Genomic DNA, 51,530 nt, shown 5'->3' on the forward strand with positions numbered 1-51,530 from the left:
GACGACGCAGAGGGCTATGGAAAGAAAAATGGTAATGATAACGTTAAGAGATAGGAAACGTGCAAAGTGGGTCAGAGAAATAACTCCAATCACTGACATTCTTGTGGAAATCAAGAAGAAGAAATGGGCATGGGCAGGACATGTAGTGCTAAGAGAGGATAACCAATGGTCACTTAGGGTAACAAACTGGATTCCAAGGGAAGGAAAGCGTAGCAGGGGGCTGCAGAAAGTTAGGTGGGCGGATGAGGCTAAGAAGTTCGCAGGGGTCAAGTGGATGCAGCTAGCACAAAACCGGGTTAATTGGGGGAATATGGGAGAGGTCTTCGCCTTGCAGTGGATATAATCAGGCTGAGGATGATGATGATTACAACTTCATATATACTTAAGTGGTAGATCTGTTTTGTTTTTTTAACAGAGACGTAACAATGAATAAACATTATATTGCTTGTGAGTTTGTCATTCGATTCGATTTCAAATAATAGGAAAACGTTTTCACCAAGAAAATATTAATTACTTGTCATGGAGGAAACACTATGTGTGCGGAGTTTCACTGCAGACTTTCGGGGGTTCCCATCTAGCAGCGCCAATGACACAGAAGCATTACAGCGAGGAATCAGATCGTACGAAAAGTCACCATATCAAAACAAATTATAAAAATGAAATTTGAAGAGTTAAAACTGACCAATTATACTACCGTTATTAGGTCAGCCTGCTATGAATCAGTCGTCCCGCTGGCAAAGGTTCATTTTATTTTTTTTACTTTACCACTAAGCCTCATCATATTCAATGTTATTTAAAATTTATACCCTAATTCTGGCGTATCACCGTAAAGAAGTTGCGCCATGATGTTTTATAATTAGCGTTGTTAAGTGAAAAAGCTTTTCTATCTTTTTTTTGTGGTCGAACAACCGACCTCAAACTCTCACTTGGAGTTTGAGGTGAGATTGAGTTAGGTCGGTGGTGGCGCCAGAAAAATTGAGGTGAAGTCACCTTGTCAGACCTCAACCTCAATGCGTGAGGTTGAACTTGAGTGAGGCCAGGAAATTTTTGTTGAGGTTTAGGTGAGGTTGGATATTTTTGAGGTCAAATGCCTATCTCTAGCGAAGACAGAGAGGCATCCCGTTGTCGTAGTGTAACTTGGTGGACAGCAGCCCGACCGCTCAACTCTCGGCTTCGAGCGACAAACAACTTCGCCAGCCGAACATCGGCGCATTGTCATGGTCGACGCAGTGCGACAAGTAATATCCACGCAAAAAATGCGTCTGGCGATGGTCTGCCGACCTAAATCGGCCTATTCTCAACGCACCTTTAGTGCACACAGGCGCCGACTAATCAGTCATCAGTGAACATCCGCCACTCAGCTTAAGAAAGTGACGACCACTTGGGATGACCCGCTGATGAGCACCTCTGGGGCCAACTTTATTTCGCGATCAGGACGACGCACCGAAGCAGTAAAAATGAACAGACCATCTTATCCCTCAAGCTATGTTGTCCTGCAGCAGTGCTTCCGTGAAATGATTTTGGACATGGATTTTCTGAACAACGATTGGGCGATCATCGACCTTCTCTCAAAGCTGGTCCTGCTTTCGACGAACAACGCCATATCTATTGCGGCAATTTCGATTCCTATCGTTGCTCTGAACATCCTCGATGAAGAATTGATCTAAGGCCTCGATTAAGCATCTTAGTCTCTGTGGGCTCCAGGGATATCGAAACCTGCAAATTCGTCGCCGAGGGAAACACCCGTTGCTACCGGATCGAGGACTAGGCATTGAACGAGGTATCGCCCATTTCCGAAACGTATAAAGTGAGGTTCTGGTAACCAAGTTCGCAGGAGAACACCAACACTCAACAAGAGTACGACGATTGGTTTCATAGACGCAGTTAGCAGGCAACAGAGATGTATTTCTTCTCCCCGACCAAAGGCCAGAAGATACACCTGACCAAGGTCGTCAGCCCATCAAGCTCTACCTCGAAGCATACAAGCTGGGCTTATGAACCCAGAGGTGACAAGGCGCCACTCCCTTTCTACTCGGCTCATTCCAAACTTGTGAAAAGAGCAGTTGCAAACCTTTGTTTGTCAAATGCTCTCAAGAAGTCATGCACTCACACCATGGAGGCCAGTTTTCATCGCCAGGTTGACCGCCTTTCAGGATCTGGGTACCCATCACATTTGCTTGTTTCTGTTGCGGAACATTTGAACAAGAAGTTAAGACTCGAGCGTGTCGGTGCCCAACTAGGTGACGAGAACAGGGAGACAACAAACAAGCGCAGGATTGTGGCCATACCGTATGTGCACAACATTTCCCATCGCTTAAAAAAGATCGGTCGTAGAGCAGGCGTTAATGTAGTGCTTACTGCTCCTGAAAAATTGAAAAGCCTCTGCCGACGTGTAAACGCTGATGGATTGCAAAGGCCTAGGGGGTGCGTAACAAACCACCAGAGTCGATTTGTGGAGCGCGCGGAAGGCGTTGTTTATTCCATACCCTTGAAGTGTGGGAAGGAATACGCAGGACAGACTGGAAGGTGCACAAATGACAGGCTGAAACAACACAAAAGCAACGTCGAACAAAAAAGCAGGCATTTGGGGATCCATGTAAGAGACGCGCGTCAAAAACTTGCTCCGTGCAATTCACACAATGTAAAGTGCTAGCAAAACATAATGAGGCGCTGGTTCGTGAGATAATTGAAGCCGCTGAGACAGCTAGACTGCAGGAACGATGTGCAAGCAAACCGTCCCTGCTGTTAACACAAAAAGAAATCGAACTGCTGAATGTGCAATCGTCTCCATGAGTGTTTAGAGAGTGCACCACGCTGTGTGCAAGAGAAGGTTATGCGGCACGTGTATTTATTTATCTATATTTATGTTTATTTTTTTTTAACTTTGCTGATATCTGCAAGTCATTTGTACGCGATCTGTGGCGTTAGGGTATAAGAAGTTGAGGGTTTTTCCAAAATAAACGCTGTTGAAAGTCAGCACTCGTTGTGTCGTCCTCTAACCTTGTGCTCCCGTCCTGTGTTCCGCGCTGTTACCTCAAGATGCATAACCAACATGCCCAAGCTGCTATTCTAGAACACAAGACCAGATACGCACGCTTCTTGAACGCTACAGCTAGTGCTTTTCTTCAGCATCAAAGGGTTTGTGAGGAGCATAGGCCTTTCCACACCATAGATGCATTTCGGAAACAGCGTTAGAACAACGACACATATTCGAACCAATAAAAGCATTACGAGAACTCCAGTCATACTTAAATGACACATTTTACGCCGCCTACAATAACTGAATTACTAGAATGTACCAGCCGGCCTTATTAAATATTACCATTTAGCTTTAATCCCTTTTGCTTCATTCTTCGCAAAACGAAGAGTGAGGACAACGTCCGACTTTCCTCGCAAGAGTCCAGAGGCTGGCGTGCTCTCGCCGGGCACCAGGTCTTACTTGAAGAGAGTCATTATTGCCAGAGGTAAAATACACGCTTGGGTTTGAAGATACGTCAAGAAATCAGGGTTCAGGTGCAACGTTCTTACATTTTATGCCACAATATAATGAGAAACCAGTTTGTTCCGGTCTAGTTTTCGTTCCCAACACCGATAGCCCCGACGAAGAAAAGATTAGCGTCTGGCACGTTTTATATCCATGCGTCTTCAGTGCAGAATCCGACGCATATCAACTTCTGTCCCTGACGGAGTGCATCCTTCTTACAAGTTTAACTACCTAACCAACGTAAAGGGTTCGTTAGCCTTGGGAACACTTAAGAGGAACGAGCCTACATAGCACTGCGTTTTAGTTCGTAGTCATGTCATCGTCTTGCACACACGGACACATGCCTTTAAGACAAGAGGGCCCGGAGCAGCGGAAACGGATCACCGCATTCTCCCAGAGGGTCGTCGAAGTCCCCGTCCGAGTAGATGGCGCACATGGGGTCCACCTGCAGGTCCAGGCCCTGCCATATTGTTGTGTAGTTCTTCACGTTCACTGCCACCGTGTCCGCGGCGCGGTACCGGAAGACCAGTCCGGTTCCGCCTTGATCCTGTGGGAGCGGCAGCTCTCCAATGCGGCACTCTTGGAACCTGCCGCTGGACTCAAGCTGGCAGAAGGGGCTCCGCTGCGCCAAGCCAACGAACCTGCAACAAGCAGTGCACTGACATGCTTGAACTGCACAATAGCCAGTCTGTGCTTTATTTAATGTTTCAGATGACATGGAGTCGTATACGACTCCGTTTCCTGTAATTCTGTAAATGGCCACTTATCATGGAATAATAGCGCTTGAAGACGAGCAGACAGAGAGCACATACGCAATACAACTGTGGTCAGTTTTTTTTTTTAATATAAAAAAAGCAAGTTAACTTTTGCTCTCCTCAACGCCTTCCCAGACGTTGTAGAGTTGCCAACAAACCAGCCTACCCAATTAAACAATGCATAGCAATTAAGGCATAAAGATTCATTTTGGCTCAAGTTCCATGATGGTCGCATATATTCTAACCCTTTGTCTTGGGCCAAAGAGTAAGCTTGCCAGACCAGCTGCTGCGCGAACAAGACTGCAGAAGCATAATTTTAACGTGGGAGATAAAAGTACCAAATTGGCCATCCACTGTCATGATAGCTCACCTGGCAAGCGCCGTTCCCTATACTTCACGAACACAAGAACAGTCGCAAGAACATCAGCCGGCTCACTTGTGCAATATTTAGGCAGCCACAATTGACAAACAGAAGGTTCGCTGCGTTAGAGTATCGTCAATAGCCTTTCTAGAAAACGAAATCGCATTCCTTTCTGGGTCAATATTGCCGCGAAACCTACAAAACTGTATTTGTTGTTTTTTTTTTTTTGCAGCCGCTGGCATGCGGCCTTATCACTCTGATTCTGGTTTGCGTATCAGTTCTGTATAATTTGTTTATTAATGCTCGATGTCGCGAGGCGCACCTTATCAGTTTCGTTGTAGCGCAAGATGCACCAAGATCTGTCTCGAAGATTCTGATCACTCGCGTACGTTTCTACAATGTTCCAGGTTGTGCTAGTAGCAGTTTGCGACGTTCTGAGCAGCCTTTAAATTGAGCGCTGACGAGTGCGACCGGCATTCTTTGTTCGACGACCGACGAGCACGTTTGTTGCTATCGCCGCTGCCAAGTTGCTTAGTTCTTTTGCGGGCGCAAGTCAGCCCAATAAAGAGTTTCTTCAATGAAATCACTCACTCTTCATTTCTGTCATCGACCTTGTCACCATCACGTGACAATATGCTTCTGTTGCATCCCAAACCAGTTTTAACCTTTTCCTGATTTATTAAGTTCACATCGTATCACTTAATCACTTGTTTTGCCTCACATAAGTAATTCTTGTAGCTGGTTTTACAGTCACATTGACTTTTGGCTCCATTTTTGTGCGCGCCTTGGTTGAGCTAAAAATCTCGTTATAATGATTAACTGTGACGCAGGTCCCGGGAAAAGTCTTCACGCTGCTTGTGGCAGACCTCACCAGAGATGGGCAGCCTCATTTGGATTGAGACCTCAATAGGTTGCCCGCCTCTGTTCAACTCTATATCTGGGTTCCCGATACTGTGTAACTAAAAATAGCTCTAAGGATAATTTCTTTATTCTTCATTGAAGGTTAAACATAAGCAGCAGATTTCAAAACGTCTAATGTTGTTCTATTGCTACAGGGGACGAAATGTCTGGTGTGATTTGTGAGCAACATTAAACGTTAATGTTCAAACCTCACGAAGCTGCCCACCTCTGCCTGTCACCCTCAAACGTGCCTCAAACCGATGTCGCCCTGACGAGCCAGCTCTGAAGGAGGAGGAGGAGGAAGATGAGGAGGAAAGGCAGGGAGGTTAACCGGGGTAAAGGAACTGGTTTGCTATCCTGCACTGGGGGAGAGGGGTAGGTGGGTATAAAAGTTGTGGGTGAGAGAGGGATGGGTGAAGACAGAACAGTCACATCACAGACATGCCACATCACATCACGTCACAGTCATATCACGTAACATAAAGAATCATAGCCTTTCGATCAGTCCTGTACTTTTCATAAAGCGGAGCAGTGCCTGGGAGTCCTTCACCGCAGACGATCGCGGTGGCCAGGGACCTAAGATCTTAATTTCAGTCAGTGGGCGTCCATCTAGACGCTCCAGCGCACGGCATAGACACTGTATTTCCTCGCAGCTCTGAAGACGACGCATTTCACATGCCTGTGGAATTTACCGGCGCTAATCTGTACTCAGTCTCGCAAGATGTCTGCAGCATTTCGAAATGTGAAGACGATCTGGATCAATCAAGATAGCGCGCATTGCATGCATGTGTTTCTGCCCCATTAGAGGAAGGAGCGTCCGTGCACATGTCATGCAGTGGGCGCAGTTATTATTGGTACAGACTGCCCTTACCTTTAGAAGTGCAGCAAACAGCTTGCATAACATATAAAGTGTCGGCAGATGAATTAGGCGTCGGTTCTGCAACAGTAAGTGACTCAGCATGGCCCGTACTCGGACTCCGCATGGCTCAACCAGACTTGACGCGGTTGCAGGAGGTGGCTATGTGGCAACGTGGGGAGACCAGCTGTGTATTTGATTGGTCGTTAGTTCGCCCATCTGCTGCTTTTGTCGTCATGAACGATAGCGACAGGAAACGTAACAAAATATGGTGTCAGTGTATTTAATATTGTCACGTGGTAGTGACAAGGCTGTAGGCACGAAAGAGAAGACAGGCGTAATCGCACTGAAATCAACTATTTATTGGGCTGCTTTGCGCCCACAAAAGAACTGGGGCCGTTTTACAGACGGCTCACGCTCACAATCTTCCTCTTGGCCAGCGGCAACACGGCGGGAGTGGCCTTTCTTTAAGTCATCGACGTCTGCTGTTTACGTCATGAACCCACTTGAAGTGATGACGTTGGCTACCGGCGAATTGTGAGCGGAGGCTGTGAGCGACGCGAGCCGCTCACAACTCGTTTGTGAGCGCGCTCACAAAGGAAAAATGGCGGCGGTCTATGCGGCGGCCGGCGTTCTCGTGAGGCGGTAGCGGCGGCGCCCCGACGCGATCATCGGCGAAGGACGGTGTACGAAGACTGTTTGACGTGCCGGGCGAGATGTTTCGACGCATGTTGCTACTCGAGAAGGATATAGGACAGTGACTGTGCGACGCGACGAACTGAGATAGGTGTGTGCGGCCGAGTGCGCTGTCTGTGTGGCGGCAGATAATGTGTGCACTGCGCTTTTTCCGAGCTCCTAGTGGCTTCCAAACCGCTACTGGCAACGAGGCGAACATCGGCCTCGCGCAGCCGACACTTCGAAAGCGTTTGCGGCATGCAGCAAGGCGGCGGCGAAGAAAGGCTTCCTTCGTCACGGCAGCATACCGGGCGTCGTCGGGTTTGTCGACGGCCCATCGGGCGTCTACGAGTAGCCTTGTGATGTCCCTGTTCTCAGATATGAGATGCCGACATGATTTGGGCCATGAACCTCCCTACGTGGTATCTTGGCATGATGCTTTCTTCTGGCGGCCTTCTCGGCTGCACACAGGCATGACACAGGCCGAGGAAGGCCTTCTGCGAGGCGTCGAATTCACGACAGTGAGCCGTGCTGCTCTTTGCAAGATAAGTTACGGTAGGCTCCACATGCCTCACATGTATTGCCGTTCTTGGGCTTTTATAAAAGCTGAAACGTAAGACACGTCGTACATTTTTGAAATGCCTACGTAAGAAACGAATATTGGAATGCGTGTGTTTGATGCCTGTATTGAGTAGGAATGGAGCGCCATTTATACCGATATGAAGTGCAAGGCTGTCCTTACAGCAGTGTTGCTGAAACTTTCAATCATTCATTGTCTGCACTCCCATGAATGTCATCGTCAGCAAGACCTGGCAATGAGCTACTTGATGCGACTCTTCCATTGTGTCAGCAAGGCTGTTAAAGTTTATGAGGCTGTTGAGGTCGACAACGACGAAGAATGTGCTTAACAGCGTGCCATTTTCGGTTATGCTGGTGAAAGGGGCACCTGTTGGAGACATGGCTGCCAGTGCCATGGCATCCCGGTCCGGACTCTCCATAACGGCTATAGAACAAGGCATACACCTCCACAAGGTTAATGGTGGATAACTGCGTAGGCATGCTGAAGAGCCGCTTCCAGTGCTTGCAAAAATACTAGACGCTCCTCTACCAGCCAGAGCGTGTAACATGTGCCGTGTTGCATAACTTCTTTGGATGTCTTCCTGCCTGCAGACGAGGAGGGTACTGCTGGCTTGGACAAGAAAGGGTCACATCTGTGTACCGGCTACTTGGAAGTGGGATCACTATTGCCATGCATACCTCTAGGGAAAAGCCATACAGAATCATGTTAGCCTGTTCCACAGAACCTGCCACCAGAGCTGGCTGGCACAGCTGCCCATGGTGCGGCAACAGCTGCGGCGTCAATGCCAGCGCAACAATCGGCTATGATATACCACACGTAGCAGACCAACTCATCGCAGGCAGCCAAGTGCAGCGCCTTCTCGTGTCATGTCTGTGCCAGAAACCTTTGTGATAACGATGAATCTTCTCGAACCTCATCTGTCAAGTCAAATTTGTCTTCGTACCCCCCCCCCCCATTCACTGTTGCTTGCAACCGTGCATGTTGGTGTTTGTGTGTGTGCCTGTGTTTGAGTACATAATTAAAGTGTTTCACATAGAGGCAGCAATTGTGATGCCTATCGGAATGGGAAAGTCTCACAGAAGTTTTTTAGAAGCGCGTGTATCAACTGTGCCCCTTTATTTTCCTGCAGCGTTTCACACGCTTGAATATGCAGCAGCGAAACCAACTGCCTGCAATAGCACAGGCAATTATTTGCACATGCTGCACAATTGTGCTACACAGAGAAGACATGCACGAACAATTTTTTAGAGCCTGTAAGCTGGCACTGTACTCATCGCAGGTCTGACACACTTCAGAAACAAGAAAGGAAAGTATTGTGCATAAAACTGCGACTCAGAGGCATGACACAAAAGAATAGTTGCTTAATGATTACAGGCTTGCATAGTAGTTGTCATAGGCTTGGCACATTTCAGAAGCAGGAAACAAAGTATGGCTCTTAACAGTGCAGAAACATGACACAAGTAGTGCTATGTACAATGTTTGCATAAGGTAGTCTCCATTAGTGAACCTTCCAGGACTGCAGGCCTGCATTTACAGTTAGGACGCATAGAAAGCATTTGCTTAATGCTAAACAGTGTAAAGCTGACAAATTGAATGCATAATATTGCGAGTTTTAGTGCTCACAGTGATTGTAGCGTACGCGGAAAAACATCACATATGCATCAAGCAAATGGTGTGTGGGCAGAAGGTATCGCTCAAAAACAAAGCAACTCAGTCATGAGAACAAAGAAAAAAAAATACAGAGCACACTACAATGAAAGCTACATCGAAAGCCCTGTCACAGTGGCACTGCAGTGAATGAAGGCTTCGGGTTCAGTCATGGCAGGGGTGGAAGCATTCCCATGATCATGTTCTTTCCTTAACTATCCAGCTACATACAAACAGATGATAATGCAAGGACAGGGCTTCATTTTGGCCTACACTACATGCTTCACAGTCGTCTTGCATTTCCTAAAGAGAAGCAAATAGAACCACGGAGCCTGCACGTTGCACTTTAAGCACTTTTCTCATCGATACTAGTAGGCGCCGACCGAAAACACCTTCGCAAGTTGCCTTTGTCCATTTCCGTGTCAAGCGCTTCATGAAATTTTATCGCTGCAGGCCCTGGACTTCGACTGCATTCTATTAGATTTTCAGCATGCTCACGGCACTTGCACGGTACTTCGATTACCGACGACACTAAAAAAAGCAGCACCTTCTCGGGGAATCAGCTGTTTGCTTGCAGGCCGCCATGTGCACGCCATGACGCCGCCGGCGCAACCTCGCGGCAACAAAAGTTACCTAATAGCAAGTATAACTACACAACTAAGAACGCTTCAACTTGAGCTCAATGTTAATCAATACTAAAAATAGCATCTTGCCAAAATAAACCTTCGTTTGTTTTATTTATTGCGTATTAGTTGCGTCGTGTTAGAAAAAGTTAGGAGACGGTCCCTGCTCAGTTTTGTGCCACACTGTGGCATCAACGTTTGCCGAGGATTCGGGACTACTAGGGCGGAGCCACGCTAAAAGTCGCTGGTAATTGGACGATTTCGTACTTCGTCACGATTGACGTCTCAAGGCTGCGTCACAGCTTCGTAATTTTGACGTCACGCTCACAAACTTGTGAGCGGAGTCCGTAATACGGCCCCTGAGCAACTCGGCGGCGGTGATTGCAGCAAATGTGCTCGTTGGTCGTCGAATAAAGAATGACGGTCGCCCCCGTCAGCGCTCATTTTAAAGACTGTAAAGAAAAATCTAGATAAAGCCTCGGCGCATCTTGCGCGACAAAGAAAATGATAAAGTTGCGCCTCGTGACAACGAGTATAAACAAACTCAAAGAATACAGGGGCCGAATTACGGACTCCGCTCACAAGTTTGTGAGCGTGACGTCAAAATTACGAAGCTGTGACGCAGCCTTGAGACGTCAATCGTGACGAGTATGCGAAATCGTCCAATTACCAGCGACTTTTAGCGTGGCTCCGCCCTAGTAGTCCCGAATCCTCGGCAAACGTTGATGCCACAGTGTGGCACAAAACTGAGCAGGGACCGTCTCCTAACTTTTTCTAACACGACGCAACTAATACGCAATAAATAAAACAAACATAAGGTTTATTTTGGCAAGATACTATTTTTAGTATTGATTAACATTGAACTCAAGTTGAAGCGTTCTTAGTTTTGTAGTTATACTTGCTATTAGGTAACTTTTGTTGCCGCGAGGGTGCGCGGGCGGCGTCATGGCGTGCACATGGCGGCCTGCAAGCAAACAGCTGATTCCCCCAGAAGGTGCTGCTTTTTTTAGCGTCGTCGGTAATCGAAGTGCCGTGCAAGTGCCGTGAGCATGCTGAAAATCTAATAGAATGCAGTCGAAGTTCAGGGCCTGCAGCGATAAAATTTCATGGAGCGCTTGACACGGAAATAGACAAAGACAACTTGCGAAGGTGTTTTCGGTCGGCGCCTACTAGTATCAATGAGAAAAGTGCTGAAAGTGCAACATGCAGGCTCCGTGGTTCTATTTGTTTCTCTTTAGGAAATACAAAACGACTGTGAAGCATGTAGTGTAGGCCAAAATGAAGCTCTGTCCTTGCATGATCATCTGTTTGTATGTAGCTGGATAGTTTAGGAAAGAACATGATCATGGGAATGCTTCCACCCCTGCCATGACTGAACCCGAAGCCTTCATTCACTGCAGTGCCACCGTGACAGGGCTTTCGATGTAGCTTTCATTGTAGTGTGCTCTGTATTTTTTTTCTTTGTTCTCATGACTGAGTTGCTTTGTTTTTGAGCGATACCTTCTGCCCACACACCATTTGCTTCATGCATATGTGATGTTTTTCTGCGTACGCTACAATCACTGTGAGCCCTAAAACTCGCAATATTATGCATTCAATTTGTCAGCTTTACACTTTTTAGCATTAAGCAAATGCTTTCTATGCGTCCTAACAGTATATGCAGGCCTGTAGTCCTGGAAGGTTCACTAATGGAGACTACCTTATGCAAACATTGTACATAGCACTACTTGTGTCATGTTTCTCCACTGTTAAGAGCCATACTTTGTTTCCTGCTTCTGAAATGTGCCAAACCTATGACAACTACTATGCAAGCCTGTAATCATTAAGCAACTATTCTTTTGTGTCATGCCTCTGAGTCGCAGTTTTATGCACAATACTTTCATTTCTTGTTTCTGAAGTGTGTCAGACCTGCGATGAGTACAGTGCCAGCTTACAGGCTCTAAAAAATTATTCGTGTATGTCTTCTCTGTGTAGCACAATTGTGCAGCACGTGCAAATAACTGCCTGTGCTATTGCAGGCAGTTGGTTTCGCTGCTGCATATTCAAGCGTGTGAAACGCTGCAGGAAAATAAAGGGGCACAGTTGATACACGTGCTTCTAAAAAACTTCTGTGAGACTTTCCCATTCCGATAGGCATCACAATTGCTGCCTCTATGTGAAACACTTTAATTATGTACTCAAACACAGGCACACACACAAACACCAACATGCACGGTTGCAAGCAACAGTGAATGGGGGGGGGGGGGGGTACGAAGAAAAATTTGACTTGACAGATGAGGTACGAGAAGATTCATCATTATCACAAAGGTTTCTGGCACAGACATGAAACGAGAAGGCGCTGCACTTGGCTGCCTGCGATGAGTTGGTCAGCTACGTGTGGTATATCATAGCCGATTGTTGTGCTGACATTGACGCCGCAGCTGTTGCCGCACCATGGGCAGCTGTGCCAGCCAGCTCTGGTGGCAGGTTCTGTGGAACAGGCTAACATGATTCTGTATGGCTTTTCCCTAGAGGTATGCATGGCAATAGTGATCCCACTTCCAAGTAGCCGGTACACAGATGTGACCCTTTCTTGACCAAGCCAGCAGCACCCTTCTCGTCTGCAGGCAGGAAGACATCCAAAGAAGTTATGCAACACGGCACATGTTACACGCTCTGGCTGGTAGAGGAGCGTCTAGTATTTTTGCAAGCACTGGAAGCGGCTCTTCAGCACGCCTACGCAGTTATCCACCATTAACCTTGTGGAGGTGTATGCCTTGTTCTATAGCCGTTATGAAGACTCCGGACCGGGATGCCATGCACTGGCAGCCATGTCTCCAACAGGTGCCCCTTTCACCAGCATAACCGAACATGGCACGCTGTTAAGCACATTCTTCGTCGTTGTCGACCTCAACAGCCTCATAAACTTTAACAGCCTTGCTGACACAGTGGAAGAGTCGCATCAAGTAGCTCATTGCCAGGTCTTGCTGACGATGACATTCATGGGAGTGCAGACAATGAATGATTGAAAGTTTCAGCAACACTGCTGTAAGGACAGCCTTGCACTTCATATCGGTATAAATGGTGCCCCATTCCTACTCAATACAGGCATCAAACACACGCATTCCCATATTCGTTTCTTACGTAGGCATTTCAAAAATGTACGACGTGTCTTACGTTTCAGCTTTTATAAAAGCCCAAGAACGGCAATACATGTGAGGCATGTGGAGCCTACCGTAACTTATCTTGCAAAGAGCAGCACGGCTCACTGTCGTGAATTCGACGCCTCGCAGAAGGCCTTCCTCGGCCTGTGTCATGCCTGTGTGCAGCCGAGAAGGCCGCCAGAAGAAAGCATCATGCCAAGATACCACGTAGGGAGGTTCATGGCCCAAATCATGTCGGCATCTCATATCTGAAAACAGGGACATCGCAAGGCTACTCGTAGACGCCCGATGGGCCGTCGACAAACCCGATGACGCCCGGTATGATGCCGTGACGAAGGAAGCCTTTCTTCGCCGCCGCCTTGCTGCATGCCGCAAACGCTTTCGAAGTGTCGGCTGCGCGAGGCCGATGTTCGCCTCGTTGCCAGTAGCGGTTTGGAAGCCACTAGGAGCTCGGAAAAAGCGCAGTGCAAACAGTATCTGCCGCCACACAGACAGCGCACTCGGCCGCACACACCTATCTCAGTTCGTCGCGTCGCACAGTCACTGTCCTATATCCTTCTCGAGTAGCAACATGCGTCGAAACATCTCGCCCGGCACGTCAAACAGTCTTCGTACACCGTCCTTCGCCGATGATGGCGTCGGGGCGCCGCCGCTACCGCCTCACGAGAACGCCGGCCGCCGCATAGACCGCCGCCATTTTTCCTTTGTGAGCGCGCTCACAAACGAGTTGTGAGCGGTTCGCGTCGCTCACAGCCTCCGCTCACAATTCGCCGGTAGCCAACGTCATCACTTCAAGTGTGTTCATGACGTAAACAGCAGACGTCGATGACTTAACGAAAGGCCACTCCCGCGGTGTTGCCGCTGGCCAATAGGAAGATTGTGAGTGTGAGTGTGATTGTGAGTGTGAGCTGTCTGTAATACGGCGCCAGGATTGATCCGTGCACTAGAATCAGAGTGATAAGGCAGCCTGCCGGCGGCTGTGTAAAAAAAAAAACAAAGATTATAATGGTCCGCAGCAATATGCTTATGCAGCCCAAACGAGACAATTTCGCTGTGTTAACCGGAACATGACACATGCTTTAAACCTATGCTGTATTCCTTATACGTATACCTGAGAGAAGTGAACGGTTCAGCAAGTGTTAAGCTAAGCACACTGCGTCATCGCACCTTGCAAGTTTCAGTTATCGACGGCTACTAAATCGAGCTAATGCATGAAGGCCGAAACAAATATGCTTACTAGAAAAAAGAGAACGTATTCCATCTTTCAGGCTAGCGTTTCTTTGCTCCAAAGATCCAGCTAGCGTTCTCACTGCTACGTTATTTCATCCTGGAGAACCAACAAATTATGGGAGACACTTAAGCTCTGCCTTTAAGGGCATGACGCTATAGCGTATACGCTACCACACGGCATAACCATGAGCATGCCTGCGTGGCCTATGTCCCGGGCAACGTGACCCAGCGTGCAAGTCCTCGCAGGCTGATTCTAATATCACCCTCCCATATGAATGAAGAGTACAGAGTTAGCAGCTCCTGCTAAAAGTAACCTAAATCCAGTGATTTCGTGATCATGTCAGCTGCCAGATACCATGTGCCTGTCAGCGCCACGCTCATCATTTTTCGCTTACAGCGGCCACGCCTGATTTTCGGGTGAATGGGGCCTGTAGTGCTATCGGTGTCAAAGAACAGAAGGTACGCCTTTGTCATCTTGCAATGGCTTGTATTGTTCGTAGTAGGAGCGCGCTGGGGTGAAGGGGAAGTAGAATGAGATACAAGCAACCCACTCTCCATGGGAAGGAGACAGAAGCCCGTCACCTTCCCTTTTCTTTCTAGCCTTCACTGCAGAACCACAAAATGTCCGCCAGTATAGGAAAACAAACTTTCTGTTAAGCACTTTACCTCAGACGGCTTCCCTTGGCTGCGACGACCCTGTTGAACGTCTCAACAGCGGCCGATACAGGCCAGCATATGGAGAATCTCGCAACGGCGTCCGACTCGCGAAGCCTGCGAAATAACGCGTCAAATCCGGTGTCCTCGAGGCGAGCGCAGCGGTCACCCTCCAGCAAGTAAAAGTCAACCAGCTCCGCCGGCTGCGGTGTGGATGCGGACAAGGCGACGACAAAGGGAACGCGGTTGAGGGCAGCCAGTTCGCGAAGGTGTCGCACAATCATTCCTAAGGCGGCGTCGTTCCCGGGTCGACTGCACAAGTGGGAGTCGAACCCGCGCCAATCCAAGTGAACGCCCGAGAACCCATGTTCCTGCGCCCACTCGAGCAGGTTTGCAGCGAAGTACCTGCATCACGCGCGCCCCACGCAGCACGTCCATAAGATGACGCATATGCCAGTTATTTGCCAACGAGCAAACAAGCGCAAGTTTCCCCGTCTTTTTCTCACGAGAATAATAGACACGAGCACCTCTCGCGTGTAAGTTGTTACACTCCGCGCAGCTATGAAAGAAAACCGAACAAGGATTGAGGGGAACTTCAGTTCGCAAGCTAAGCCAGCGTTTCAAGAATGGGACTTGAATTCGCCTGAAAAAACAAAATTGCTGTGATTTAGCTTGTGTTTAAACAGGGAGTTACGCTATCTGCATGGCTACACTTAGGTTCGGCTTGAAACTAAAGACCTGGCTTTTGCACATAGTAGTTTATTCTATGGTTTCACCTTCATATATGCCATAGAGGGCACTTTTCACCAATAAAGTGTAAAACCCCTTGATACTTTGAAAGTTACGCCAACGATTGAACTTTGCCGCCGCCGCGCTACCTCCTCGCCTCCTCCTCGCCCCTTGCGCGCCCCTTCGCTGAAGGCCGGCTCTCCGCCCGATTTCCTGAGCGACGATTGGTCTCCCTGCCGTTGCCATTGGAAACCGACGCGCGTCCGGCGTTTTCCTTGTGTTTTCTTTTTCCTTCGCGCCATTTTTCTCCTAGTCTCGGCGAGCGAATATTGCGCGCTGTGCTTTTATTGCAGCGTGCAAGCTCTATGCCGTGCTCTTCTTGCTCGTACAATGCAGCAAGCGGCCTGAAGATGGTTATGCGGTGTTCATGATATCTCAAGTCAAGCGTGACGGCTTGCGCACGAGTCAATGGATTCACAAGATTAGTCGAAAGACGTTTATTCATAGAAAGAACAGAGCTGTTTGCGACGTCGGGTGCTTTCTCACTCCCCGTAATAACGCGTCACCTGACGCTGCGTTTTTTATTCCTGCTTGCTCCTCAATATTTTTGCGGCGGCAGCATATTCATTGTATAAAAATAAGGTTGTCCTCTGCAGCATGCTGAATATTCTGCGAGGCTCCAAGGCTCCATCATTTAACACGCTTCGACTTCTGTACAGTCAGAAACAGGGCGCTATAATCTGCTTTTTGCTGTCAGAGATAACTGGAAACTTACAGTCTCTCGATTGCATTTGTCGCGATTAAGCTAGGATCCCTGGCCTCCTTCACAAAAAATCAAAATTCGGACTTGTAGAGGAGCTAGCCTTTCCAGTTTGTACTTGTAATGTGCGTCGGTTACTCGGGAGCAATTAATGCTGGCCATGAAAAACTCTTTGGCAAGTAAACCTGAGGTATTGCGGGTAATCTGCGCTAGTTAGGTCGTACGGCAATTTTTTTTTTTTCAATTCTTGAATGTGTTGCCATGCTTCGACGCACGCGTGGGTTAAAAAATATGCGTTCGTTTTATCAGGGATACGGCCAATGTGCAGGAGGTGTTCATATGATCATACACGCTTCACTTTGACCATGACTACTAGGCGTTGGCAGGTTACCTTCGCTTTGAAAGCTGGAGCTCTAAAATCGCGATTCCGCGCATTCATTTATTGCGAGGAAAGTTATCCCATCGATGTCAAATCAGCCGGAATCATTGCATCAATTTTCTGTATTTACGAAACTTAAACAATCAATAATGATTATAGTTATGATGTAAAAATAGGGGAAAATTTTGCGAGCAACAATTCTTAACACTGTAACATTTTACTCATTTCAATTGTATGCAAGATTTCTTTTTCACCTAGCCTGAGTGATTAACTCATCGCTCTATGTTCTAGCTACATTTCACTGAAGACCAGTTTGAGCCGCCAATATTACACGAACTCAAAAAAGAAAAACAGGCCAAATGCAGTTCCATCAATTTTCTCTCACCGGCCTGTCCTGAAGTAAAGGAAGCCTCCTCGACAGAGACATGAACCTCGCTCTGATAGTAGCCAGTTATTTCTGTGGCTTGCTCTTTTCCCACCTCCATTTATGAGAAAACAAGAAAGTATAAGAATTAAAAGTCAATGTATAGTTGTCTCGTCAGATATTATCAGATAATAGATATGACTGACAACGTAAGTCAATGAAAATTGAAGTATATCAATAGGTCATGGGGCGGCATCAGATTAAATAGTGGTGGTTATGAATAGTGATAGGTAATGATGGTGACTGTTACGGATAATAATAGTAAATGATAGTAATAGGCCCGGATAGTGAGGTGATAGTGTTCGTTGCGGATAGTGACAGTTACGATAGGTCTCTGGCATTAGTAGATATAGTGATAGATAGGATAGCAGTAGTTAATGAATTGGCAGTTATATGCTTTCTCATTTCCGCACGTTGAAGACCTATGTGTACCTTGTAATTTTTTTATTTGATTCTTGCGTTCAATGAAATCAAGCTCTTTTACATAGCGCATGAGACCACAGCATGCTTGCCCCAGAACTTCAGTGTGTCGGCAATAGGGCCCACCACTTCTCCCAGTGTACCCTGCTGTCTTTTAACCACACGCGAAGTCAGTGAGGGGCCGCGTACTCATAAAATTATTTAATTCCTCCATCAGCATCATATCAAGACTGCCGTTGCAAACCTGTTCCTTGCCTCGAAGCAGCAAGGAACAGCTCAAAATTTGGTTTTATACAAAATTAACTAATTACGCAGATTATCGCGGATCGTTAACTAGCACAGTGCCATTACACTTGGCCTAAGTTTTCCAACGGTATACGGTTCGATGTTGCAGCTAAAATTTAGATTTTAATTGCAATTTACTAAATATCAATTTATTTGGCTCAATAATTGATCGAAATACATGTACAATTAACCAATATTCCAATCTCATGGTTGATCACGTGACATATACTATGCTTAGAGAGATAGCTTGACAGTATAGCGAAATAGACTAAGTCCTGCTTTGACCTTCTCTGATCTTGAAGTTCAAAGCACCAGCCTGGATCGTTTTCCCAAGTTTTACCGCGGTGACAGATTTCACGCTCTAAAAAAACAAACCCAGACAAAGTCAGAGGCAGTACTAGATTAAGTGCACAAAGCAAAACCTTATCATGAGACTTAAAAAGTGTCTGTAGCACAGAACTCGCCTGAAAGTTTTGTTTATCAGTATTGCCCATTCAAACAGTTCTAAGAAGAAACCAATCAATTCACGAACTTTACTTTCGGCATTCTCAATGCTTTTCTCGCAATTTTTCAAAAATTTTGTGCACTCCTGAAGCGCAGACCTGGCCCAAAAGCTCGCGCTTCACTCACTGCTGCGGCCGGCCGGCGGGCGTCAAGGAGAAAAAGCGTGTCGTGCGCAGCGCTCGCCGCCGCCGCGCGAGGAAAATCGAGGAGGAAAGCGCGGCGCGGAGGAGAGTGTCGCTACTTTCAAATTATCAAGGGACTTTAATAAAGTGCGATGAGGCGAAAGCCTCTATCGCGCGGTGGTCCGAAGCCCTCTCCTAGGCACCTCTTTCTGTTCTCACTCCCACCGTCATGATGACGTGATAGCGTAAGCTACCAGCAGACATATAAAGCCCCGCTTTAACCGAGCCGCATGAACGTACCTGCATGGCCTAGGGATAACGTGAATGCAAGGGTCTTGGCGGGCTGATTGTGATATAGGATGGACAGTTGGGCGAGTTGGTACAATTGCATAGTGGGTGGAACAGCGCGTCTCTTCTTGTGCTTCGTCTTTTCATGCTGTTCCACCCACTATGCGATTGTGATATCACCCGCCCATATGAAGTTGGCCGCTCCTGACAAACGTAATGTCAGGAAGCACTAAGTCCAGTTATGGCTCGGCCATGTCAGCTACCAGCTACCGTCTCCCGCGACTTCTTTCTTCGCTCTTCGGACAGGCACGGACAAGCACGGCGAAATGGCGAGACTGTGGCCAATGTAGCTTTCGCTACAAAAACATACGAGTCTCCTTGTCGAAACGTTGGCTTGGTTTGCGAACTCGGGCTCCCCTCAATCCTTATAGGCTCCCAAAGCACCGCGCGGCGACGCTGCTGCTCCTGACGGGAAGCGCCATCAATGGCAGAAAAATAGAAAGTGGGAACATGGGGGCCAGCCACGCGTTCTCCTTGCACTGCCATATTCCCGCTCCCTTCCGAGCACGTGGTGAGTTCGCTCGCTGCATCTGCGGCGCTTCGCAGAGTACCCTCACCGGCAAGGCTTGAGAAAATTCTGTTTGCTTGACTTTTATTTACCGCAAATCGAACTGAATAAGGTGGAAAAGTTCATTGATAATGTGCAGTGTCTGAAGCAGGCAGGAGACAACTACGATAAATACTGGACGCAATGTGCGTTTAGGAAGTCAGCGATCGCATTGCAAACGCCGAATTATTTGTGTTAGTGATTTTAAATGACAACACACAGCTCGTTCGCTCGAAACGCCGCCAGCGTAGTAGTAGCTGCACCACGTATCGAAAATATTTGATCGAGAGCTCCATAAGAAAGCTATCATTGCATACAATGATAAAAAAAAATAAATTGTGAAGAGTTTATGAAATTAATGTAATTGATGAATGAGAATAATAAGAGATGAAAAAATGAAAAAGCGGATTCAAAGGTGTCTGAATGCTAAAAAAAACGACACTGCTTAGTAATGCTAATTTAAAAAATGTAATAGAAACGGGAAATATTTGTGACTGATACTTAATTCAAGTACCAGGAAAAAAATGAAATTTGAATCAATAGGTGTCAAACTGCTCAGAGTGGAGAGCCAGTGTTTGCCGTTGCTAAGTATCGGTGTATAAAAGTAACAGTACATATAGAATAAACCAATGTAAATAAAAGCAGAAAAATAAATACTGTAAAATACTCTCCGTGTGTGTGTGAAACGCTCTCGCGTCATACCTTTAACGGCGGGGCTTAATTGTCCCCTAATTTTTGGTTGGTTGGCTGGTTTGGCTTATGGCCCTTAATGTGGCAAAGCCACTCAGGCTATGAGAAACAGCGTAATGGATGGCTCCCAGACTTTCGGCCACCTAGGATTTTTTAACGTGCATTGACGTCTCACAGAATTCGCGCACTTTGTTTTTCTTCTCTCTTGCATCGAAAATCTAATTTTTAGTATATGCTCGAAATACTGAACGCTCTATAAGCACCACGAATCGAAGCGCTCAGTGGCGCACTCGGTCAATATTCTGCGCTGTCGAATATGGTAAAGTATAAGTAAAGGTATAAGTAAAGTAAAGGTTAAGTAAACGTCTCTTTGGGATGAAAATTAACTGCTTGCTGGAGACATTTTTCTGTGCAAGTGGTATCTGTCAACTTAAAAGCCTTGGTAGGTAATAGACACGCGTTCTCCATTCAGTGAAACATTCCCCACTGAACTGTTCATGAGGCAGCGGTACGCTTAGGCTCTGGAAAGGTAGGCTAGATTCGAAGCTAGCTCTGAAGAAGATGTCTCATCTAATTTCGATTCTCACGCCGTGTTTGGACTTGAACTGTGTGAGAATATGGGCTATTCTGGCGCTCGACTGGTTGTGAAAACTCAGTGTTCGGTGCCGATGGAGCCAAACAAGTGTATGCGAAGCACACGCTTAAAGAGCTGGAGTGCAAATACATGCGCAACGATGTCAAGAAAATTTATAACACGTTTTAGTGCTTTATGTTTCTTTGCATCCACTCCCTCAGGATTAGGCAGGGATGCTACGAAGGTTAGTATTTGTTGCGAAATATTTGGGAAGCTGGTATCGCCTTTAAGAGAGTGATGAAACTCGATGCTAGTTACATTTGCTTATTCAAAGGAGACATGGTCATCCCATGAAGTGTTTTTTTTCCTATGCGGAAGGTGCCCGTGCAAAGCTGGAACTTGCGCTTATTTCAAAACGAAGCTGCGGTTGACTTCAGTTAAATTATTACGAAGTAAACACATGCACCAGTGGGGCAATAGCCGCGAGTTGGAAAAACATTCATGCTATCAATGCAGTGAATCGGTAAAGTCAATTCATCAATTCTGAACACACACGAAATGCTTTCCGGTGAGTAATAGTTCGTTTTTAATTTGATCGGCAGCTTACACTGTCTGAACGAACCGTTAGCCTGTTCAGATCTCGTCTCACCTTTCATAGCTGACAAGGAGACCACCATTCCTGAACGGATACTTACTGAATCAAGTCTTTTTATCGTTTCGTACAAAAGGCGTCCACTGTGAGAGAGCGCGTGTGCCAGACGACTCTCTTTTCTTTGTGCCGTTTCTGCTATCGCGAACAATCTACTTCTTACACCACTGTCTAAGAAGCACACCCAGCTACCCGTGCGGCGACTCCGCTGCGCCCCAGCTGGACAGAACAGCACGTGTGCACGCGCGTCGCCTCCAGTGTCAGAGAGAGAGAACATTACGAGTCGTCCAGAACTAACATTTTCACATTTTCTTTTTTCCCGCGCACCATAACCGAATGGAATAACTTGCCATTATCATCCCTTCAGGACTTTGATTCCTTAGAAAAGGCCGTGCATTGATTTGCTGTCTTGCTTCTACTCGTGTATAATTTATGTTCATGTTTTTGCACTTTATGCTTTTCTGTTTTCTTTGGAATTGTTGCCCCTCCTGCCAGGACCCTTCACTGGGTCTGCAGTATGATCAAATAAATAAATAAAAATAAATTGTCCAACAGAGTTACTATCCCACTTTTCGGGGGTGAGACCCGGAAGGTGGGACAGTCACCTCAGTTGCAGGCCGGTAGTTCTTGGGCCCCAGCGGCATCTTCGGCCAGTTGAACAATTTCTCTTCGGGCTCTTCGGTCTAGGTGTCTATTATATTTTAGCCCTACCTGGTGACATCGCACATTCACATGTTATCTGATCTAGTTATCCCCTTTGCTTACATAGAGAACAAAGGTCTGATGGTATTTATATATTCATACATCCTTTCCCCTACGTTCAATTCCATGAGGCCCTGTAGAATAGCATCGTATCTGACACTGTCAAATGCCTTCTTCAGATCCAATCCTACCATCTTTTGATCTTGATTTCACTGTGTCATGGTGTATCCTAAGCATAATATCTTGCGTACTAAGATGTTGCCTGAACCCTATGACATCCCGGGGCCATAAGTCATTCTCCTCCATGTATCTGGTCTGTCTACTCTGAATCACATGTTCGAATAGTCTAAATAACATGATGTGAGTGATATTGGTCTCAAATTATCGACCGCCGGAGGTTTTCCGGGTTTGGCTACTAGCACTATCTCAGCAAATGTTTATCGCTCTGGAATTTCCCTCATTTGCCAGCATATCTGCATGAAATTAGTTAGCTCCACTATCGAGTTGTTATCAAAGTTGCTCATCATCTTGGTCGTTATTCCATCCGGCCCCGGGGCCGATTTCGTCTTTTGTCTACGGAGTCTGCCACCACTTCTGCTACCATTATGGGGGCATCTAGTCGCTGGTTTGGGTGTCCTTTGCAGTTTTCTAATTTATATTTCCTTACTTCTGCAATATATTTGTCTTTAAGTTCTTTAATGAAACCCTCATCGCTGCCTCCATGATGGTGCCTAGCCTTTACCACATAATACAAGTTTGGGTTCGAGTTTTCTCGGAGTCTAGAAGGTGCCGCATTATGCTCCATGTCTTAGCCATACCCATTTCGTTTTCCATTTGATTGCACCTGTCTCCCCAGTTCTGCCACGCCGGCGCCAGCTATTTCCAGTAACGCCGCTTCGCCCTCTCGGCGCTGTAGTCGCAAGCGGAAGCTTGAGCTTGGGTTCCCTATTCGGTTCTCGTTCATACTGTGTAGCCGTCGTCTACCCCTCATTCTATACCTGGATACTCTGTGGAGCTGTGATTTAACTTCATGATGTGCTTCCGTTTTCACGCTACAATTTCGCTACCATGTACAAATCACGTAGCCCCTGACCAGAGCCGCTAAAATGCGTATTCCTCTGTTACCGTCTATTTCGATTACACGCTTGGTAACACATACCCTATATTAACGCGATGCATTAAAGGCCTCTTTCATCGGCAAATCCGGCCGCAGCGTCACTGTCGGCGTTGTGAGCAAAACATCACGACCGCAGCACTGCGGAGATGGTAGCTGACTAGACGGCGTGATTCTGTTCCCTCAACAGTAGGGTTCTCTAAGCAGCGTCACCTGGCGATAGATAGCGGAAGTCTAGTAAAAATTAATAATAACTTGTTTAGAGCTTGCCATAATCGATGCTTCGGTAGCGCAATGGATTGACACTACTTACCTCAGCACTAAGCGAATTAAACATCTGTTCGAATCCTGTAAAACCAACAATTTTTTGTTTTAACCGATGCATTTAAATAAAAAACCAAGATCCTTCCTGGGGAGTGTTCCCGTTTAGGTTGCAATATGTAGTTTTTTTTATTTCTTAATAGCCGCAAAACCAGCCGTGAACAAAGCCACGAGGTGATGGCACGACAATGGTAACACTAATCAATTACATTCACGGTATTCATTTCCTGCCTTCAGTTTGTGTATGTTACCTTTAGGTTGCATTCAGAGACACCTTTCGGTAACTATCACCGTTTAACCCGCTGACAGGCAACCAGTGAGCAGAAAGAAGTTACGGGACTCTACCGTTGAGGAGACGGAATTACGCGACTAGACGTAGGGCTCCTCACATTGTTTGGCAGGAGCTTCCAATTGAGGCCTCTCCTTTTATGTGAGAAGTTGATGTCAGAATCAGCCTATCAGGCCGCTTGCATCCACGTTGTCGCAGGCTGCGCAGGCGCGTTCATAGGGCTTGGTTAAAGCGGGGATTGACAAGTGGGCTGCTACCCTACGCTATCGTGTCTTAAGAGCCTTCCATAATTTTAATCACTCCTTTTGTGTTGCAGAAGTAACTAATGGCGTCATCTCATCCCTAAAAACGCACACCCGTCCAATACACACAAGAGAAGAAAATAGCGGGGTAACAACATTTTAGAGGGCGCTTTGAATCACAAAAGTGCGGTGAGGCGAAAGCCATTATAGCGCGGTGGATCGTTCAGTTCAGTTCAGGCGTTCAGTCGTGTCCGACTCTTCGTGACCCTATGGACCATGTCACGCCACGCAATGGTATTGTGACTGGCCATAGGATTTTCTTGGCAGGAAATACTGGAGTGGGTTGCCATTACCTTCTCCAGTGAATCACATTTTGTCAGAACTCTCTGCCGTGACCTGTCTATCTTGGGTGGCCCTACACAGCAGAGCTCACGATTTCATCGAGTTTCGCAAGCCCCTCCGCCACGACAAGGCAGTGATCCATGAAGGGGGGTGGATCGTAGCTCTCCACAAAGGCACCTCTATCCCTCTTTCTTCTTTCACTCCCACCTTCCTCCCTTCCTTTACGGCGCGGTACATGTGTCCGCGGAGAATTGTGACTGATACTGCGCCCTTGCTATCCTGTATATCAATGTCAAACGCCGCTGATGCCTGCTGTACTATCGCCTCCTAGATATCTAGATCTGCTTCTATTCGCTGTGGTGCGGCATTCGAGGAAGCGGCAAATGAAAGACGCCGCACGGACGCCTGGATCGGACGCCCGGCGGCGTCAGCTTCGTGTATGCATGAATCGCCTACTGGCATCATGACCTGCCGTGACAGTACATCCCTTAGTGGCCTGGTCAGACAAATATGATTTGAGTGACGACCTGTGCAAACAATGAAGATTCTGCCTTCTCCCCTTGACCCCCATCCATGGCCATGAGCCTTCCTATTCAATGAAGGACGTTATCAATCAATCAATCAATCGCGCGCCCCTTGTCGAACACAAACAGCATATCAGTGAATGCATCAAAGTTCTCCGGCGTTCTATAATTCGTTTACAGGAAAAAAAAAAAGGCACAGTATCTGTCACTCGCGAAATCCCACTATCATCCTCATGGTAAACAAGGGGAATTATGAAGAGCGTTTCACGACCCGGGCCATGACGCAGTTGGTAAAGCGCTGGGCTAGGGTGCTGAAGGATGGGCGTTCGATTCCTTGTGGAGACAAGGTTTAATAATTAATTTTAACTCTCGCTCTCGAAAGCGTCACACCCTCTGCCGAAAGCCTCTGCTGACAACGATGGGAGCTTAAAGGCGTTCACCTTAAACACTTCAGACGATCAGTGATATTCATTTTCCAGATACGAGAGAGCACCACTTATTACAGATGCTGTGGGATTATGTTATCGCCGCTGCAAAGCCGTTCGCGAGATGTGTCACATTTCTTCGCGAGATTCCGCGGGATATCACGAGATTGGGACGCCATGACCTGGTGACATCATTCGTCTTGTCTACCATGAGGGAGATAGTTACAAATAAACAAATATTGTCTCCATCGGGAATCGAACCTCCGCCCCTTGGATCCCCGGCCTAGCGCTTTAACCAATTGCGCTACACCCCGGATTTTGTTTCTTTGTTGCAAAATGTACATCATGACGAAATATACAGTAAAAATATTTACAAGGTTTGCAGGCCGCTTGCCGGCCGCAAACCATGGAGTCGTTTCATTTGTGCAAGATTTCTACACACCACCTCGATATGAGCATCACATTCTGTATCTTTCAAAACATCATGTATTTTCACAATACTCACGGCAAAATATTTATACACGTATCTGGTACCAGTGTCACCGTGACGATAATCCATAGAACTGAGCCACACAGAATGCAGGCCCATCAGAAATATGGCATCGTATGGTATTGCATAGTCGTGAATTGGCAGAAACCTGATACCTTGGAGTGTAAGAGGAAGATCCTTTTGAATGGTACGAGGTAACATGTCCCAAAAGAAAATAGCGTTGTTACACTCAAGGAACATATGTTCGATTGTTTCTGTTTTGTTACACAGAAAGCAGTTTGTCTCCCATGGTACATATATGCCTTTTTCACATAACCAAGCTTTAACAGGTGGAAAAAGGTCCTGGTTGCGGGCATGACCCACATCTTTCTCACAATAAACGCATCTTGACCAGCAGTAGCTTTGGAAATTTGTCGGTGCAAGGGAACTGGAAACATCATGGCAATCAGATTTTTTGTTAGTTGCTTTCTTTTTACTGTTTGCAAGTACTCCTTGGTGGAACGCATGGCAAGAAAGCGATAAGACGCCACCACCTCTCGGAGATAGCGCGACACACCATAACAACCCCTCTCACATGATGAAACTATTAAATCCGGTAAGGCGTTGGACAGCATGTATTGTATATAAGAACAGAGAAAGGGATGTCGTTGTCTAAGCAGAAACATGAAGGGCAGCACTATCTACCTTACATATAAATGAAAAAGGACGAGGCCCCCGTCACCTACTCTTTGAAAGAGGTTCGTTCGGGACAATCGCTTCCAGCGGGACCCCCAGATGAATGTTGCAAAAATGCAATGCAATTTTTTTTTTTAAATTACCTCGCGTACAATACAAGTATTGCAAAATACAAATAGTTTTTTCAACAAGAAAAACATTTGCACACTGCAGCACGCGCGAATACAGACAAGCTACGGTCTCCCAAATGAGTCATCAGCTCTTTCACCTCAACCGCCTTTCGGCTATAGGCAGAGTCACTTTCCCTATAGCATTCAAGTGGCCCTCCGAGATAAGTGCTCGGTGTAATAGACCATTGAACTTTCTCAAAGACAATAGGTGTCTTGTCCCATGAGCCATGCCACAATCCCACACAGTTAGTTAAATTCAGCATGCTGCCGCTTTTGGCACAGTAATCCTACTTTATATTCAATATAGCCCTGATACTATCTCTGTCCCGTGCAAAAAAAAAAAAAAAGTGACGTCGTCCGCGTAGGCCAGTACACGGGCTTCGCATGACTGTAAACTGAAGCCTCTAACTTCATTACTCTGCAAAACGTTTTGATACAATGGCTCCAAAAAGAGCGCAAAACGTAACGGTGAGAGGCGGCCACCTTGGCGAACCGCAGAGTACAGTACATTTATACGTCTCCTTCTTTCTAGATTTACGATCAAGCTCGTGGTGCAATTCATGTAGGCCATTTTTACTCCTTCGCATATCACCGAACCCAAACCTACATGCTTCATCAAAAGGATAAGTGTTTCATCCGGCACTCTATCGAAGGCTTTCGCCAAATCAATCTGGAGCATGGCAACCCTGAGGAAATCGCTGTCACAAAGCTCAAACACGCTTCTAGCGACGTGAGTATTGGTGTAAATAGTTCTGCCCTTTATTCCGCACGTCTTATGGGGTCCGATTAAATTCTTAATTACTGATTGCAGCCTTCTCGCGAACACCTTCATGAGAATCTTGTAATCGACATTTGTCAATGTGATGGGTCTATATTCCTTAACAGTGCGAAGTGTAACTGCATCTTTACCTTTGAGTATTAAAACCGTGTGGGCATGAGTGAACGATGGCGGCAATGTCTTGCGCTCGGACTCTGCGAATACCATTTGTAAGGCAGCAGTCATGTCATTTTTGAGCTCCTTGTAGAAAGCAGCACTCAGACCATCCAAACCCGGTGATTTTCCGGGGTTGAGGTCTTCGTTGGCTCTTTCAACCTCCCCGACGGTGATGTATTTCTACAGAGCTGTCGTAGCGCCCGGATCCAGTTTAGGCATGACCGACCAAACATCTTCCTGAATCCCGGGTTTATCGGGAATTCGGTGTCCAAAACGTTGTGTATAGTGATCTTTGAAAGCGCGCTTGATACCAGACTGGTCGTATGATGTTACTCCATTAGAGTCCATCTCTTTACGTCGGGCATAAGCCTTTTCATCCGATAGGGTGCGTTTATTCGGTGCCTCACCGGCCAACAGTCGCTCACCCCGTGCTCGGATCATGGCTCCCCTGTAGTTATCCTCGTCGAGTTTCTCCAGTTTAGTTTAATTTCTTTCATTTCTTGAACAAACCCACCAGGAATTACGGTCTCTAGTTGAACAAGTGATTGAAGTTCCTCTTTAAGGATTTCTTCTTCCTTCCGGGCAATATAACCTTCAGTTCACAACCTCTTTCTATAGCTCTCATTTTCACTTTTTGTTTAAATGTTTCCCACCTTTCAGTTGTCGTTTTATCTGGTCTAAAAAAAGCTTTAATTGCTTTCTCCGTTCCTGTCATAAATGCATAATCTTTCAAAAGCCTTTCATTGATTTTCCACATGTCCCAGCTTACTTTCCTCCTTTTCTTCCTGCCGATCGAGAACATTACCAAACTGTTATCAGTAAATAACACAGCTTCAACCTTGTAGTACTCGAAGTTCGGTGCCAGTTGCGGAGAGATGTCATCATCATCATCATCATCAGCCTGACTGCAGGGCGATGGCCTCTCTCATATTTCTCCACTTAACCCGTTTCTGTGCTAGCTGCATCCACTTGACCCCTGCGAGATTCTTAACCTCATCCACCCACCTAACTTTCTGCCGCCCCCTGCTACACTTTCCTTCCCTTGGAATCCAGTTTGTTACCCTAAGCGACCATCGGTTATCCTCTCTTCGCACTACATGTACTGCCCATGCCCATTTCTTCTTCTTAATTTCCACTAGAATGTCGGTAACTTGAGTTATTTCTCTGACCCACTCTGCACGCTTCCTTTCTCTTAATGTTACCCCTACCATTTTTCGTTCCATAGCCCTCTGGGTTGTCCTCAACTTAAGTAGAACTCTCTTGGTTGGCCTCCACATTTCAGATGTACGCTCGATCTAATCTGCCATGGCTTGAACCTTGATAATGCGTAAAATGTCGGATCTTTCCAACTTTTGCCAGATGTGCAACGTCGATCAAACTAACATCATTGACCAGGTCTGTTATTTAAGTCACACTTTCGTCTTTGTAGAAATTAGTCGATGTTCTGTCCTCAGCTTCGCAGACGGAGTTGAAATCTCCTATAACCAAGAGAAGCATGTCGCATTTAAACAAGGGTGCGACGTCCTCGAAAAACTGGAGCCTCTCTTTAGATTTTGTCGGAGCATACATGCACGAAACGCGAATATTGTGACCATTATACTTAAGATCACACATCACATATCGCCTGCTGAGAGAACTGGATGACCTTTTCTACTACAAAGCCTAGCGATGTTTTCAGAAACAAAACACAGCCCCCGGAGAACCCAACTGCGTGGCTGACACACACATCGTAAATTCCACAAAATGGTTGTACCATGCTGTTGGTTTTGCCCTCGCTCTGCACTTTTGTCTCCTGAACTGCAAAAATATCTAAGCCTTTTTCGATCATCAGCCTCTTGAGCTGGTACTGTCTGCTCTTTCCCACCAGCCCCCTCACGTTGAGCGTGGCCCTCCCTTTCCGGTTCTCGTCAAGAGCGGACGCGGGATGGATCGCTCCTAGCGAAATGCTTCTTTCAATGGCGAAAGCCGAGGTGCGCGCGTGAATGCCCCCCATCCCCCCCCCCCCCCCCCGCGACAGTGGCATGATTCGGCCCGTACCAGATGGGACACGTGTGGCTGCTGAAGCTGCGAACCTGTGAATATATGGAGATGGTGGTCCGAGCCGGTGGTGTGCAGGTGAAGGGACGCTACTGTGCCGTAATTTATCCGGTACGTAGGGAAATCACCACCATGATTCACTGGATTCCTTTATACGTGCCGGACGAAGCCATACGGAGAGTTCTGAGTGAGTTTGGAGAGGTGATAAATATTCGTCTCGAAGAATGAAACGTGAGAGGGTTCGAATTGGCGGTGTCGAAGAATCGCGTAGCCCGAAGCGTCCTTAAGGAAGGAGTAACGCCGGATAACCTACCAGACCTTTTCAAGTTTATTGACGGCACCGCCCTCATCGCCGCGCCCAGACGGATGCCGACTTAGCTGTGGTGCTGATGCAAGGTAAAAGGGCACATCCGCTGGGACTATCAGACTCCGTGCTCCAGCAAGTGTCGAGCGTTCGGTCATGAACGCATTGACTGCGTCCGCACGTAGGCCGTCGTGGCCGGGGCAACGAAGCATGCTGAGGAAGCTAACCAGCTCATGGACGAGGAAGAAGCGGAAAAAGCAGATTCTTCGCACATCAACGCAGCGAGCAGTGGAGAGCTTTTCACGCCCAGCACGGAGATTGCAACTGCAGTATCAGTGCCTCAAAGTGACGAAGCGACGGCGGATGAAAATGTCGCCACTAGTGCCGCCAGCACGGCAGAAGGCAAGACTACTACGCAAGACCTGACCACCGAAACTACCGAAACCAACGCAGTTCAGAACAAAGCAGCATTCGCCACGAAAAACAAGGAAGCCACGACAGCCGCCATGGATGTCGAACCAGCTTCGATCAATAGACTCCGTGACAAAAGAAAGGAGGTGGTGGTGGAGCAGCGGCTTCGCCAGCTCGCCAACGAGTGGAAAGTGTACACGGGGAAGAAAGGAAAATATGTGCGTCCCAACCGTACGTCGTCAGCGACCATTTGACGGGACCGGTCCGGGGTGGAGAAGGCGAGAAATCATCTTGACTGCGGCGATTGCGACTGCGGCGACTACGGCGATTGACTGCGATCAATCGCCTTCACAATAGCTCCTGAACACGCGCTACGCCCCGGTTTGGGACACTCATTATAATTCCCCCTGTCTAGCGTGAGGATTGATAGATTGAATGTCCGTTATCGAATGGGAAGGCTCATGGGCGTGGATGGGGGTAAAGGGGAGTAGACAGAATCTTCATTGTTTAGGTCGTCACTCAAATCATAATGCTCTAACCAGGCCATTAAGGGAGCCATACTTGGCAAATATCATCTGTGTGTTAGCATCAGTTTCTAGAAGGGAACGATAATTCAGGCGGTAGGGTTGGATCTCGGAGCATCCAGTAGAAAAGCAGGGCAAACCCAGTGTAGATGACATATGCCGCCGCGCGTTAGAGTCGTACAGGGGGGGTACGTAATCATTTTCTCTGTATACTGACGCCAGAGGGCCATAATACGTGGTGTGTAAGCCGCATGGGCGATGAGCTTATTCAAAAAGTCTTCTTGACTTCGGGTGAGGTGGGTTTTTCGCGTAAAAGGTGGGTCTGGTGTGGCCACCTGCATGCGATGCTGACTGAGGCTACGAAGACTGGTCCGCGTACAGTGCATAAGGGCAAGAGAAGGGGTGTGTTGGTCGCCCAAGGTCGAATAAGGATGAAGCAAGGGGGGTGAGGAAATAAATATAGACATCCCACCTGTCAAGGCAGCCGCGGCGTCTGCCACCACATTGCCCCCTGATTCGTCCGAGTGACCTGGGGTCCACTGAATAACGACAGTTCTGGTCGCGAGTTGGTGGCGTTTAAGGAGGCGCTGTATGGCCGTAGCAGTTACATCTTGTGAACCCGGAATAGCGATTTCCTTGTAAGCTTCATAGGAATCAGTAAGAATACGTATTGAACCAGTTCCGGTGCAAGGCACTCCTGACAAAGCTCCCCAAATCGCGAGGAGTTCAGCAGGAAGAGGGGTACCTTGAGGTAGGTGGCAGGCATAAGCGCGTGAAAGGGAAGGGTTGTCATCGCATACCTAGCCCATAGATGCAAATTCGCTTGTAATCGAAGCGTCAGGGATTCGCTCTTATCGGTGATGGGCAGCGAGGAGCTCCCGGGGAATGACAAAATCGCTGTTTATAGGTCGGCGATGGAGGCTTGTTACCACTGGCATCTCCCAAGGGGGAAGAGATGCATATAGGGCTGATGTTATGTCATTACGCTGTTCATGCCAGGCCAGCAGGTGACACCCTTGCACAGTGTTCTCTAAACATATTCAATGACGAGTCTGTGACTCGGAAACGATGGTAGCAAGCGGTGGAAGAGCGGCCAAACGCTCAGGTTCATCTAAAGGAGTGTGCTCAGGTAGACCGGTAATAGTGCGTAGTGTTGCGCGATGAAGGCGTTCGACCTTAACGAAGTCAGTCTTCGACAGTTGAAGGACGAGTGTGCCAGAGAGGATTTTTCCGACCGCCGCTGCTCGGGCCATCGCACGGCAGGCATGTTGCCGCGCACCGCCGTGCCGGTTGGACAGGCCACGAATACTGTGTAGCAGTGCTGGTAAAAGGCTTTGTACCTGATTAACCCATTTCTGGGGACTGTTGCAGCTTGAGATGGGCAGGCCAAGAATGCGGATTTGCCCATTTGAGGAGGTGATGATGTTGCCTCCGATGTGAATATGGATCTGCATACTGGGGTTGATAAGCTCCATAAAACCCCGGCCCTCAGTCACCAGCGGCTGCGGAACAACTGACCACGGCGGCGGTCAGACCTGTGACGCAGCAGGGGGTGCTAAGAAAGCCTGGCTCCGCTGGACAGGCCGCCATTGGAAACTGACCCTGGCAACGTTTAATGCTAGAACCCTTGCTAGTGAAGCTAGTTTAACAGTGCTGTTAGAGGAACTAGAGGGCATGAAATGGGATGTCATAGGGCTTAGTGAGGTTAGGAGGCCGAATGAGGCATATACTGTACTGAAGGATGGGCATGTACTGTGTTATCGAGGTTTACCAGAAAGGCGACAACTAGGGGTAGGTTTCCTTGTCAATAAGTATATAGCGGGTAATATAGATGAATTCTATAGTATTAATGAGAGGGTTGCAGGCATCGTAATTATTCTTAATAAGCGGTATAAACTGAAGGTTGTACAGGCCTATGCACCTACATGTAGTTATGATGACCAGGCAGTTGAAAGCTTCTATGAAGATGTAGAATCGGCAATGCGAAAAGTAAAGACGCAGTATACTGTACTAATGGGCGACTTCAATGCCAAGGTAGGGAAAAAACAGGCAGGAGACAAGGCAGTAGGTGACTATGGCATTGGTTCTAGGAATAGCAGGGGGGAGTTACTAGTTGAGTTTGCAGAGCGCAATGACTTACGAATCATGAATACCTTCTTCAGCAAACCGAAGAACCGGAAATGGACATGGAAAAGTCCTAACGGAGAGACTAAAAATGAAATCGACTTCATAATGTGTTCAACCCCGCCATTGTGCAGGATGTAGAGGTAATCGGGAAAGTTCGATGTAGTGACCACAGGATGGTGAGGTCCCGAATTAGCCTAAATCTGTAGAACGAACGCTATAGATTAGTAAGAAAGAAACCCATCAACGAATTAGCAGTGAGGGGGAGGGCAGAAGAGTTCAGGATCTCGCTAAAGAATAGGTATTCAGCTCTAACTGAGGATGGCGACATTACCCTAGAGGCAATGAACAATAATTTCAGAGGTATCATTACTGAGTGCGCGGTAGAAGTAGGCGGTAGGATAGTTAGAGAGGATACCGGTAAGCTGTCTAAGGAGACGAAAGATTTGATTAAGAAACGACAGAGTATGAAAGCTTCCAATCCAACAGACCAGATCGAATTGGCCGAGATATCAAAGCTAATCAATAAGCGCAAGGTGGCCGATATAAGGAAGTATAACATGGAGAAAATTGAGCATGCTGTAAAGAACGGGGGAAGCCTTAAAGCGGTAAAGAAGAAATTGGGCATAGGACAAAACCAAATGTATGCGATAAGGGACAAGGCGGGCAACATCATCACTAATATGGACAAGATAGTCAAAGTAGCCGAGGAGTTCTATACAGATCTCTACAGTAGCCAAAGTAGTCAGGACCGTAATGAGATTGGCGGTAGGGAAAAACAGTCAGACGTTCCACCAGTAACGAAGGACGAGGTCAAGAAAGCACTAGAAACTATGAAAAGGGGGAAATCAGCTGGAGAGGATCAGATAACTACAGATTTGCTGAAGGACGGGGGGGATATCGTGCTAGAAAAACTGGCCACCCTGTATACGCAGTGCCTGGTGTCATCGACGGTACCAGAAGCATGGAAGAATGCAAACATTATCCTCATTCACAAGAAAGGGGACTCTAAGGACCTTAAAAATTACAGACCAATCAGCTTACTGTCTGTTACGTATAAGGTATTTACTAAGGTAATCGCTAATAGAATCAGGACAACCTTAGACTGCAGTCAAGCAAAGGATCAAGCAGGGTTTCGGAAACGGTACTCTACTATCGATCATATCCATACCATCAATCAGGTGATAGAAAAATGCTCGGAATATAACCAGCCCTTATACATAGCATTCATTGATTACGAAAAAGCATTTGACTCAGTTGAAACCTCGGCGGTGATGCAGGCATTGCGAAATCAGGGGGTAGACGAGCCATACGTGAAAGTGCTGGAAGATATATATAGTGGCTGCACAGCAACCATAGTTCTACATAAAGAAAGCAACAAAATTCCCATAAAGAAAGGTGTTAGGCAAGGAGACACAATCTCCCCAGTACTATTCACAGCTTGTTTAGAGGAAGTATTCAGACTTGCAATGGGAGCAGTTAGGGATAAGGGTAGATGGAGAATACCTCAGTAATCTGCGATTTGCTGATGACATTGCCTTGCTAAGCAACTCGGGGGATGAACTGCAAATAATGATTGATGACCTAGACAGAAAAAGTAGAAAGGTAGGCTTGAAAATCAATATGCAGAAGACTAAGGTAATGTTCAACAGCCTCGGGAAGGAACAGCAGTTTACATTAGGTAGCGAAATACTGGAAATAGTAGGCGAATATGTGTACTTAGGACAGATAGTAACCGCAGATCCGGACCATGAAAAGGAAATATCAAGAAGAATAAGATTGGGATGGAGCGCATTTGGCAAGCACTCGCAGATTATGACTAGCAGCTTACCGGTATCGTTCAAGAGGAAAGTATACAACAGTTGCATCTTGCCTGTACTCACCTATGGGGCTGAAACATGGAGGCTAACCAAGAGAGTTCTACTTAAGTTGAGGACAACCCAGAGGGCTATGGAACGAAAAATGGTAGGGGTAACATTAAGAGATAGAAAGCGTGCAGAGTGGGTCAGAGAAATAACTCAAGTTACCGACATTCTAGTGGAAATTAAGAAGAAGAAATGGACATGGGCAGGACATGTAGTGCGAAGAGAGGATAACCGATGGTCGCTTAGGGTAACAAACTGGATTCCAAGGGAAGGAAAGCGTAGCAGGGGGAGGCAGAAAGTTAGGTGGGCGGATGAGATTAAGAAGTTCGCAGGGGTCAAGTGGGGGCAGCTAGCACAGAACCGGGTTAAGTGGAGAAATATGGGAGAGGCCTTCGCCCTGCAGTGGGTATAATCAGGCTGATGATGATGATGATGACTGGGGTTGGTTTTATGTTTTCCTTCGATACTAATCAATTCTGTTTTATGTGGAGCGAGTTCGAGGCCAATTTTGGTTAGTGTATCTTCAAGAAAAAGAAGGGCCGCTTGAAGTTGTCTGCATATTTGTCTACGCAATCCGCTGCCTCAGTCCAGACAGTAATGTCATCGGCATATATAGCGAATCTTGCTCTTGTGCCGAGTTTCCAGATTCTCGGCGACGCGTGTCATGGCTTAAACTATATGGGTCCAAGAATGGAGCCCTGAGGTACACCCCTATCCAAGTAATAGGTTTTGGGCACCCACCCTATGAAGCTTACAATAGGTTTTGGGCATCCCGGAGTTTTGTCATGTAGCTGAATGGGTCTAGATGTCAAAAAATTGCGGATCCAGATTTGGGCACTACTAGGAAAGCGTTTGGCGAGTTCCTCTAGAATAACCTCTAGGCGAACATTGTCAAGGGCCTTATGTATATCGACAGCCAGGAGATAGTCAGGTAGCGCTTTACGATTAGCTCTATTGAGAACTCTTCTCAAAAGCCAAAGGCAGTCATGAGTTCCGAGGTTAGGGCGGATGATAACGGGATTCTGCGAGTGGCAGATACTGCGCTTTTCCTTTCCTGTAAGCAAATTATACAATGCCGGTGAACTTTCATGCGTTCAAAGGAATGCTGGTTGTGTTCAAGGAGCGCGCGATGTACCGTCATAACTGGTCATGACGTTACCAGGCGATTCATGCATATACGCCGTTGACCCCGCCGGACGTCCGATCCAGGCGTCCATGAGGCGCATTTCATTTGACGCTTCCTCGAACACCGCACAACACAGCAAACAGAACCAGACCCAGATGTCTAGGAGGCGTTAGTACAGCAGGTATCAGCGGCATTTGAAATTATTTACAGGAAAGAAAATGTGCAGCATCTGTCACAATTCTCCGCGGACACATGTACCGCGCCGTAAAGGAAGATGGGAGTGAAAGGCGAGAGGGAGCTAGAGGTGCCGTAGTGCAGGGCTACGATCCACCGCGCTATAAATACTCTCTACGCATCCAATTTAGTTGTCCAAAGTGCCCTCTAGAATTTTAAAGCGCATATTTGGACCATTTATTGTGCTGTGGTATTTTACTTTCAGCTCACATAGGCCGCAAGGGACGCCCTGTAGCTATCAATATTCCTTCCAGGCGAAGATTTTGATCTCGATGGGACCATCACGCAGAGAGAATTGCAGGGAAACTCCCTTGTAATGTGCCAAAAGTATGCACGCGATTTCTGATATGGGTATGCTCACATTCCCTCTTCAAAAGCCTGCCAGAGGAATACTTGTGATTTTTTTCGAGACTGCGAGGCTTCAAAGGTTGACGCCGACGCCGCCAGACATTTTTCTTTTCTCTATGAGGATACAAACGCTGTCGCGTTAACAACGCTGGAATGAACCAGTATGTGTATGCAGTTAGGTGCTCTGAAGATCGTGTAGGCAAATTATGCATTCAAGTATTTTTAAGCCCGAGATGCTTTACCGCTTGTTTGCAGGCGCGCCACCGGTGACCTTGGCACGTCAGAACGCAGAACACGAAGGCGAACCCACGAAATTGCTAATTTTTCATGGGTGGCTCCTTTCGTGCCTACAAGCTGCGCTACCGCTTTAATAGCGCATGCATCAATAAGCATCTTCCCAGTGCCGCGGTGGGTGAGGGCAGCCCGCTGCACGAAGGAGTCTACGCTCTGTCCTGTGGCCCAAACGTCACATATGCAGTCCTGGCGGCACATGAGAAGCGAAGTGACAGGGTCACATGAGTTGCCGTCTAATCAGAGTGGACGCGGACATGACACATCACTACCCGTTACGCGCACGTTCCTTGTGTCGCTCGGAGACAGCTAAGAACTATAACTGAAGTGAGGCATATGACAACACCATTACAACGATGAACCGCTGTTCTCGCTATGGCCTAAGTATCAATTTGGAAAATTATCTTATTCCTTTCTTTGCTTGCGTAGGTTTATAGTGGAAGCATCATGTGACTTGTGGACTGCTTCACCTGACATTCCCCACAGATCTCCGGAGGTCCGTGAACTCGCCGCGACCTCTGACTGAGACCAGAAAGGATGATGACGTGTTCTTGCCATCATGAAGATATGCGACGGCAGATCTTAGCTGCTCGATCATGATGACGTCACGAGCCGTAGTCTTTACCCTAGCGCTCCAGCCGTCCAGCCCCATTGGTCCGTAGATGACATAGCGGCAGAGCGAAAACGGCACAGACGCCACGCCGAACCTGGAAGCGGAAAAATGCTCCAATGGCAAACGTTTCATGCACTTCCAAGCGTGCATCGAAAGTAGAGGGTTTTTGGAACGGAGTGATACCCCCATGTGAAGGAAGTCGATTTGAATGCATATCCAAAACACTGCTGCTACAGTAACACACATTACAGCATCGGTGTCATCAAAATGCGTCCTCGCATAAAAGCAGCACTCAAACCTAAATGACTTAGTTGAACTTGACAATACGCATGATTGATGGGAAGGAGAGGATAAAACAAAAGTTGAATATCGGTTGATGCAGCGTAACGCTGAACAACGCTGGACGTTTCACGTGAGACCTAAGTACCGATGGCAATGAGTTTGATTTCAGCCTGGTATAATATTGGCATAACGGAGTGCCACAGTTGGTGCAGTGCAGAATCCGGTATCCCCTAATACGGATCATTGTCGAGCCGGTGCGATTCAATATAAATGATAACCGTATTATCGAGACCTAATACTGGCGCCCATCGTTAAAATCAGCAGTGCAAATGCGCTGTGGTAAAGAACAACAGAACATCCACCGCAATGACACATTCGGTCACGAGTGACCGTGTGGCGGCCATACATTAGTTAGAGCAGAAGTCAACTACTTCACTGTTTCACTTCTCAAGCATTGTGCCAGTGTAGAAGAGGGATGAAAGGCATCAGAAGGGGAAATCACAGGGTTCTTGACACTTTGCGCCACGGTAAAACGGTATATGCCGGTACCATGTTCTATGAACTGAGCGGGTATACCATTCAACCATCGCCAAATTGCGCTAACCAGGTTCGTACCACAACTTGCCTCCCTGCAGCCAGGTGACGCGACTCTTGTTGTAGTAGCACAGCACTTGCAGCGACTTTTTTGAGACCGATGCCGCTGGCGCGGCTTCACTGCTCGGGAGTTTAGGGTAATACTGCTTGGCAAGGTCAAAGGTCAAGTTAGCTGGCTCTTCGGGCAGGAGGCAACGCGGCGGCGCCCGCACCGCCGTGCGCTCTGGGGCGACGTAGCGGTCGCGGAAGGGCAGCGCCCCACTCCACATTCCGGAACTCGGATCCGGCTCGGTACGAAGACTCCGCACCAGAAGCAGGCCTCCTGGAATGAGTAGGATGGCAAAGGTCACCGTACACACAGACCAGAGGACGAAGAACTCGTTGTGCACGGGCGGTGCTACTCTATGAACCTCGCTGTCGAACAAATCCGAATGCGAATCAGCCATCTTCTTCCTCTTTGCACGCATGGACTGAGCCGACCGTGCTTTCCCTTCTCCTACCTAATTATGCTGCCGGTATAGGCCTAGCTGTCATCATTGAGAACTGCAGACCTCGGGACCATCTCAGCCAGTCCTAGGCATCTTAAATGGGAGGGTCACCGTGGATGGCAAAACATAATGATAGCTTGCTCCTGCCTGGTAGAACGAGAGGAAGAAGATGGATTACACGGTATAAGGGAGCACTGAACCAACGTTAACAGAACAGACTTTGTTCTAGTAACGTTGCACTGAACAAGGGTAAAATGGGTACGCCTCAGTTTGCAGGTCGAGCCAACGTTTCGACAAGTGGACTTGCGAAGCGAAGACAAGTCCACTTGTCGAAACATTAGCTCGACCTGCGACTTGAGGCGTACCCCTTCACTTCCTCCGCCCTGCATTCCTCGACCTTTTTAACCGTCGAACCAACTTTACACACTTTAATAAACAGTTAGCTTCAGTCCCACATACAAAACAATTCAGTATCGAAACAATTATGGGTCGAATGGGTGGCGCAGTGGTTACGGCGCTCGACTACTGTTCCCAAGGACGCGGGATCGAATCCCGGCCTCGGCGGCCGCTTTTCGATGGAGGCGAAAAGCAAGGTGCCCGTGTGTTGTGCGATGTCAGTGCACGTTAAAGAACCCCAGGTGGTCGAAATTTCCGGAGTCCTCCACTACGGCGTCTCTCATAGTCTGAGTCGCTTTGGGACGTTAAACCCCACAAACCAACCAAACCAACCAACCAGTTTTTTTTTTAACTTCCGGTCAGTCGTTTCTAGCTTGCGACGACGTTATACCAGAAAGAATGGCTAGAACTTGAGGTTTGAGGGGGACAGCCTTCCGCCCCGCCGCCACTCCGCGGATACAGCGTCCTCACTAGCGACCTGCGGAGAGAACAAAGGGACAAGGACGGGGACGACACAGCGTTAATACTCATTAAACTTGAAAATAATACAGAGCATCCCCACTAGCTATACAACAGAAACAAGGTTTTCTTTGGAAGGAGAAGGCTACGTAAGAAGTGCTTTTGGACCCACCGGGTGGGGAAATGGGGGTGCGACTTCGGGGTTAACATATGCGCACCGCATTCTTCAGACGAAGCCCTCATGCTGTCTGCCGCGGAAGGTGATGAGAGCGTGCGGTATTTACCGTTAACTTCGCTGATGGAAACCATACTCACCTAGCCAGCGTAGGAACCAGAAGACGAGCGATGGTGCACGACGGGCCCTTCCGTGTGCGCCGCATACTCCTTGCCAGCTATCCCCCGACATTTGCCGTAAAGGCAGCGGTAGACGACCGTTCGCGTTCCTTGGATCAAGAAGCGCTCTATCGTCTCCTCACGAAAATGCGCGCAGACGTCTTGGTGGCGCGTCCATCGCTGGTTCCCCTTCCCCAAGGCGCTGCCACGACGCTCGCTGCATGGTGGTGGTGATCGGCTGCGCTGAAGGGGGAGGCAATTGGTATTCCACAAAGTGGATGCCGACGCGCGAATTTGAGTTCCACCGCGATGTCGCAGTGGTTAGGGCGCTCGACTACTGAACCCAAGGACGCGCAATCAAATCCCGGCTGTAGCGACCGCTTTTCGATGGTGGCAAAAAGAGGCACCCGTAGGCTGCGAAATGTGAGTGTACGTTAAAGAACCCCAGGGGGTCGACATTACCGAGGACCTTCACTGCAGCGTCTCTCATAGCCTAAGTCACTTTGAGACGTTAAAGGGGTCATGACAGCTAACATTTGAGCGTAAATAATTATTGCACTGCACTCCACGCACGTTATATTACAATTACTCAAAATTTGAGCTCACTCGGTGCTGCCGATATTTTTTTTTTTGCAAGCAGTTTCCTGATCTGGCAACCATTGGCCACTGTAGTCGCCGAGCAGCAGCCATGCCGAAGGATGACCGAAGCCGAAGCTGAGTACTTTTCTTTTACCAGTTTTTATATGTAATCGTATAGTGGCGGCAAATTTAGATTATAATTTAGCTTAAGATCAGAGACAGGGAAGTGAAAACATATAGGACTTAAATCGCTTAAATAACATAGAACAGCGCTAGGAAAAAGTATTTAGGCCTAGTCCGGAAAAATTTTCTGAGCAAGGCGAATTCTGTCGCAGAGTTGAGGCTATGGGGCGGCCGGCCAGGAAAGCAAAGGGTGGGGATCCTGGGGATCTCGTCCAGTGCGGAACGTGTGAGCGCTGGTGCTTCCTGGACGAGACAGGGTTTGAGAGCATGATGGAAGCTGAGGAGGCCAGCTTGAAATGCAAAATATGCACGGCGGTGGAGAAAGTAGAGGGGGCGCTCACCAAGGAGGTAGAACGGATGAGGAAGGAGCTTCAGGAGGAAAGGAAGAGAAGGGCGGAGTTTGAGACAAGAGTCGAGAAGGAGTGGGGCGTCAGGGTGGAGAACCTACAGCGCGAGTTGAGAGAGGTACGCGATAAGGCAAGCAGATTGGAAGATCAGGTGGAAGAGTGGACAAGGAGACAGGCAGAGGGACGGAAGGCACTCCACAAGAATCCAGGCAGTAATGCCACCTTGGACGACGGGGGGGGCGGACGCGTCACAGGGGGCGCGCAGGGAGAATGTAGCGATTATGGGGGACACGAGCCCCGATGGTAACCGGAGGGAAGAGGGGACACAGGGGTCGAGACAGCAGGGACTGGATACCACTGACAGGGAAGAGACAGGAACCGGCAGTAAGAGGGTATGGGTGGTAGGGAGCTCTAATGTCACGAGAATTAAAAAGGCAGTCTTAAAGACAGTGAAGTTTACTGAGAAAGTACAAGTGGAAAGCAGGCCGGGCGAGTGTTTTGGGCAGGTAGTGGAGAGGACAAGGGATATGCTGTGGGAAAATAGAGAAGGAGACAATCTGGTAGTCATCCATGCCGGAGTAAATGACGTGCTGAAGAACAGGGGACAAAACCTAGGCAGGCAGATAAGAACAGGGGTGGCGAAGCTACGGGCTACAGCTGAGAATGTGCACATAGTGCTGTGCACAGTGCCGGCAGTCAAGGGACAGGGCCCGTATGTAGCCCACCAAGTACTGAGGGCTAATGAGATGATCTGGGAGGTAGGGAAGGCCCTCAGGTGCGATGTCATGGATGTGAACAGGGTGATACATGGGGATAGAAACTACCTCCCCTTCATGCCTGATGGCATCCATTACACCGCACCAGCGGGATGGCAGCTTGGGCTGCGGATGGGGCGAAGGGCGCTAGCTTTTTTACAGGCGAGCAGATTGCCCCTGCATACCGAGAAGTAGGAGACAAAGATGGAGGGAGGAAGGGCAGGACGAAGGCACGGAGGAGGAAAAAGAAACAACCCGTAAATTTGGCCTTCATTAATATGCAAGGGGGTAGAAGTAGGATTAAATGGGATGAAATTCAGGAGCAGCTGCAAACTGGAAATTTTGTAGTATATGGTGTAGCAGAAACCCACCTTAGAGACAGTGAAGAACCTCCACACATTGAAAGATACTCATGGCTGGGGTGCAATAGAAAAGGGAAGGACCGAAAAGGGGGTGGCCTGGGGGCGCTAATCAAAGGCCAAGATTGGAAAAGGATAACAGAAAGCTGCAGAGAACATATATGGCTCCAGGATAGAGTGGGAAACCTAGATACAATACTAGGGTTTGTTTACCTAAAAACAGGAAATGACTCGAATGAGGAAAATTCAGAACATTTCAGATGTTTAGCTAAAGACATAGAGGAATTTGGCCAGAATAAGGAAGTGATAATCTTAGGGGATATGAATGCCCATATGGAATTTTTTGATGGAGCTACCGATACGACAGGCAAAATGTTAGGAACATTTTGTGAAACCCAGGATCTCACAATAGTTAATTCAGAAATAAAGTGTGAGGGAAAAATAGCATGGGAAAGAAATAACTCTCATTCCACAATCAACTATTGTCTGATGTCCCACAAGCTGTATGACAGGTTAGTAGGTATGGAAATTGATGAAGAAGGGGCGAAGAGCTTAGGAAGCGATCACAAAAGAATTAAACTCCAATTTGGCGGGACAGCGGCCGAAACAAAAATTCAGGTATGTGAAAGCAACCAGAAACTCAATGATATGCAGTTGGAAAAAGGGTCAAAGCGCATTGAAGACATAGTAAACCAACAACCAAATAGAGAATGGACATACGATGACCTAGTAGAAGTATTTAAAAGAGAGCTAAAAAAGGGCAAGATTAGAAGAGGAAAGAGAAAATATAAACCAAAAAGCTGGTGGGATGCTGAAGTTAAAGCAGCCATAACGAGGCGTCAAGAGGCATCCAGAGAGCACAGATTAGCAAAGAAGAGGGGAGCCACACCAAGGGAAGTAGAATTCAAATGAGAGGAGTACCTTGAGAGAAAAAGGGAGGCGTCAACCTTAATCCAAATCAAAATAGGAAAAGGTGGGGTCCAGTGGATGATGGACATAAGTAAAAAAGATAAAAATGCTGCAAAGAGGTTTTGGAACCACATAAGGCTACAAGCAAAAAAGACGGAAGGGGTCCAACACTCACTGACCACACAGGAAGGAAAAAGAGTGGAGGGAGAGGAAGCACAGGAATATGTTAGGCGCACAATAGAAACAGCCTTTGCCAGTCTGGAAGTGAATGCCGCAGAAGAAATGGAGAATAATGAGGACCACAGGGACGAGGAGCAAGAATACAAGGAGATGACAGCAAGACAATGGGAAAGAATAGAACGGAAGGTCCCCTTGGGAACAGCGACAGGACCAGATAGCATACCCATGGGACTGATTACCAGATTAGGACAAAAAAGCAAAGTAAAATTGCGACAGTTGATTGAACAAACAATAAAGGGCGGTCAAGTACCAAAAGACTGGAAATTAAGCAGGATGAGACTAATATACAAAGGCAAGGGAAGCAGAGATAACATAAAGTCCTATCGGCCAATCACAGTTACATCAGTTATATACAGGGTAGCAATGCAGTAGTAAAAGTAATGATGGAGGAATGGGCAGAAGGAGGGAATATCCTCGGAGAACTACAAAATGGTTTCCGCAAGGACAGAAGACTAGAGGATAATTTATTTGTGGTTACCCAGTGTATAGAAACAGCAGCTGCAAGTCAGAGAACATTATGGATAGCGTTTTTAGATATTAAAGGGGCATACGACAGTGTAGATCAGAAAAAACTGTGGGACCAGTTGAAGGAATATGGCCTGAATAAAAACCTGGTTCAGTTCATACAAGAAGTGTATGCAGATAATGAGGCAGTGATAGTATGGGAGACGGAAACAACAAAACCAGCAAAAATAAAAAGGGGGCTTAGGCAAGGGTGCCCACTGTCACCGCTGCTTTTCATGATATACATGAGCCAAATGGAAAGGCGCCTGGAGGAAAGTAATAAGGGATTCGATGCAAGCTATATGCAGGGAGGACAGAAAGTAACACAAGTTCTACCAGGATTGATGTACGCGGATGACATTGTACTGCTGGCAGATAAGAGGGATAGGTTGCAGGAGCTGCTTAAGATCTGTGGAGAAGAGGGCGAAAAGCTGGGACTGCAATTTAGCAGTGAAAAATCAGGAATAATGGTATTTAATGATGAAAGGGGGGACGGGCTGGAAATACAAGGCACCAAGGTTGAACATGTGGAGAGCTATAAATACCTGGGCATATGGATCAACGAAGGAAAACATTACCTAGAAAAGCATGAAGGAATTACGATAGACAAAGGGAAAATGAGTTCGGATATTATGAAACACAGGGCCCTCTGGAATTATAACAGGTATGAGGTTGTTAGAGGGGTATGGAAGGGTGTTATGGTACCAGGACTCACTTTTGGAAATGCAGTCCTGTGCATGAAATCAGAAGTACAGTCAGGCCTTGAAATCAGACAGAGAAAGGTAGGTAGATTGGCATTGGGAGCACATGGCAACACACCTAATGAAGGAGTCCAGGGAGATATGGGCCGGGCATCATTTGAGGTTAGAGAGACAATTAGCAAACTAAAATATGATCAGAGACTAACCGAAATGGAGGAATCAAGGTGGGCACGAAAAATGTACAAGCACCTCTTCATGAAAAGCCTGAATACGAAATGGACTAACAGAACCCGAAAGCTCAGATTTAAGTACCTAGAGTTTGGAGATACACCGCAGCAAAACAGCAGCATTGAAAAGCAGGTAAAGGAGGCAGAAAGGAAAATGTGGGAGGAAAGAATGCAAGGAAAATCAGCATTGGGTATGTATAGAACTCGAAAACAGGATATAAAGAAACAAAGTTTATTCGACAACTCACGAGGGAGCTCATTGCTGTTTGAGGCTAGGACAGGGGCCCTCAGAACAAAAACGTACAGGAAAAAATTTCAGGAAGTAGATATATTATGCGCGGCGTGCGGAACTGAGGAGGAAACAACGGAACATGTTGTTCTAAGGTGCCAAAAACTTCGTCCTGCCCTTCCCGCGGAAAAAGCGGCAGATCTGGAGAGAGCGCTGGGATTTGCTGGGGAAGATGGACGAATGGATGAGGAACGCATTCTGATAACAAAAGAGAGGTTAGAGGATTGGTGGAAAAAGTCAGCGCGTCCATGTTATATGAAAGTGCACGGACAGTTTTTAGCATTAACGGTGTAAACTTAGCTTATGTTTCGCCACAGTGCAGCGTAAATATACCCTAAAAAATTTCATGATGGCAAAGACTCCACTCACTATTACTGCAAACACATCGTTGAATGCTAATCAAGATCCGTAATAGATCAGCTTCTGTATGCCGCAGAAAGTAAATGCAATGGTAGGACATGTCTTATATTTATCATAAAACAAGTTCAGGGAGTCATCATACTAACAAACACGATCTTAGATTGAACCTACTATGTAGGGCAGGACAGAGCTTTCTTAGGCCAGTTGCAAAGTTCACTGTATGCTTCAGGGTCTGACATTCTACAGAAGCTTAGGTGTTTTTGCCCGTAGCTTATTGCCGCAAAATGAGGTACAGTCTGCATTCGAATCCTCCACCGCTCTGTGTGTCTTTGGAGAGTTTTACCGTTTTTTTCTTTTCTTTATAATAATAATAATAATAATACCTTTATTTTTCCATTATGGTGATGGGGGAGGCGAGGAGAAAAGCCGAGCAATCGGCTTGATGAGCTCCCACCCTCTTGAAGAAAATAGAAAGTAAAAATACGTAGGCAGAGCAGTGTAGCGTCCGCAAAAAAAAAAAAGTAAAAGAAAATAAATAGAAGTACATTCGACTAGACATCGCGCTCAATGATAGCATATAAAAAATTTACAAGAATCAGCACCTTATTGCACATGAACAGAGAGTCGGCAACAAAGAAAAGAAAAGCGAGATCGCAGTAAGATCAGGCAAAGTAAAACAACAGAAAAGGACCAATTTCTTTCCATATAACAGTAGTAATAATAGCAGTGTCGTCAATGCAGCAGAGACAGTAATAATAATATCAGTGTCAAACTGTCACACACAGAAAAGACGAAGAAAAGAAAACAATCGCAATCAATTCTCGTCACAAAGGTAGTTCATCAAGGTAACAACTTTGAAGGAATAGCATATCAAAGACAAACAGGTTCAGTCGCTGATAAAACTACTCTGACGTCATCTTTAGAAGATTGTTCGAGTTCAAAATCATGCTTATGCAGTAAATTTCATAATTTTGGAAGGCGACATTGAATCATCTGCTCACCTTAATTTGTGCGACATTGAAAGTCGTTCCATATGTCTGAGTTACGAGTAGGGTAATGTACTTCCTTTCTCTGCAGGAAAGCCACTTCTCTCAAAAAGCCAACATTGTTATTTATTTCCTTTTTATAGGCTAAAGCTAGGTGATAAGCGCACATATCATGTAGGGCCATTATGTTTTGTTTCTGTAAAAGTGGTAGAGATGGATGGTCATAAGGAACGTTAGATATAATTCTTGATATTTTTTCTGCAGTCGATGTATTTTATGCATCTTGCTTGGGTTTGTCGTTCCGCACACCAAATGACAATATTTTATGTGCGAGTGAAAATGTGCATTGTATATAAGAACTTTAACCTGAGTAGGAAAGGTGTGTTTGTTGATATTAATCAAGCCAACAGCACGTGATAACTTGTGTAAAATGCAATCTACCTGGGCGTCCCATAACATCCATTCTGTGAAAACGACAAGTATTTTAAATGAGCTAACGATATCTACTGTTGAATTATTGTATCGAATATCTTCATTGATATCTTATTTCCTTTCTTGAAGTGAACACCATGCTAAAATTAAGACACTTTAAGCATTGGGGGGTTCTAATAATCACGGATTAACCCCACAAATACTATAGTGAACAAGAATAAGAAAAACATTCGCGTATGAAAAAAAAAAAAAAAGACAGGATTGTGCGTGTCTTATTTCGGCGACTCTTCTTTTCAAACACGCATTCGGCCGCTGCCTCACTCCTGTCCCTACACCACTCCCCTCGTGCCCGCAGACGGCGCCAGCATGTCGGGAGGGGTCGAGGGTCGCTTGCTGTCGGCTGGGAAGACAATTGCGCCGATTACGTTACTTCCTAATGCGAAATTTGAGCGCCGCTTATCAGCTGTTTCACCTTTTCGATAGATTGAGGCAAAGATTTTGAACAAGACACGTATGTACAATTCATCATCATCATCATCATCAGCCTGATTATACCCACTGCAGGGCGAAGGCCTCTCCCATATTTCTCCACTTAACCCGGTTCTGTGCTAGCTGCATCCACTTGACCCCTGCGAACTTCTTAATCTCATCCGCCCACCTAACTTTCTGCCGCCCCCTGCTACGCTTTCCTTCCCTTGGAATCCAGTTTGGTACCCTCAGCGACCATCGGTTATCCTCTCTTCGCACTACATGTCCTGCCCATGTCCATTTCTTCTTCTTAATTTCCACTAGAATGTCGGTAACATGAGTTATTTCTCTGACCCACTCTGCACGCTTTCTATCTCTTAATGTTACCCCTACCATTTTTCGTTCCATAGCCCGCTGGGTTGTCCTCAACTTAAGTAGAACTCTCTTGGTTAGCCTCCACGTTTCAGCCCCATAGGCAAGATGCAACTGTTGTATACTTTCCTCTTGAGCGATACCGGTAAGCTGCTAGTCATAATCTGCGAGTGCTTGCCAAATGCGCTCCATCCCAATCTTATTCTTCTTGTTATTTCCTTTTCATGGTCCGGATCTGCGGTTACTACCTGTCCTAAGTAGACATATTCGCCTACTACTTCCAGTATTTCGCTACCTAATGTAAACTGCTGTTCCTTCCCGAGGCTGCTGAACATTACCTTAGTCTTCTGCATATTGATTTTCAAACCTACCTTTCTACTTTTCCTGTCTAGGTCATCAATCATTATTTGCAGATCAACCCCCGAGTTGCTTAGCAAGGCAATGTCATCAGCAAATCGCAGATTACTGAGGTATTCTCCATCTACCCTTATCCTTAACTGCTCCCATTCCAAGTCTCTGAATACTGCCTCTAAATAAGCTGTGAATAGTACTGGGGAGATTGTGTCTCCTTGCCTAACACCTTTCTTTATGGGAATTTTGTTACTTTCTTTATGCAGAACTATGGTTGCTGTGCAGCCACTTTTAATTTGTCGCACGTATTCCATCACGAAACACTCCCCTAACAGTTCTTGGCTGTCATGAAAGAAGTTTTGTGGTCGGAGAGAAGAAGAGAGCAATTGAGTTATCGGAAGGTTGCGGGAAGCAGCGCGTGGGCCCATAGGAACGTTGCGCGAAGAACAGATAGAGCGACTAACTGATGCCGCTGACGCTGCTAGCGAGTGAAGCGAGTGAGAGCGGGATGCACGCACCGTGATCCGCTGATAGCGAGCCGGCGTTTCGGCAACCGGAGAGCACCCTCGCCGCCACGCAGGAAGAGGGGAGGGGGGACCCCTTCTCTTCTTTCTGTATGGCGGCGACGGTGTGCTATGCGGTCACGTCGTCTTGACTCGCTAGCGGCGGCAGCGGCATCAGTCAGTCGCTGCTAGCGCTGCCTCTGGCAACAGCCCCCCCCCCTTCCTTTCCTCGTGTTCTCAGGTTGCTGCGCGCGCTCCTGCCCCCATCGTTCGCCGCTGAGTGTACCCCCCTCCCCTCTTCCTGCGAGGCTCCGGTTGCCGAAGCGCCGGCTCGATGGGACGGTAGGTCAACGCCGCTTGCGGCGGGGGCTAGCCAGCCACCAATATTTATCTGTTGTTGGCCGTCTTCGCACCCGCCACTGCTTAGGTGGTGGACGACGGCTATTGCGGCGCGCGTCTTTCTCTCCCTCTTCTTTTTCTTTCTTGTCTATTTTCTCTTCTGTCCGCACGAGGCAGTGGAGGTGGCTCAGCTACAGAGCCAGTAGCAGGCCCATGCATTCTCTTTTCCTTCTTCCTACTGCCACAACTACAAGCGCCGACTAGCAGGCAAGCAACCTAGTCGGAAGAAGAAGAAGGAGAAGAGAGATAGAGAGAACGAGGCTTGTCTCTTGGGGCCGGTGGAACGATAGTCGGGGTAGCGACATTTTCTTTCTTTTAAATGGTGACCGTTATTGACTGGTTGTGCGCCACAGTGATGTACCCTTTCGATGCGGTACTCGCGCTGAGATGGACACATTATCAAGATCATAATGCGCCTCTGTCGCATTATAGATTATCTGAATCTATGTAGCTCCATCATTCCGCAGTATATTTTTGTTTCTACGAATTGCAATGCTTATAGTTGGTAATTTTGCTTAACGTTTTCTTGGCAGTAATGTTTGTGACCTGCTTTGCTATTTATATTCACAATTTGGTCTCTGGCGGCAGCAAATATTGTTTATCAGGAAGAAATAAATCATATGGTAATGTTGCCGAATTGTGGAGGCAGCGCTCGATGCAATCTAAGCAGTGAAAGGCAGTGTCAACTCATTTTAGACAAGAAATGCAATTTCTTGAGCTATGACGTGGATCAGCACACAGATGGCTTTGCTTTATTTTTCGGTTAGTATATACCGCACCTTAATTATGATTTCAATTGTTTATTTCAGCATACGCATGCGAGGAATTCCCGGATGTATCAGCGTTTTACACAAAAAACAGCCTGGCGTCATACCTTGCGCATGAATTGAAATAAAGCGAATAAACCCAGCTCATGTTATGGGTTCACCAAAAATGCAATCCTTATTTCTTCTTTATCATTAACGCGAATTTTAATTCTGTGTTCCCTTTCCGCTGCGGAACAACAGAAAATGATGTATGATCAACGGTTAGCCAGCAGCAGACACGAGGTGGTTTACATTAATGGAAAAGTAGTACAGCACATATCCTTGCTGCAGTCAGTCAACACATTCTATGTTCTGCTCGACCAATCAAAAATTTAGTCAGGAAGTGTAGGTTAATGAGTGAGTAAGTATCAGTCAGTCAGTTCAGTTCAGTCGTTCAGTCGTGTCCGAATCTTCGTGGCCCTATGGACCATGTCACGCCACGCTTTCGGGTCTCTCACTATCTTCCTAACATCACATAACTTCATCTGCTGCGCCTCGAGGATGCCATCTAACCATCGCGTTCGCTGCCTACCCCTTCTCCGGTGACCCTCAACCTTTCCTAACATCAAATCTTTCTCCAGTGACTAATCTCTTCTCATCAGATGACCAAAGTAGCTGAGCTTTAACTTTAGAATTTGACCCTCCAATGAGCAGTCAGGGTTTATGGTCGCCAATATCGACTGATTTGATCTTCTGGCAGTCCAAGGAACTCTCAAGAGTCTCCTCCAGCACCACAATTCAAACACGTCAATTCTTCTGCGGTCAGCCTTCTTCACAGTCCAACTCTCGCATCCATACATTAATACTGGAAAGACCATAGCACGAGTTATACGGTTCTTGGCCGGCAGTGTAATTTCTCTCCTCTTTACTAGGCGGTCAAGGCTAGCCATGGCTGTCTTTCCCAGAAGCAGGCGTCTCCTAATTTCATGGCTGCAGTCTCCTTCCGGGGTAATCTTGGAGCCCAAGAAGAGAAAATCTGTCACAGCTTCCACTTCTTGTCCTTTGATGCTCCAGGACTTGATAGGGCAAGACGCCATGATCTTTGTCTTTTTAATGTTCAGTTTAAGCCCAAACTTACCACTCTCTTCTTGTACGCGCATCAGAAGTCTCTTGAGTTCCACTTCACTTTCTGACATTAAAGTGGTGTCATCCGCATATCTAAGGTTGTTGATACGTTTTCCAGCAATCTTCACTCCAGCTGAAGACTCGTCCAGACCGGCATATTCCAACATGATGCACTCTGCATATAGGTTAAATAGGCAGGGCGACATTATGCAGCCTTTTCTCACTCCTTTCTCAATCGGAAACCAATCAGTAAGACCATGCCCAGTTCTGGCTGTGGCCTCTTACCCTTCATACAGGTTCCTGAGGAGACAGATGAGGTGAATTGGAACTCCCATCTCTTGCAGAGCTTGCCACAGTCTGGTATGATCTACGCAGTCAAACGCTTTCGCATAATCAATAAAGCAGAAGTAGATGGGTTTCTGGAACTCTCTTGCTTTTTCCATGATCCAGCGAAGGTTGGCAATCTGGTGATCTGGTCTCTAGTTCCTCTGCCCTTGCGAAACCCAGCTTGCACGTCCGGAAGCTACCGATCCACATACTGCTGCAGTCTACCTTGGAAGATTTTCAACATCACTTTGCTAGTATAATGGGGCTTAAAAGAACAAGATCTTTTTTGTTCTTTTAAGCCTCACTATGCATATTATTAACCAGCATTGATCTGACAGGATTGTTGATTGGTCGGGCGGAACATACAGGGTC

The 51,530-nt window shown here is 47.0% G+C and overlaps 1 protein-coding gene across 1 annotated transcript; it reads right to left on the minus strand.

The window, feature by feature from the left end:
* Window positions 1-3,479: 3,479 nt before the first annotated feature.
* Window positions 3,480-38,787, minus strand: LOC146187920 (uncharacterized). The gene is made up of 4 exons (XM_084604953.1): window positions 38,342-38,787; window positions 37,302-37,538; window positions 14,921-15,313; window positions 3,480-4,125 (listed from the first exon to the last, which is right to left on the minus strand). Exons 1-4 carry the CDS (start codon window positions 38,785-38,787, stop codon window positions 3,831-3,833), a joined length of 1,371 nt encoding a protein of 456 aa, XP_084461079.1. The 3' UTR covers window positions 3,480-3,830.
* Between the last annotated feature and the right edge of the window lie 12,743 nt (window positions 38,788-51,530).

The sequence above is a fragment of the Amblyomma maculatum genome, chromosome 5 (assembly GCF_055883805.1).
Source record: "Amblyomma maculatum isolate TAMU_Amacu chromosome 5, ASM5588380v1, whole genome shotgun sequence".
NCBI classification, from domain to species: Eukaryota; Metazoa; Arthropoda; class Arachnida; order Ixodida; family Ixodidae; genus Amblyomma; species Amblyomma maculatum.

Coding starts and splice junctions, on each gene's coding strand:
- LOC146187920 (XM_084604953.1), bottom strand. CDS start 38,787: ATGCGTGCAAAGAGGAAGAAGATGGCTGATTCGCATTCGGATTTGTTC. Junction 37,539..38,341: donor CTGCAGGGAGGCAAGTTGTG/GTACGAACCTGG, acceptor TTCCGCTTCCAG/GTTCGGCGTGGCGTCTGTGC. Junction 4,126..14,920: donor GCCAAGGGAAGCCGTCTGAG/GTAAAGTGCTTA, acceptor TGCTTGTTGCAG/GTTCGTTGGCTTGGCGCAGC.